The sequence below is a fragment of the Indicator indicator genome, chromosome 33, assembly GCF_027791375.1.
Source record: "Indicator indicator isolate 239-I01 chromosome 33, UM_Iind_1.1, whole genome shotgun sequence".
Lineage (NCBI taxonomy): Eukaryota > Metazoa > Chordata > Aves > Piciformes > Indicatoridae > Indicator > Indicator indicator.
Window position 1 is genome coordinate 5,747,025 of NC_072042.1, and position 62,003 is coordinate 5,809,027.

At 55.0% G+C, this 62,003-nt stretch overlaps 7 protein-coding genes across 11 annotated transcripts; 3 read left to right on the forward strand and 4 right to left on the reverse strand.

Annotated features, from left to right (window-relative positions):
• Positions 1-898: 898 nt before the first annotated feature.
• Positions 899-16,357, forward strand: ELOA (elongin A). The gene is made up of 11 exons (XM_054395261.1): positions 899-970; positions 9,357-9,413; positions 9,965-10,083; positions 10,943-12,140; positions 12,970-13,084; positions 13,430-13,585; positions 13,743-13,840; positions 14,309-14,489; positions 14,977-15,088; positions 15,381-15,532; positions 16,046-16,357. The coding sequence occupies exons 1-11, from the start codon at positions 899-901 to the stop codon at positions 16,105-16,107; spliced, it is 2,322 nt and encodes a 773-aa protein (XP_054251236.1). The 3' UTR covers positions 16,108-16,357.
• A 3,143-nt stretch (positions 16,358-19,500) lies between these two features.
• PITHD1 (PITH domain containing 1) lies at positions 19,501-22,015 on the forward strand. Its single transcript, XM_054395202.1, has 6 exons — positions 19,501-19,698; positions 19,933-19,976; positions 20,127-20,204; positions 21,000-21,104; positions 21,361-21,469; positions 21,696-22,015. The coding sequence occupies exons 1-6, from the start codon at positions 19,501-19,503 to the stop codon at positions 21,795-21,797; spliced, it is 636 nt and encodes a 211-aa protein (XP_054251177.1). The 3' UTR covers positions 21,798-22,015.
• A 2,901-nt stretch (positions 22,016-24,916) lies between these two features.
• Positions 24,917-29,792, forward strand: LYPLA2 (lysophospholipase 2). Of its 4 annotated transcripts, none has more exons than XM_054395359.1 (9): positions 24,917-25,012; positions 26,143-26,174; positions 26,806-26,871; positions 27,570-27,617; positions 27,816-27,886; positions 28,152-28,225; positions 28,389-28,490; positions 28,927-29,103; positions 29,742-29,792. In XM_054395359.1, the coding sequence occupies exons 1-9, from the start codon at positions 24,935-24,937 to the stop codon at positions 29,790-29,792; spliced, it is 699 nt and encodes a 232-aa protein (XP_054251334.1). In that variant the 5' UTR covers positions 24,917-24,934. The 4 variants fall into 4 exon arrangements, with proteins under 4 accessions (XP_054251334.1, XP_054251335.1, XP_054251337.1 ...); XM_054395360.1 differs by having other exon boundaries at positions 28,969-29,103; XM_054395362.1 differs by lacking the exon at positions 28,389-28,490.
• Positions 29,793-33,134: 3,342 nt separating this feature from the next.
• On the reverse strand, positions 33,135-35,849 carry GALE (UDP-galactose-4-epimerase). Its single transcript, XM_054395310.1, has 10 exons — positions 35,729-35,849; positions 35,534-35,649; positions 34,713-34,826; positions 34,302-34,478; positions 34,092-34,205; positions 33,945-34,011; positions 33,761-33,846; positions 33,544-33,621; positions 33,287-33,401; positions 33,135-33,190 (listed from the first exon to the last, which is right to left on the reverse strand). The coding sequence occupies exons 1-10, from the start codon at positions 35,847-35,849 to the stop codon at positions 33,135-33,137; spliced, it is 1,044 nt and encodes a 347-aa protein (XP_054251285.1).
• Positions 35,850-37,882: 2,033 nt separating this feature from the next.
• Positions 37,883-43,255, reverse strand: HMGCL (3-hydroxy-3-methylglutaryl-CoA lyase). 2 transcript variants are annotated; one of them, XM_054395301.1, is made up of 9 exons: positions 43,205-43,255; positions 42,768-42,854; positions 42,457-42,564; positions 41,462-41,557; positions 40,619-40,767; positions 40,185-40,248; positions 39,312-39,500; positions 39,069-39,194; positions 37,883-38,534 (listed from the first exon to the last, which is right to left on the reverse strand). In XM_054395301.1, the coding sequence occupies exons 1-9, from the start codon at positions 43,253-43,255 to the stop codon at positions 38,433-38,435; spliced, it is 972 nt and encodes a 323-aa protein (XP_054251276.1). In that variant the 3' UTR covers positions 37,883-38,432. The 2 variants fall into 2 exon arrangements, with proteins under 2 accessions (XP_054251276.1, XP_054251277.1); XM_054395302.1 differs by lacking the exon at positions 43,205-43,255 and adding an exon at positions 42,936-42,983.
• Positions 43,256-44,527: 1,272 nt separating this feature from the next.
• Positions 44,528-49,206, reverse strand: FUCA1 (alpha-L-fucosidase 1). Its single transcript, XM_054395241.1, has 8 exons — positions 48,863-49,206; positions 47,958-48,092; positions 47,603-47,740; positions 46,844-46,949; positions 46,224-46,424; positions 45,821-46,011; positions 45,456-45,555; positions 44,528-44,668 (listed from the first exon to the last, which is right to left on the reverse strand). The coding sequence occupies exons 1-8, from the start codon at positions 49,204-49,206 to the stop codon at positions 44,528-44,530; spliced, it is 1,356 nt and encodes a 451-aa protein (XP_054251216.1).
• A 2,222-nt stretch (positions 49,207-51,428) lies between these two features.
• CNR2 (cannabinoid receptor 2) lies at positions 51,429-52,463 on the reverse strand. The gene has a single exon (XM_054395243.1). The coding sequence runs from the start codon at positions 52,461-52,463 to the stop codon at positions 51,429-51,431; it is 1,035 nt and encodes a 344-aa protein (XP_054251218.1).
• Positions 52,464-62,003: the final 9,540 nt, after the last annotated feature.

Here is a 62,003-nt window from a genome sequence, read left to right on the forward strand (position 1 = left end):
GCTTAGTTCAAGGGGAATCTGTGAGCAGCACAGGGCTCTGCAGGTTGAGAGATAGAGACCCTCAGCTTTCCCCACATGACATTCTCCTCCCTCCTGTCCCAGTCAGCTGACACTTCTACATTTACAGCAGGCTTTTGGGGTGATGCAAGGACAGCGACTCTCAGCCAAGACCCAGAAGATATGTAAAGGGCTGGATTCAGGTAGCACTGCTCTGGCCAAGGGCATCATTGCAGCCAGCACCTGGAGAAGGCAGTAAACCCAGGCTGGGCAGGACTGCCTGGCCACTGCCAAGGGTGAGGCAAAAAGGAGGCAGCCAAAGGCCTGGCTTCACTCCAGAGGGATTCACTGAGACATTTGGGGATGAGCTGGAGGAACATCACCCGGCTGATGCCTTCCCTGCTTTCCTGAGTGAGCAGTGGGAATGGCAGCTCTGAGGAGCCCCTGGACTGGGCAGCTGCTGCTCTGCTCAGTTTGCCTTTAGCCATAAATTAAAGTAAAAAAAATACTTTCCACTCACTCCTAACAGCAGTGGTGGAGCCATTGGCTGTCAGAAGACAATGGGAATAGATATGGAGCGACATTTGTCTCAGGAAAGACTTCTGTCCACGGGGGGCCCGGAGGCGGCTCTTCTCCAGTGAGGGGCGGCAGTGGCCGTAGCACTCCCTTCGGCAGTGCCCTACCAGCACTCAAGATGGCTCTGTCAGCCTCCGCTGCCAGGCCCCAGGATGGCGGTCGCCGAACTCTGCCCTCAGCCATCGTAGTCGCCACCGGCAGGGGCAACAGCTGCGCGGCTTCCGCTTCCTGCCCGCAGCCAAGATGGCGGCGGCTGTGGGGAAAGGCTGTGTGGCCAGCGGGCGGTGAAGCTGTTTCCGCCGCCGCGGCCTCTCCAGCAGTAAAAATGGCGGAGTCGGTGCTGGAAGTTGTGGGCAAGCTGCAGTCGCGGCTGGCGGGCAGCTCGGAGCCCAAGAAGGTGATGGGGCCGGCGGCGCGGTCGGGGCTTCCCCTCCGCGGCAAGGGCTGTGCGGCAGGGCCGGGGGTCGGGAGGGCCCGGGCCATCTGGCGGGAGGCACGGGGAGCGGGGCCGCGCCGGGGCCTGTCCTTCGCCTGGCATCCCCCTACCGAAGTTTCTTGCCCCATCGGGACCGTGGTCCGTGGGGCAAGGCAGGCGGCCGGCAACGGCTCGGAGGACAGGCCCGGAGGGTTGTCCTCGGTGGAAGGCCCCCGTGCTGCTCCCAGCCGGGGCTGGGCTCGCAGGCCCCTGCTGCCCAGCGGGACATCCGCTGCGACGTGCCGGGGCCCTTGTGTGGGGTCCCGCCGTGGCACGTCGGTGGGATGCGGTTTGCCGGGCAAGCGGGCAACGGGAGAACTTGCCGGAAGAGTCTTGCTCTGGTGACGTGTTCATGGTGGAAGAGCCGCGGTGTCCGGCCTGAGATGACAGGGAGGCATAGCTCTGCTGTGGGACCGGCGGGGCCCAGGACCTTGGCAAGGCCCCCACGGTCGCTGGGGTGTAGGCCTGGGTTCGCCCTTAGGCCTTGGGGAAGCTGCTTGATGCCCCTCACCCGTCTCCACGAGGGAAGGTGTCCACTGCTGTGGAGGATGTCATACAGGATTGGCTTACAGAAAAAGGCCATAGTCAGATTAACTTACTGATGAGAGAGAAATAAGGCAAGGGTAACGCCAAGGACAGACTGTCCTTGAAAAGACAGAAGCTAAGAAGAATGGAGATAAACAGGATGTCGAAACGGAACAGGAAGTTAGCTTTTAGCCAGGAATGCAGAAGTATGCCAGGAATGCAGATAGTCAGTAACCAATAATGAGCTTTAAATTCTGCAATATGTATGAGCTAATTAACTATTGTATTTAACCTCAACACTAAGTGCCAATAAATGAGACTTGCTGATGAACCATCTGGTGTCCGCATCTCCCTTCTCCGACAAATGGTGACCCCGACGTCCGAATCCTCTGCGTCTCGCTAAAAGAAAACGGGGGAGGACGCGCCACGGTCGGTGAAGTAGGGTTGGGACCCGACGCAACCGGGCCGGTGCCAAACGAAGGAGGGAAGGCACCCTCAGGAGCTACAGCGGTGGTCCTGGGCCATACGTGCTGCCGGAGCCGGAGAGTTGCAACAGCGCTGACGACAAAAATGGACAGGCAAGCAGCATATGATTTATTTATGACCCACCTAGAAAGGAGGGGGGTGAAGGAGATAGATGTAAGAAAAGACCTCACGGGATTGTTAGCATGGGGTCATGCAAAAGGTTGTTTTGGAAATCCACATACAATTCATGAAATCACAGAATGGAGGAAGTTAGGAGATGAGTTATGGAGTGCGGTCCTGGAGGATGATAAGACGGCAAAAAAGTTAGGGAAAATCTGGAGAGTAGTGCATAATGAGTTGTTAAAACAAGAATCAGAGAGAAGGGCAGCTAAAGAGGCAGCAGAGGCGTATAAAAAGAATGCACAGTATGGATCAGAGGATGAGCCCCGTGCACCGAGTGTGACGCGGGTGGTAATACCCCTTGCTGGAGGTACGGGTGCCACAACCAGCTCTGCCGAGCCCACTGCACCTTCCTTAGAAGAGGTATCAGAATCTCCTGTATCTTCTGAACCCATTAGCGCTAACACAGCCCACAAGGCCACTGAGATTGGTGCTTCTCAACCACTGCAGGAGCCAGAACCTGTCCCTGGGGCACTTAGTGACCTGTGGGAGGAGATGGTAAAGCAGAGGCGGGAAGCATGGAATGCCTTGGCAAAGAATGGGTTGGAGAATGGAGATGAGGTGCAGGTGGAGGCGGCGAAAGAATGGGCATTTCCCGTATTTTATGACCAGCAAGTAGATCAGAATGGACAAGTACAGCAAGTGGGTACTTATACACCATTAGATTGGAAACTACTAGCACAGTTGAGACAGACAGTGAGTCAGTTCGGATTTAAGAGTGAACCTGTTAAGCAGATGTTAGATTATTTGTTTGATACACAGCTGCTTGTGCCTAATGATCTACGGAGTATAGCAAAATTAATGTTTACACAACATCAACAGCTGTTATTCAATGCTCATTGGCAGGCACGGGTGCAAGAATCTATAAGTGTGCAAAGGGGGCCGGGAGATCCGCTTCAGGGAATTACGCTGGATGAATTAATGGGAATAGGGCTTTATCGCAGGACAGAAGCTCAAATGATAATGGGTCCAGAGAAAGTAAGGGAAGCTATGCGACTAGTAAGGTTGGCTATGGATCAGGTGAAAGATAGTACGGGAGTACCTATGTACATGGGAATTAAACAAGGAAGGGATGAGTCATTTGGAAGCTTTATAGACAAAGCCGCTGCAGCAATAGAGAAAGCCGGAGTACCGGACTACATGAGGGGTGCTCTGCTAAAACAGTGCGCCTTACAGAACAGCAATGAGGTCACAAAAAGGGTATTAGCAACTTTAGGAGCGAATTGGTCTATAGAGGAGGCACTAGAGAGAATGGCATTGCAACCCTCGGGGCAACAGGCCTTTCTAGTCAATGCTATTAAAGAGTTAGGAGTAGGTTTGCAGAAACAGGCAGAATTGACACAAAATCAAGTACTTGCTGCTCTTGCGCCACTCCGAGCTTCTACGGTGGCTCCAGCAACCTCCACCGATCGACGTCAAGCTTTTTTGAAATGTTATCGTTGCGGAGGAGGAGGTCACATTAGGAGAGAATGTCAAGCAACAGGCGTCTGGTGTCAAAACTGTAGAAGCGATAGTCACAACTCCTCTGCATGCCGCCGCCGGTCGGGAAACGCCCAGCGCAGCGCGAAAGGCAGCCGCGCCCGGACACAAGTAGCTGCCGTAACATCAGTGCCACCTCCTGTCTTCAACCTGCAACAGCAGGGAGCTTGGGACTCGACCTGGCAGCAGCAGTAAGAGTCACATTGGCAACAACACGACCTACAAAAATTCCTACAGGACTTTATGGACCTATACAAATAAAGGGACAGTGCTATGGAGGGTTGTTGCTCGGCAGATCGTCCACCTCAATCATGGGACTTTTTGTGCTGCCTGGTGTGATTGACGCGGACTTTAAGGGAGAAATACAGATTATGGCACATACTCCTTTTCCACCTTTAACAATTGAAGCAGGACAACGGATTGCTCAGCTTATACCACTCCCACAGCTGAGCAGTGGTTTGCAGCCACTGCGAAATGACCCTCGGGGTGATCAGGGTTTTGGATCATCTGGTATCGCAATGCTCACAATGGACTTACATACCAGACCCACAAAGAAAATTAAGATTTCTTATGCGGGAAAAACAATTGAACTAAAGGGCTTGCTGGACACCGGAGCGGATGCCAGCATTGTGTCTCCAGACAAGTGGCCACAAGACTGGCCTATTAGAGCCACCACTGACACAGTGACGGGAGTGGGTGGACTTACTTTAGCACAAAAGACACCACCAGTGACAGTGGCAATCGATGGTCAACAGCTGGTTACTGTCTTGTCTGTAGTGACTTTGCCCCCTTCAGTTCAATGCCTGATAGGAAGAGATGTATTAGCACAACTTGGGGTGGTGTTATCAAATGAGCACCCTTTGGGGTAATCGCCATTGCTTGGACTTTCCCAATTCCACTTACATGGATCACTGATGTTCCTGTAATGGTTAAGCAATGGCCTTTAAAAAGGGAAAGTCTTCTTGCAGCCCATCAGCTAGTGGAAGAACAATTGCAACAAGGACATTTACAATTATCCACTAGTCCATGGAATACACCAATCTTTGTTATTAGGAAAAAATCAGGAAAATATCGTCTTCTACATGATCTTAGGGCTGTGAATGAGCAAATGGAAGCTATGGGAGCACTTCAACCTGGACTCCCTAATCCATCCATGTTACCACAAGATTGGCCACTTTTGATTATAGACCTAAAGGATTGTTTTTTCACTATTGCCTTGCACTCACAGGATACCAAGCGCTTTGCTTTTACACTGCCGGCCATTAATAGAGGAGAACCGGATAAGCGATTTGAATGGACAGTATTGCCACAAGGGATGCGTAATTCACCCACATTGTGTCAACTATATGTGGATGCAGCCCTTCAACCCTTACGGGTAAAGTGGCCTGAAACAATTATCTACCACTATATGGATGACATTTTATTTGCTCAAGCAGAACAGTTTACTGAACAACAGTTGCGGCAGATTCAATCCACCCTGGCACAGTCGTCTCTTGTGATTGCACAAGAGAAGATTCAGCGCTCGTCTCCATGGAAATATTTAGGTTGGTCCATTACTAATCAGAGTATACGCCCACAGAAACTGCAGCTGGCAACAAAACTTACCAATCTCAATGAAGCTCAGCGTTTTTTGGGGGACTTACAATGGTTGAAGCCTGTCATTGGAATTCCTAACTCATTGTTAGATCCCCTTCGGCCATTGCTTAAGGGAACTGATCCGACTACTCCCGTTACAATTACACCGGAACAGGAGGCTGTTTTACAAGACATTTTACGATGCGTGGATTCAGGATTTGTCTCCCGGCGGGACGTTGCCTCACCCATTGACCTTACGATTTGGTCCACGCCTGCACATCTTTTTGGGGCTCTCACTCAAATTGAAAAGAAAACGGGGGAGCTTAGGGTGCTGGAATGGTTATCACCGCCTTTGCAGGCTAGGAAGACAATCAGTACAAAAATTGAACAATTAGCTATGCTGATAAAAAAAGGGCGTGCCAGAGTAGTGGAAGTAGTAGGAATGGAGCCTATTACAATTTATTTACCAATATTAGCCGAAAATCTGGATTGGTTTTTGCTTAATTCTGAAGAATTGCAGATGGCGCTCCTGGGAGCAGGAGCACTCATTCGAACGGGCCCTTTAATGCCTCATCAACTACAATGGTTGAAAAATTGGGACTGGATTGCTAAACCCTTACGGTCTGAACAGCCATTGGCGGGGGGTGTTACAGTTTTTACAGATGCAGGAAAGAAATCCAGAAAAGCAGCAATTACCTGGAAGATAGGTAGCCACTGGAAACATCACATTTTGGAAGCCACTCCTGCTGATAGCTTACAAACAATGGTTAGCAGGATGATTGAGAAGACATGGCAAACTAACCTGTTGGCCCAAAAAGAAAACGGGGGAAGTGTGGAGGATGTCATACAGGATTGGCTTACAGAAAAAGGCCATAGTCAGATTAACTTACTGATGAGAGAGAAATAAGGCAAGGGTAACGCCAAGGACAGACTGTCCTTGAAAAGACAGAAGCTAAGAAGAATGGAGATAAACAGGATGTCGAAACGGAACAGGAAGTTAGCTTTTAGCCAGGAATGCAGAAGTATGCCAGGAATGCAGATAGTCAGTAACCAATAATGAGCTTTAAATTCTGCAATATGTATGAGCTAATTAACTATTGTATTTAACCTCAACACTAAGTGCCAATAAATGAGACTTGCTGATGAACCATCTGGTGTCCGCATCTCCCTTCTCCGACACACTGCCAAAATCTGCTGCCCGCAGCAGCTGTTGTAATGCGTGGGTGCTGCCCGGAGCTGTTTGGTGACATTCGGCTGTGTCTGTGGCTGACAGCAACTCTCCAGCTGGGCACCAGAGTTCAGAGCTGCAGTTTTCAGCTGAAGTTTGGAATTGGGGTTGAGCCCAGGTGTGGGCCCAGCATGTGCTGGTATCCTGTGCTCCAGGATGATACATTTAAAGTGGAAGCTTCTGTTATGGCTGTTTATGGGTGTTTGGTTGATGTTTCCCTCGTTTCAAGTGAAAGAAGCATGGGCACAGAAGTGCTCAACTGCTGATCCTTTCAGATGGAGCCCCATGCATACAGCTCCAGCCTAGCTGGAGGACATGTGATGCAAGGATTAGATTCCTTTTCACACCCTCTCAGCCAAGACCAGTGCAGGGTTTGACTGGTGGAGCCCCACATGGAACTGAGGAACTGCTGAGGAATCCATTCCAGGGCTTCTTGGGCTCCGTGGTGTTGACAGCACTCACAAGACTTCAGTATTTGCTCAGCACATTGTGCACAGAGAATTAGTGCCCCTGTTCCCTGAGCCTTGTGTCAGCTTTGGGGCAGTAACTGCTTGTCTGTGTTCCTTGGGCACTGGAAGTCCTGGGGCACTGGATGTCCTGGGGCACTATTTGCACAGCCTGGCTTGTTCTCTACTCACCTTGTGGCATTGTCATTTCCTTTTCTGTTGATCCTCTGCAGTTTTGCAAGGGGAGGGAGAAGTGGTTGGCATCCACAAGCTCTAACGAGCAGGATAGAGGCTTCAAACCTTTTCACTTCCCCAGCACAAAGCCCAGTGACCTCCACTCTTGTTATTGTTGATACATTTTCAACTGTATCCTTGGAACAGTTTCTACCCTTGAATTTAGGTGCAACAGTTTTGTCTTGACCGACTGTATCTGCTGAGCTCCTTCCTACAGCAGAAAACAGCCCTGTGGCTCTTCTGCAGTAACTGTTTCCACTACAGTTCTGGAACAGCTACAGCTTTACTCTGTCAGCAGGGCAAACCCAGGGCACCCCAGGGGGCTACCCACACTTTGCACCGGCCAAATGGGTCTTGAAATTCTCCAGAGGAGACTCAGATCTTGTTTCAGAAATGAGCTGCCAGGTATGAGTCTGCTTGGCTGATTTCAGCTGCAGGCAGTGGAGTGTGCTCCATCAGCTCCTCTCCATAGGAAACACAAATTGGCACAAGTTCTGGAGCTGTGCATCTCATGCATTTGGACCTGGACCTGTGGTCTGCAGAAGTTGCAAGCAAAGTGAGGTTTTGCTGTGCTGTATGAACACAACTCCTGAATGTATCCTTGCTTGGGCATTGCCAGGCTGTGTGGCACTGGGACAGCATCTGTGAGCAGTGTCACTAAGTTTTGAGTCTTAGATTACTTTGATCACAGCAAGGAAGTCCTAAATATAACGGAAATGGGGCAGTGCTATGCTCCTGCTTAAGCCTTATCTGTGTCTGGAGGAGGAGAATTTTCTCTCTGAAAGTCACAGCACTCTCCAAATAGGTTAAAAGATCTTGGAAGGGAACCTCTAAAACCTCTCTGATCCTTGCACGATGCGAGTGGGGATGATTGGAGTAGCTTAGGCCAGCTGTGCTAATTTGAGCATGAGCAGAGTGCTTTAAAGAGATCTTCTGGATCAGGGACAGCCCTTTGTATGGCATATAGCACAGCCCTGCTGACCCAAGCCTGGGCAGTATAGGAGCTATAATAAAGGGAACGCTGACAAGGCTGCTGCGTGGCTACAGCTGAGCTGTGGGAAATGATGTGAGGGGCAGCAGTGCTGTCAGTGCTGCAAGGCAGAAGTTGGTGGACATCTCAGTGAGGCTGAGGGAAGACCTCACTGCCCTCTACCACTACCTAAAAGGAGGTCGTGGTGAGGTGGGGGTTAGTCTCAAGCGATAGAATGAGAGAAAATGACCTCAAGTTGCACCTGAGGAGGTTCAGGTTGGATATGAGGAACAATTGCTTTGCTGCAAGAGTGGTCAGGCTGTCCAGGGAGGTGGTGGAATCTCCATCTTTGGAGGTGTTCAAAAAATGTGTAGATGTGGCACTTCAGGACATGGTTTAATGGTCATGAGTGGTATGAGGTCAGTGGTTGGACTGAATAACCTTGGAGATCTTTTCCAACCTAAATAGTTCTATGAGTCCATGATAAATGATGTCCCACATCATCTGGGTGGTCCCCTTCACCTGCAGCCTGTCCCTGGGATGCAGGTTGGAGAGGGCTCCTCTTCCTTCCCTGGCCCTTGGAGCAGCTGTGGTGTGTGTGGAGGAAAACATCTTTCACTGTATGGTGAAGGGAAGGGAGAAGAGTGGGGTGAGAGGCAGTGGCTGTGGATCAGTCACCTTCATAGAGCTGAGAGGAGAGGGACTGTCAGGAGCACTGAGAGAGTGGAAGGTCTGCAGAGGAGAGCTGGCTTCCCCCTGAGATCCTTAAGAGCATCTAGAAACCTTTCTTCCCTCAGTGTCTAGCTTGCAAAACTTCAGAAAGGACTCTTGAATGGTTTTTTTCCCCTCCTCACCAAGAGATGTGTTTCTCAGCACCACCTTCAAGAGTCCCAAGCTTCCAAGTCTGTTCTTCCTCTTGCTGTGCAGCAGAGCTGTGTGTGTCTGCTGCTGTGCTGTAAGCCAAACTTCAGAGTGAAAGAAGCATTAAAATTTGACTTTTCAGATTTCAGGTGGGCCCTTGGAAGCTGAGAGGGGACAATTTCCTTACAGTTGGCCCTGGTGTTCAGCTTCTTTGAGCAGACAGCAGCTGTCTGCCACTTGGATCTCTCCACCAAGCTCTCGTGGAGTGTGGAATCTTCTTCCTTTCTAACTACAGTGTGTGGTTCAGTGTGACAAGCCTGAACATTTTCTTTCTTGCTTCTGCAGCTGCTGAAGAGTCTGAAGAGGCTGGCAGAGCTGCCCATCACAGTTGACATCCTTGTGGTAAGAGCTGTGAAACCTCTCAGGCTTTCATCCTAGCTGTCAAGGCCCAGGGTAACTGTTTGCCTGCTTTCCCTGCAGCAGGCTGCTGTGTTGCTCTGGCCACCTCCTTCAGCTTAGTGTCACAGGCATGAATTGATTCCAGAGGTTCCAGGCATGGGGAGGGAGCTTGTCAAGCAAGTATGAAGCCATGGAGGACAGTTTGTCACCCTTTGTTCTTCCCAAGGTTTAGCACTTGACTGGGGTATCGAGGTGGAGCAGTTCCTAGTGATAACTGAATCTGCATGGAATTAGGAAGTGCTAATCCTTAAAATTATCAATGCCTTCCACCTTCAAACTTACCAACAGTCATGGTAATGGTTAATTAATACAACTAATTAAGTGTCTGAGGCAGCGTTCAGCCTTCTTTGATTTGGAGAACTGCAATATCTTTGCTTTTAGGTAGTGGAATCTTATTTCTCAAGAGGTAGCAGGTTGACCTTACTCCTTTTAGCAGAGGTGAGGCTGCTGACTGTTTTGCTGAGATGGATTCATGTCTTGGCTCTCTCCTGAAGGAAACAGGTGTTGGGAAGACTGTGAACAGCTTAAGGAAGCATGAGCTTGTAGGAGACTTTGCCAAGAACCTCGTAGCCAGGTGGAAGAAGCTGGTGCCGGTGTCCCAGGAGGCAGACAGGTGAGTGAGCCTGCTCAGTTATCCCCATGGCTGAGTTTTGCTCTGTTTTTTGCAGTAGAGATCATCAGCTTCTCTGATCAAAGAAACAAAAGTGAAGGCTCTGGAAAAACCTGTGTCACAGCTCTGCATGGGGCTTTGCCTTCTCATGGCCTAAGCCTCCTGCCTCTGCCAGCCACAGAGCGTTGGGGTGCTGAGGGCTGCAGTCTGGGGGAGAGCAGAGGCTGGTTCTCAAGAACTTGCAGCTTGATGAAGAGATTAAGAGGAGATGCCCCAAAAGTGCCCTTAGTGAAGTAAGAGATGCAATCTGCTTGCTTCCCATTTTAGGATGCTAAAGCAGAGGAAGTTCTAGGCCCAAGTGAAGGAGTGGCTTGCTTTGAAAGAAAGCTTTTGTGTGCAAAAATGCTACAGAAATGAAAAGCTGATGCTCACCACAAGTAGATTGTGGTCACAGCTGGGTGGAGCCTAGCAAAGATCAGATCATTTAGGTTGTTCATCAGCATTTCAATGGCTGTGATGTCCCTGCATGGTGAACTGGGGGACAGTGTTCCCATAGGTACCACACAGCCAGGAGCCTGTAGGCATGGAGATGTCTCTGTACACCTCTGTCTTAGCTTCCCAGTGAACTGTGACATTTCCAGTCCTAATGAACATCCTTCAGTCCTGCACTGGAAATGCAGTTTCTAAATCCCTGAAAATTGCTCTGCTTGGGAGAACTGATGGCAGTTTTGCACCAAACTACCGAAGACAACCTTAGTCTTCTGCAAGAGAAGTCCTCAGCCTCATAGCTCATGGAGAGTGACTCTCCTTGTTCATGCTGGGAAGTTTTAGTGTTATTTATTTTGGTTTCTTAACCTTTCAGGAATAACCTAGATTCTGAAGACCGGGACTACGAGAGGAGCAGCTCAAGCAAGAGACATCAGGAACCCTCCCTCAGAGAGGATGAGGAACCCGATGAGGAGTATTCAGAACCCTTCCAGCCATCTTGCAGCCAGTCATATAGCCCAGATCATAGGGAAAAGAAGTCCAAAAGGTATCCTAAGCCTGAGAGAGCCCATGAGACTTATGGCTACAGTAGCCACGAGGGGAAGGGTTGGGGCAGATCTTCCCCAGTGCTCTCTTCAGATCAGGAGTACTCGGACTATGGACAAGCTGCGTCACCTGAGCCAAGTGAGAGCCCTCAGGACATGTACACAGACCCTTATGCCTCTGAGGAGCAGGAAGAACCCACAGTGCTCCATCAGAAAGCCAGCAAAGGCCACAGCTTTCAGGAGAAGCTGGGGGGAGGCCGGGAGAGGAACCCTGGTGAGTTGTGTGAGAAAGGGAATGTGAATCGCAGCAAAGAGCACAAATCCCACAAGAAGCAGCGACTGGATGGCAGGGGGGAGGACAGGACCTCTGCCTTCAGCCCTGAAAGGTTGCACAAGGCCTCTTTTAAAGAACAGCTCCGAGAAGCCCCTGTGGCAGGGGGCAGCAAGGAGAAGCAGAGGGTGTCAGATGGCACAAAAAAGGAGAAGAACCGAGAAAGCAGCAGCTCCAAAAAGGAGAAGCTGCACTTGGAGGAGTCTTTGGAGAACCACGTTAAGAAACAAAAACATCGGGACTCTGAGAAGAGCAAATTGGAAAAGCCTAAGCTGGGCTTGGAAAGCTCAAACACAGAGAGGGAGAAAAGGAAAGCTGAGAGTGACTCATCAAATAGGATCAAAGAAAAGGGGAATTCTGGAAGCTTAAAATCTTCGGAGGGAAAGCGCAAAATCTCTGAGGTGGACAAAAAATCAGCTTTTGGCTCAAATTTGGGGGAGGGGGAAATGGAGGATGAATTTGAACAACCTACAATGTCCTTTGAGTCATACCTCAGCTATGACCAGCCCCAGAAAAAGAAAAAGAAAGTGGTCAAAGCCTCTGTGTCAGCTGGGGAGAAAGACAGAGGGCACAGCAAACAGAATGGATCCAAAGCCAGCAGCAACAGCTCCAGCTCGAGTCGGAAGAGTCCAAGCCACAAGCGAACAAGTGAGAAAAAGGCAGAGAAGAAACAGCCAGAGCCTCCTAAACCAAAGAGGGTAAGCTTTGGAAGGATCTGAAAGTAGACAGAGAAGGTGGAATCAGCTGCTCTTGGTCCTCTGTTGTCTGGGGCTGATTAGTTTTCCCTTTGGGAAGTGCTGTGCTTTTGGTGTCTCAGTCCTGGTTCCTGCTGGGAGATACCACCTGTGCCTAACACCCCACAGCCAGGGCTTTGTGCTGTGGGAGTGGAGCTCTGCTGGAAAAGGGGGTGAAGAGGGAGGGGGGGAAGGAAATGCAATAGGCAAAACACTGCTGAGGCACTGGAACAGGTTGCCCAGGGAGGCTGTGGATGCCTCCACTCTGGAGGTGTTCAAGGTCAGGTTAGAGGAGGCCTTGAGTAGGAGGTGTCCCTGGATGAACTTCAAGGTCCCTTCCAAGCCATTCTGTGAAAACCTGGTGCGTTAAAAATGGGGAGAGTAAAAGACAAAACTGCTTCAGCTAAAGACTGGAGTGAAAGTATACTGGACAGGAACCAGTCCACTTGCTAAAGGACACCTTTAGCTGTGAGTCAGCACACGACTGCAAGGAGTGCATCTCCACCTTCTTGCAAGCTTCCCTTGTCTCTCCTTTCAAGTCTTTTCTGCTTCTCTAAAAGTGACCTTTTTGAATCTCACTAGTACAGTATCACTAAATCTGTTGGGTCTCCAGAAATGGGGGAGAAATGGGAGAAGTGGTGTTAGAGTGCAGCTGATTCGGAAGGATCAGAAGAAGACAAACCACCTTTTGTCAAAGCCTGAAAACTGAGCAGTGCTCATTGCCATGTGAGTGCCAGGGTTTGCTATAGAAACAGACACTATTGTGGCTTACTTGCTTGTGCTCTCCTTCCAGATACTTCTAGATGTGGTACCAACGTTGCCAGACATCCCCCTGCCACCCATCCAGGCCAACTACCGCCCTCTCCCCTCAATCGAGTCCATTAGCTGCTCCCAGACGAAAAGGAAAGGTACAGTGGGCAGGAAAAGGGGTTTGAAATGGGCTGCAGCCACTGTTTGTGAGAGGGAGTGGATGCTGGCTGGGTTCAGGTCTTTGTCTTTGGGTCTGGTGTCCTGCCTCTGATGCCTGGAGCTTGGGTTTCAGCCAAAAGGTGGCTTTTATACCACATACTGTGGCAGAAATGAAGGAAGATCCTTTGCTGACCCTTCTTGAAGCTTGGGCTTTGGATTTGCCCTTCCTGAGCTAGGTTGCAGGTCTTTTAGAGAAGACTTGGCCCTTGTAGGTGACTATTGTGCCATTTATCAGGGTGGATTCTTCTCTGTTGCCCTCTTACCCCAAGTCCTTCTCTCGGCAGCGGTGTCCTCGCCGGTGGAGGAGAGCGAAGCAGGTTTCACAGGCCGCCGCCTCAACTCCAAGATGCAGGTGTACTCGGGCTCCAAAACTGCCTACCTCCCAAAGATGATGTCTCTGTACCAGCAGTGCATCAGAGTCCTCAGTAACAACATTGACTGTAAGTGCAGCTCCTTTCTCCTTCCCCTCACCTTGCACTGCAGTTTTGTCTACTGCATTTCAGGCTAGCGAGGTCTTTCCTTGGTGAAGGAGGAGCAGGGTGAACCCTCTGAGGGACGAGAAGGATAAATCCTCTGTGCATTTTGCCTCTCCTCCAGCAATCTATGAAGTGGGTGGTGTCCCTTTCTCTGTGCTGGAGCCAGTGTTGGAGAGGTGCACCCCAGAACAGCTGTACCGCATCGAGGAATGTAACCACGTGAGTGCCTTGGGCCTGGGGGAAGGGCTGGGGACCTGTGGAGGTGATGCTCTGTCCTTAGCTGCAGTAGCAGCAGAGTAGAGAGCAATGCTCTGTACAACAAGAGGTGGCTTCTGTGATCCTGTGGTGTTGGAGTTGATGATGTCCAGAGGTCCCTTCCAACCCCTACCATCCTGTGATTCTGCTAGCCCCGAGTGCCTGCATTTGCCAGCTGCCCATCTCTTCATAGAATCACAGGATGGTAGGGCTTGGTAGGGACCTCCAGAGCCTGGCCCCTTCCAGGAGGCTTTTGAAAGTCTCCAGAGCTGTGTTCCTGTGTAACCTGCTCTAGCAGGGAGGTTGATGATCTCCAGAGCTCCTTTTCCAACCCTCACCGTTCCCTGACTCTACGGCGCCAGCCGGTGCTGAGCGAGAGGGCAGCAAAAGGTGTGGGGAGGTGCTGCCAGCTTACAGATGGGTTTGCTTCAGGTGCTGATCGAGGACACAGATCAGCTGTGGCACAACCACTGTCTCCGGGACTTCAAGAACGAGAAGCCAGAGGAGTTCGAGTCCTGGCGGGAGATGTACCTGCGGCTGCACGACGCGCGGGAGCAGCGCCTGCTGATGCTGGCACGCAACATCGGCTCTGCCCACGCCAACAAACCCAAAGGTCTGCCTGAATTCTCTGCCCCAGCGCTCACACGAGGGGCAGGGCATGCTGCCCAGGGGCTGTCTCGCTGTCTTTTGGAGCAACTAATTGAGATCTAGTCTGGTTTAGAAGCTGCTTAGCTTCGGTTCTCTATGCGGTGGCGTTCGCTTGGCAGCGTCTTCAGTTCGTCTGTAGTGGTGGTGTTGATGCAGGCTGCACAGGGCAGGAAGATGATGCAGGGCTGTAGTGGCACCTCCTGGTCTAGAGTGGCTTCTCCATGCTGGAGTTGAAGAATATCAGGGTGGGGGAAGCATTTTGGTGAAGAGAATGGAAATGGCTGAGCTGATCAGTCTGATTTCTCACAGCCCAAGAGATTCAGCCTTTAGGGGTGAGGCTGTCACCTGAGCTTTGGGGTGGGTGGGCTGAGGAGAAGTGGTAAGACAAGGACTGGGGAACGTCCTTTCCAGGAAGCTGGATCTAAGCAGTGTTTCCTTCTGGCCTCCTACAGGTAGAGTGGCCAAAATGGCATTTGTGAACTCGGCAGCAAAGCCCCCTCGGGACGTACGGAGGAGACAAGAGAAGTTTGGAACTGGAGGACCTCTTCTGCCAGAGAAGACCAAGTGAGTGTTTCTCAGTAGCACATCCTGTTCAGGGTTTCCTTACCTGTGGGCTCCTGCCAGCTTGCCCCTGAAGCTCTGTGTCCTGGCAGGACAGGACACTGTCCAGCAGGTCCTTTTGCAGTGAAAGTTGTACCTGCAGTAGCCTCTTTCGTGCCAGGAAGTGTGGAGATCCTGGTCACTGATGGTTCCAAGTGGGATCAGCCATGCTGCTGTCAACAAATGTGGCTTGTGTCTGAAGAACTTCATCCAACCATGGTGACTCCTTCCCTGAAATCTGCCCCATCTCTTCCAGAATAAAACCAGTCCTCTACACATCTAACAAAAGCCACCCTCGTGTGAGTGAGGAGCAGTCCTATGATGGGCCCAGCACCAGCAGTGCCCATTCTGTCCCATCTTCAGGTAGCACCTTCTCCTCCTACGACCCCAGGAAACCACCAGTGAAGAGTAAGTACAAACTTCAGAGCTGCTCCTTCACAAATATACAAATGTGCTGCTTTTGCTGTAGGAGAAATCCAGGCTGAGCAGGAGGGTTGATGTTGGTGGCTTCTCTCCCTGAGGAGAGGATGATCCAAGTCTGTTCAAATCCTTGCACAAGAAAAGGTGTGGGGAAAACATCCATCTCCCCTGCCTGCTCGGTGCTGTCTGCATCAGCCTGTGCTCATGGAGTGCAGGAACCCTGCCTTTGCCCTCCTGCTGTGCCTGTCCAGTTGAAACTGCAGTGCAGCTGCCTTGGGAGGGAAGCTGGGAGAGTTTAAGCAGAGATCTGTGCTGTGGCAGAGCAGAAGGGGTGGGTTCTCCTCAGGCTGTGACCTGAAGATAGGAGAGGCCACAAAGTGCTGACTTTGCCTCTGCTTTGGCAGGGCTGCAGCTTTGAGCTGCTCTCTGCTCTCCTAGTCCCTGACTCCTGCTTTAAGGTGCTGGGGTTTCATTTGTGGCTTTCCTCTCTCTGTGTTGCAGAAATTGCACCCATGATGGCAAAGACTATCAAAGCTTTCAAGAACCGCTTCTCTCGGAGATAAGCTTGCAGTGCAGATCTGGGACTTTCCTGCTTGCAGAGGAGTGGCACTGAAAGGGAAGAAGGTACCCAAACAGCCCTTTCCTTTTTGAACTCTTTGGATGCTGCAGCTGCTGGGAGAAGCTTCGATCTGCACAAGATGACAGCACAGTATTTTATCTTTTTATTCTGGTCCCTTTCTCAGTGTCAAGGCCCCCCCTCCCCCAGCCTTCCCCTCTTTTACTCCAGCCCTTAGCATCCTGTTTCTGGCTTTGTCATCCATCTAAAGAAGGGTGCACAGCATCTCCCAACATGAGAAAATGTGAAGTCTTGGCACCTGCTGAGAGTAGAAGATCCAGAGACTATTTTACTATTTAACCTCTTATAAATTATGGAACGGTTTTAATTAATATTTTTGCCCTTCTCCCCCACTAGTTTTATTTATGTTGCTCCCAGGAATCTTTCCGCTTCCCAATCCAGTACAAGGGTCAGCTTCTCTGTGTCTCCAGCTGGCAGGAAATTCATCTGTCTGAGGATCCATTTGGTGGCATCTGAGCCTTTCTTTGTGATCTGGTACCTGCTGGGCCCAAAGTCCCACCTGGACTCTCTGGGCTAGGTAGGACTGGTGGTTCACCTGCTCCTTCATCCTTTGGCAAGTGCATTAAGTCCTGAGGCTTTGCTCTTGTGTCTGTTAATAAAATTTTAGCCCTCAGCCTTCTCTCTGCTGTTTAGTGTAGATCTTGCACAGAGGCTTTTTGTCATGCAGGGATGCCAAGAGCCATTGGGGACTTTTTTTTCTCTGCTGCTGTTGTCTTCTGCTGGCTACTGGGAAGAAAACTATGAAGGGTTTGGGGAAGAAATTTTACTGTGCACCAAGGTGGTTTTTAATTTTGGGGGTTTTCTGGAGCTAGGGGATTTTGTCTGCCTCTAGAATTGAAAACAGGTTTTTAAATCTCAATGAAGGCATCGATTTGCCTCTTTTAGTGGAAGGAATACTTCTATCATGTTTTCTGTGTGGAATTGGGAAGGATTCTTTTCCGGTTTAGAAGCTGGTACTTTAAATCCTCTCTCTTTCCTGTATGTTTTCCTCTGCTTTCTCTTTGGAAAAAGCAAGGATTTTAGTCTTTGTACCCAAAGCTACTCAATTGGGGTTGGAAGTGGATGAATTACAGATTGTGGTTTGTTTTTAATGCCTGCAGACATCATAGCAGGAGGCTAAAAAAGCTCATTTATATTTGGTGTCTGAGGAACTGGAGCACTAGAAGGAAAAGCTGTGATGTGACCCAGCAGCTCCAGGGGTTGGTGGAAGTGTGCAGACATGCTCTGGAGCACAGCTCCTCTGGGGAGGTGGTGAGCCAGGAGGTGTGATTGCAGGTGGACTTGCTTGGGACCACAGCAGGGAGCTGGACACGATGAGGCACTCTCTAGGGAGTGTGAAGCCTTATTGTGGTGAACATTTCTGCTTGTGGGTTACATCTGCCTGAAAAGCAAAGGTACCCAGAGATGGTGCAAGCTGAGGATGGAGCTGGTTAGACCCAGTTCCTGTGGGAAGGGAGCTGGCCTCTGACAGGGCTGAGAGGTCTGACTGAACCAGAAAGGGGAGAGGTTCTCCTGTTCCAAGCCATATTTGCTGCCCTAGGATTTTGCTGTGCTGGTAGTGGATGCTGTTGGTGGTAGTCCTTGAGAAGTTCTGCTGCTGGCTTTCTGTGGCTGCCAAACCCCAAACTGGTGGAGTTGTCTGTGTGCTGAGCAGGGAAAACCTTGCTGTGAAGAGTTCTCTCTGGAGGACTCTAAATAGTCTCTGTATGCTTCTTGTTTCTGTTAGTTTCTTTCTTTTTAGGCCCCCCCCCCTTTTTTTTTTTTTTTTTTTTTTGCTCCTTTGTTTCTTTCAGACTGCTCTGAACTCTTGTCTCTTTGTTTATTTGGTCTCTTCTTATTTTGAAGGTCTTGGAAAAATGTTCTCAGACTCTCATGTGCTGTAAGTTTGTTACAGTCCCAGATGCTTTAATGTTACCGTGCAGCATTTCAGTGTGTGTTGTGCTGTAAAATACTGGCTCCTTACTCTTGCATTTTTGCTGTATTTAATTTTGCTGTATTTTTAATTAGATAACAATATATTATCTTCTGCTGACCGTTGTGCTACCATTTATTTCTCCTCTGTACTTGGGGTAGGGACAGAGGGGAGGGAAGGAGGAGCCTAGCATTGTGTTCAGGTACCCAAAGGTGAGGCCCGAGAATAATCTTGGGCACTGCTGAACTGCCACTTCATTAATCCAACCATGACATACTGAGGTGTGGGTATTGCCCAAAGCACTGCTCTTATGGGGCCAGGTACCTTCCCTCTCAGAGCAGGCTCTTTGCTCTAGGCTTTGCCAGCTGTGTCTGTGTTTAATCTCTGTTAGATTGTAGGAGCAGGGGTGTACAAAGAGGATCAGATGGGACATTGTGGATTGACTTTGTGCTGTCCCACTGTACTGGGACCGATGCAAACTGCGCTCCCTCCTCTCCCCTTCCTTTGCTCAGACACTAAAGCTGGGCAGACTGAAGAGGTAGGCACCAGCCCTCAGATAGCAAAGCAGGAGGGTTGCTTCCACAAGGCACAAACTAAGCAAAGTCTAAAGTCAAAGTGCTGGCTCCACTCCCAGTCTCTCAGTGCCCAGGGGTTACACTGGTGCAATTTTTCTGTGCTACACTACACACGAAGGAACGGAGTGGAGCTGCCTCTTCCCCCTTTGCTGCCATGCTGGTGGTGGTGGAGTGAGGAGTGTGGGCAGGAGGGGGAACGACTTTGACTTGCATTTGTATTTTGGTCCCCGACTCTGTATATACAATTTTCTATGTTCCTTTTTTTGTGGTACCTAAGAGGAATATTTTAATTAGATAAGTTATATGAAAAGAGGAAAATCATGTCTCAATAAAATCCAAACACTGGACCCTGTCTGCTTGTGCTTTTCTGTCTCTGACCAATAAATACACTACTAGCAAAACTCGGTCTCTGCGACTCCTCAGAGGGCTACTGCTTAAGCACCCTAATGGCGGAGGTTGCTCCCGTTCCCCCTCCGGGCTGGAACAAGCCCCACCTCTAAGCCGCCGGAGCATTTCCTGGCGCTGCTGGTGCAGCCCGGCCGTCCCCGGGGATCTATCCGAGGTCGGATTGCGGCCGAGCCCACTCGCGGCATAAGGCGCTCGCCGCGGCCCCGTCCACCGGAGGGGAGAACACGTGCGGCGCTGAGCCCCGCCCGCTGGGGGGCGGGGAAACAGTACGGGGGCGGAGCGTAGGAGTGGTGGACGCGGTGGGCGGATGGGGGGCATATGGGCGGAGCGTAACCCCTATGTGGGCGGAGCGCAACCTATCTGTGGGCGGGGCGGCGGCAGCGCGCAGGCGTAGTAGGCGCGGTGGGCGGGGCGCAGTGTAACCATGGCGCACGGGCACGGCCACTGCAGCTGCTGCTGCGGGGAGGCGGCGGCGGGGTCCGGCGGGGACCAGGAGCGGGGGGCGGCTTGGGGTCTTTACCTGCGTATCGACCGACAGCGGCTGCAGTGTCTCAATGAGCGCCGCGAAGGTAGCGGTGCGCTCGTCTTCCGCGCTTGGGAGGAGCGCAAAGACCGCACCCAGGTGGGGCTGGGCTAGGCCGCATCGGACCAGGGCCTGCAGAGGCGCCGCTGCCCGGGAGAACCAAGGGAAGGGAGGAGGGAATACGGGAGGAAGCGAGAATTTGGGCCCTGCCGAGGTCACCGGTGCCGGAGCTGTCCCCCCACCTTCGGTGCCACAACTGCGTACCTGCGCGGCCGGGGCCGGCCCTGACCTGGCCCTCTCCCAGTCTCTCTCTCTCTTTCTCTCTCTCCTCAGTTCGTGGAAAGCGATGATGACGAGGAGCTGCTGTTTAACATCCCGTAAGTTCGTTCCCCGAGCCTCTTTGGCATAGTTTTGTCTTTGTGCAGAGCTTGTGCCTCATCTTTGTGCGTCTGGGAGTTGAGGCCCCTGTACCGGGGCGGATTTGGAGAGAACCGGCATGAAAATGCCACTTCGGTGTCTCTTGGCAGGTTCACCGGCAACGTGAAGTTAAAAGGAGTAATTGTGGTGGGAGAAGATGATGAGACGCACCCGGCAGAGATGAGGCTGTAAGTAAAATCAGCCCTGACTTTGGAGCCTAAATGGAGGGACTTGGATTCAGCAGAGCAGCGATTGTCACATTTTCAGGTGCCCCAGCACCCACTGGGGTGCACAGTGTGGGAGCAGAGGGAGCAGGCAGCATTGCTCTGCAGTAGTTTGGGTGTTCCAGGGTCCCTAAGAGGGAAGGAAACTGTGACTTGAATGAGGATGAGCATGGCTATGTGCTGCCCTTTCCAGGGGGATGTGGGGCGCTGCTTTTTCAGTGTTTGGTGGAGCCACTGGCTGTGTGCTGTAGGGAACTAACCTGCTTCTGGCTCAGCAGAAGGATCATGCTCAGTCAAGCCAGCGTTGTCCTCAGTGCTCCACAAATGTGGATGTGAAGCATCTCAGGAGCTTGCCTTGCCCATGGAAGCAGGAAGCACCTGGTCCTGTTACGGGGCTATGCTGATCTTTCATCCTCCAGAGCAAAAGAGTTGGTGCTGAACTGGGCAGGAGATGTAATTATCTGGTACCCAGATTTCTGCTGGCAGAGCTGGTTCCCTGCTTTGGTTTTCCAAGCCTGGATTTCTTCCTGTACCCAAGCATGATGAGATCTCTATCTCCCCAGCTTTGTTCCTCACTCTTCCTTGGTGTTTGGTATTCTGGAGCGTGAGGATGCTTTGTGGTCGTTGTTGGTATTGTCTCCTTCAGGAAGATAAAGCAAATCCAAGTCTCTTCTTGTGGGTAGTGCTGATGAATGGGTAGAAACCAATTAGCTGATCTGTATGTTAGTAACTTCCTGAATCTCCTCCCTCTCTTCCCAGGTTTAAGAACATTCCTCACATGTCCTTTGATGACACAGGCAGAGAGCCAGACCAGATGTTCAGCCTGAACCAAGATCCAGCGGGGGACCTGGAGTATCCCACCAAGTATGAAGTGGACTCAAGCACCTGGGGGGTATAGGGCTGCTCCTGCTGAGAGTGGGTGCTGTGCTCTGTCCAACCTGCTGATGTGATACCAAATTTGGAAAAGTGTTAGCACAGGACAGTTCCTTCCCTCATATCTCAAAACTGCCCAGAGCAGAATTTGCCTCTCTGGCTCCATCCTGCCCTTGTCATGGCTCCCCAGAGCCAGGGGTGTCAGCTTGTATACACAGCTCTGCTTTCAGGGTGTGTTTTCTTTCAGGATTGCTCGTTTCTCCAATGTTTACCACCTCTCCATCCACTTTTCAAAGAACTTTGGAGCAGAAACAACGAAGATTTTTTATATAGGCCTGAAAGGAGAGTGGACAGAGGTAGGTGAGAGCGGAGATGAGACCATGGCAGCAGTGTAAAAGGGCCTTCAAATGGTGGCTTAAGTTGGGCTTTAGCAGTGAGGAAGTGGGGGGAGTGTGTGGGGGAGGTTTCTGTAATTAAAAGTCTGTAAGATGGGTAACTTGCTCAGCTTTTGCCAGTCAGGTGTTTTAGGAGGGATCTGAATTCTGCTTTCGCCTGGACTAACTTCTTTAATCCTCAACTCAGGCTCACCGCCATGAAGTCACCATCTGCAATTATGAAGCATCAGCAAACCCAGCTGATCACAAGCTGGAACAGATCACCCCCCAGACTCACTTAATCTCCTAAGAGTGCTCTGGGGAGTCTCCTGAAGGCTGTGGTGTGAAGTGAATGGACACACTAGGCTGACTCAGACAGCAACGGCTTCCTCAAGCACTGGAGTGTTGAATCAGCTTGGACGTTGTGGTCTTTGCCTTGGGAAGCAGAGTGCCACCTGTGCCGTGCCTGTAGGAAGGTGGCCGCTGACGGCAGCGGCGTGTTGGGTCTCGCAGGAGGCAGCAGCTGCCGCTGTGAGGGCAGAGTCAGGCAGCAGGCGGTGCCCAGCTGCGGCCTGCTCTTGTTCCCTTCTCTGACTGCCAATAAAACAAACGCTGAGGTGCAGAGCTGCGGCTGTGGCCTGGTCACCCAGATCCCCGCTCCTGAATGCGGGGTCACGGCCCGTGTGTGATGGAGGAGGAGGCTGGGTGCGGCTGTGAGCGACCAGCCACTGCGGGAACGGCTCCGGGCCCAGGCTGGCGGCGGCCGTTCAGTGACGGGGAGGAGGGGAACGGGGCTGGGAGGCTGCAGTACCGGGAGGCTGCAGTACCGGGAGGCCACTGGGGCCGGCCGCGGCCTCTCTTCAGTAAACCCACGACAGCGCCGGTGCTGCCTGTTGGCGCCTTTGGCCTCTGCCGTTCTTCGGGGCCCGCCGTGAAGATGGCGGGGCCGGGCGCTGCGTCATTTCCGCCGCGCTGCCCCGGCCGCGACCCGGCGGGCGGAAGTTCCGGTGGGAGCGCGTCGGGAGCCGGGAGGAGAGCGCGCGCCGGGCCCGCGGGAGAGGTGCAGGGCCGGGGGGGGGCGGGGAGCGGGGGTTGGCGGACACACGCGCCACCGGCGCGGGGGGGCCGGAAGGGCAGGGCCGGCTGCCGCTGCTGCGGGCACGGAGGGGTGTGGGTGGAGGGAGGCTGGAGCGGGATGAGGGACCCCGTTCCCCTGGTGTGTAACGGGGGAAGCGGGACGGTGGATCACCGGCGGGCCGGGCGCGAGGAGGATCCGGCAGAGGGGCTGGAGATCCCGCACTCCATTCCTTCTTTCTTGTTGCGGTTCTGGCGTGGCGGGTCCCGGTCGGGCCCGGTGGCCCTGCGGCCTCGTGCTCGGGGCGGCGGCGAGAAGCACGCTGCCGGTAACGGGGCCGTTCCGCGCAGCGCGGAGCTGCTTTCCCGCCGCAAACCCGCATCCTCCCGCGCCCAGCGGTCTCTCAGGCTTCGGTAGGAACTCTCCACGCTTGCAGACTTTAGGAACCCCCACCCAAGAGCTCCCTTTCCACGGAAAACTGGCGGTCCCGGTCCCACCGGGGCAGGCGGGGAGTTTGTGGTACGGCCGAACCAGGGGGTTCGAACTGGCTGCCGCCTTCCCTCACCGCCCATCCCGGTCCCTCCTGTCCAGCCGCTTCCAGGCGGGATCTCTCCAGCCTCCTATGGCCGTTCCCTCCCTGCACCGGTTCTCGGTGCGGGCCTGCGGGAGCAGCAGGGGTTGGGGCTCGGTAGCAAACGGTGGTTAACGACTTGCTCCCCTCCTGACCCCCGGGGCCGGGGCTGTCCCCGCTGGCGGGCCAGGGGTCGGTGTGGCAGCTCTGAGGCTGCCACTGGAACAGCCCAAATCAGACCCGGAGGAACTGGGGTCAGGGTTTGGCCTGGGGCTGTTCTGACGCAGGCAGAGACCCCTCGGGGGAGGCTTTGTCCTTCCCGGGTTGTGTTTCGGCCTCGGCTCAAGCTGGGTTTGTGATGGCAGCCGTGGACCTTCCTGTAGGTACCCCAGGAATGGAGCAGCAGCATCCCAGAGAGATCCTGGGGGTCTCAGAGTGGGGATCCATGGGGGGTGTCCCAGGCAGCCATGACCCTGAACCCCCCCTTTTCCCTGAAACCTGTGTGAGCAAGGCAGAGCCATGTGCCTGCACTGCCTGGGGGGAGCAGGGTTTGGTGTCTCCATCTGTCGTGGAAGCTGCTGCTGTTTGTGGCTGCTCTCGCCAGGGCTTTTGGCAGGTGCTGCTTTTCCTGGCTGCCTGTTTTGACCCTGGAGCACCGGCAAGCACGTGGGCTGGGTGCCTGTGAGGTTGGCCACAGCTGAGGAGTTCGTTGTTGTTTTATTTGAGTCAGGGAAGCAGCTGACGAGCGGTTGGTGAAACGAGTTGGGCAGGTCTTGGGGCCAGGCTGGCAGAGGAGCTGGTGTTTTCTGGAGGGTAAGGTTGTCTGTCTTCTGGGGGTACCAGGAGTTCTGGGGGAGGGATTCGGGTGGTCCCATGCCATCCAAACCCCTCTGGGGTTGGTGTTTGTTGTGAGATGTGAAGGCTGGAGCAAACTGTGGGGACTGATGTTGTTCTTCAGAGGTGATGGCAGTGCTGGGGATGTGCTCTGGGCTGATGAGCCCTGGGTGGGACGCAGGGGTTTGGGGGCTGGCAGCTGAGTGATTTGTGCTGGGCTGGGGACAGAAGCCATTGGCTGTGGTGACTGAAGGTGGTGTCTGCTGCAGCCACCTGCGGGACCAGGGTCTGGAGGTGACATTCAGCCCTTCCTGCTGGCTGGTGGCTGGTGTGGTGGGCACAGCAGTGGTGGGCCTGGCTGGCTGAGCAGCCAGGAGGGACAGGGATGCCGTTGCTGGGGATAGGGGGGATGTGTGCAGGCTCTTGGGAGGCAGCGCAGGGCTGGGTCTCAGTCCAGCCCCTGGACGCTGTGGTTTGCCCCTGAAGAGCTCCATAAAAGAGGGCTGGGGCTTTACTGAGTGCTGTAAAGCTCCATGCTGCTGTGTGCTGCTGTTTCCTGCTTCCCCAGCACGGCAGATGTGGGTCAGGCTCCTCCTCAGCTCCGCTGGCAGCCGGGAAGGGATGTGGAGGCTGCGCCGTCGCCTGGCCACCCTCTGCCCACGGCACTGCAGCCCCAGAAATAACTTTGGCTTTGGAGGTGCAACAAACCCCAGCTAATTTTAACACTTCCAACACCCAGCACGCCTCTGGTGCTGCGATGGGAGGGAAATGTTTGCTGCTTCCTGGCTCTCAAAGCCAGGGACAGAGTGGGGCTGCCCCAAGAGCTCGATGTGCTCTTTCGTTTCCCCCCGCCAGGTTATCAGTCCCTCTGGAGCAAGCAGCTGCCAGAGGGGAAGAGGGGTTTGTTTTCCTGCCTTACCTTTGTCCCTCTGTCCTGCAGGTGCCAGTGTCTGAGTCCTCTCAGTGTATGTGTGGTAACAACATGTCTGTCCCCCTCCTCGCTGACGCAGTGACCGTCTCAGGGGCAGAGCGGGAGACTGCCGCGGTAAGGGCTGGACCTCTCCTGCCTCTCCTGCTGCTTCCCTTCTAGATGATCTTGCTCTGGAGTAAGGGAGCTGCCTTTGTGAGGGTCAGAGGGGCCATCAGCTGAGCTTGCAGAATCATAGAATTGTCAGGGTTGGAAGGGACCTCAAGGCTCATTCAGTTCCACTCTCCCCTGCCATGGGCAGGGACACCTCACACTACAGCAGGTTGCTCACAGCCACATCCAGCCTGGCTGCAAAAACCTCCAGGGATGAGGCTTCCACACCTCTCTGAGCAACCTGGGCCAGTGTCTCACCACCCTCATGGGGAGGAATTTCTTCCTAACATCCAATCTGAATCTCCCCATTTCTATATTTGCTCCATCCCCCCCAGTCCTATCACTCCCTGACACCCTAAATAGTCCCTCCCCAGCTTTCTTGTAGTCCCGTTCAGATACTGGAAAGCCACAAGAAGGTCACCTTGGAGCCTTCTCTTTTCCAGACTGAGCAACCCCAACTCTCTCAGTCTGTCTTCATAGGAGACCTTCAGCTGTACATCTTAGTGCATCAGAGTGGATGTAGGAGGAGTAAAATCTTGCTGGGGAGGTGTAGATGTCCCTCAGGCTGGGCTGTTTGTGCTCAGCATGGCAGCATGGGCACAGCCTCAGAGCCAGGCTGGACCTGCAGGAGAGCCACTGGGAATTGGGTCTCGTTTGGCCATTTAAGCTTTTAAAAGCAGATGCCTCAAAGAAAACCCTTTTGTCTTCCCCTGGGGCCCCTCAAGCTGCCTTGCCTCCCCTCCCCATTGCCCAGGGGCTGCTCAGACCTCAGCTGAAGGCCCTGTGGGGCTGGGGGTGTGAGTCCTTGGCAGGCTCAGCTGCGATGCCAGGCAGGATGATGCCAACCCACAGGCCCAGCCATGACAGCCACTCTGTGGTGTGGTGACAATGATGTGGCACTTCCACCCCAGCCCTCACGCTCGGAACTGCAGAGACCTCTCATTATCATCTGCTAATTCCTGCCTGGTTTGAGGCTCTCCGAGCTGGTGACTAAGTGGCCTTGTGCCGCGTCCCTGCCAGCCCAGCCCTGCCTCTCTCCCGGGCAGCCTCGGTCACAGCAGCTAATTCCTTTGTTTTTCTGCTTAATTTAACAGGTCATTTTTTTACATGGCCTTGGAGACACGGGGTGAGTATTCCCAGAGCAGGCTCTGGCTGGGATATGCTAAATGAAAAGCTGGGGCCTGGATGTTTGCTGTGAGCACCTGGGGGGAAAAAATCAGCTCCAGGATTTGCCTCGGGCTCTGAGCTGGGCTCAGCAGCCATGGCTGCAGCACCCTGGCAGGGAATTGCTGGCCAGCAGCTGCCTGCTCTGGAATATTTATGATGCCAGCAGTCTGGCAGCCCCCTGCCCCCTGCAGGTTTGATTTGCTGCTTCCTTCCAGGCGGGCGGAGAAGCACTGCAGCGGTGCCAGGCCCTGGCACTTGGGTTGTGTCTGGGCAAGAGCAACTCTCCCCACGTGCAAGGCCACGGTGTGAGGTGCAGCAGTGACAAAAGGCTTTTCCCTGGGAGGATTCTCCCTCCTCCCCTGCTGGCAGCAGCTCCAGCTGCAGGGCTTTGTGTGCTGCCTTCGCCCTGCCGCGGATCAGTGCCGGGGGATTCAGGCTGCCGGGGGATTCAGGCTGCTGGGATGGGCAGGGGGCCAGGAGCCTTGGGGAAAAGCTTCCCCTGTGGGGAGGGAATCCCTCCCCTTTGCCAGCATCCTCTGAAATGCTGAGGCAAGCCTTGAGCTCCCTGCTGTGCTCTGCTCTCTCTCCAGGCACAGCTGGGCTGATGCCCTCTCCTCCATCCGCCTGCCCTACGTGAAGTACATTTGCCCTCACGCGTAAGTGCTGCCCCTGCCTCGGGAAGGGGCCCTGGGGGGAGCCTGCCTGGGTTGTGATGCTGGTGCCTGCTGCTCAGACTGGCTGGGGAAGCAGAAAGTGGCTGTGCTATGACCTCTCCTGCTGTGGCTGGTTCGTGCAGGGCCCCAGCCCTGATATTTTCTGCCTGCAGGCAGAGTGGTTCCCCACAGAGCTGATCAGTGCCAGAGATACTGCTCTGAGTTTGCTTTCTTTCCCCTCCACCTGCCTGATGGCTGCTGTGAAAACCAAAAGCCTTGGAGCTCCTTCCCTGTCCCCCTGCTCAGGCAGGAGGGGGCAGGGAATGCTCCCTGCTGTGTCCCCAGTGTGGAGGGCAGCCCATGCAGGGGGGCACTCATCGGGCTGGGGGCAGCCTTGGCTTCCCAGTGTGATGTCTGAGGAGCAGAGTCAGCCTCCCTGTCAGCATCTCCTGGCTCAGCAGCAGCCAACAGCAGCTCCTCCCTAGGCAGGCTGCTTGGCAACACTCTGGAACTGCCAGCCCAGCTGGGACCTGCTTGGGGCTTACAGCTGATCCCTGGGGTCACCTTGCAGGCCCCCAGGTGGGGTTTGGTGGCACTGACCCTCTGGTGTCCTGTGGCTGCAGGCAGAAGGGAGGGTCACCCTGCTCCCCTCCCCTGGACCTGCCTCTGCTGCACTTGAACCCAAACTGTTCTCTCCACAGGCCCCGGATCCCAGTGACCCTCAACATGAAGATGGTTATGCCCTCCTGGTCAGTGCTTTGGGTGGCAGGGGTGCCTGGGACCCTTGTGGGGGTGTTTTTCGGGGAGTGAGAAGGGTGGGAGGGTTGAAGGGCCCAAATCCACCTCCCTGTAGGAGTCAGGGGAAGGGCAGAGCACACCCAGCTCCTGCCTCCCCACAACCCTGGGTGCTGGGAGAGGTTTGGGGCTGACTCTGCTGCTTCTCCCAGGTTTGACCTGATGGGGTTGACTCCAGATGCACCTGAGGATGAAGCTGGAATCAAGAAAGCTGCAGAAAACAGTAAGAGGCTTTGGGGAGGGGGAAATGCTGAGCTCCTGAGTGCCTCTCCCTCCCTGGGACAGGAGTGGGCATCTTCCTTTCACCTCTGCTTCCTCCCTGCTCTCCTGGTGATCTCAGCTCACCTTCTGCCAGAAGGTCTTTGGGACCTCTGGCACCTGCCTCTCCCTGCTGTGCTGAGTGTCCCTTGTGCACCCCTAGGCCTTGGGGGGTGCTGCTCTTGTGCCCCCATCACCTCTCACTGACTCATTTCTCCATCTTCTTCCAGTTAAAGCAATCATTGAGCACGAGATGAAGAATGGGATCCCACCCAACCGCATTATCCTGGGCGGCTTCTCACAGGTGAGCTGGGGGCTGAGGTGGAGCAGAGTGAGGCTTGGGTCCCCTCTTCCTCCCCTCAAAGGGAGCACCTGTGGCAGGGGGTGGGTGGGTGTTGGGTGAGCTGGGGCTGGTGGGTGCCCTGGGTCTGTGGATGGCACTGACAGAGCTTCCTCCTCTGCTGCAGGGCGGTGCCTTGTCGCTGTACACAGCTCTCACCTGCCAGCACCAGCTGGCTGGCATCGTGGCACTCAGCTGCTGGCTCCCTCTGCACAAGGCCTTCCCACAGGTACCTGGCACTGCCATCACCTCTCCTGCCAGAGGCAGGGAGGGTAGGGGTGGGTCATCCCTTCTGGAGTTCCCTGCAGCGAGCCCAGGGCTGCTGGACGCACAGGGTGCCAGTGGCAGGGGCTTGATGCTCTGGGGCTGGGGCCAGGTGAGGGCACAGCAGAGATCAGAGCTCTGCTGCTGATCCGAGGTGGGCATCTGCGAGCTGAGCTCCTCTCCAGGCTTCCTTGTGCCCTCTGGGCAGAAGCTTTGCCCAGCTAGCAGCCTGGAAGGGAAGCATTTGGTGGCAGGGCACAGCAGGTGCTGTGTGAGCAGCTCTCCCACAGCCCTCCCAAGGAGGGGAGCTGCCAGGTGACGTCTGTGGGGACCCAGCTGCCCCTTCCCTGCTAGGGCTCCCCTCTGCTGGGCACCTCTGAACGCAACCTCCCTGTCTGCAGGCAGCCAGTAATGGGGTGAACAAGGACATTGCCATCCTGCAGTGCCACGGGGAGATGGACCCCATGATCCCGGTGCGCTTCGGGGCCCTCACCGCCGAGAAGCTCAGATCTGTCGTCACCCCCAACAAGGTCCAGTTCAAAACCTACCCTGGTGTCATGCACAGTTCCTGCCCTCAGGTCAGTGCCTCTTGGGGGGGTCACAGAGTGGTGGAATTGTTTTGGTTGGAAAAGAATCTTGAGGTCATGGAGTCCAAGCCTTAGCCCAGCACTGCCAGGGCACTGCTAACCCATGGCCCTCAGCACCACATCTCCAGGGCTTTGAAACCTCTCCCAGGGATTAAGACTCCAGCGCTGCCCTGGGCAGCCTCGGCCAGACCTTGACAACCCTTCTGGGGAAGAAATTGTTCCTCATGTCCAACCTAGACCTCCTCTGGGGCAAGTTGAGGCCTTTTCCTCTTTTCTCCTTGGGAGAAAAGCCCAACCCCTACCCAGCTCCACCCTCCTTCCAAGGAGCTGTAGAGAGCAGTAAGGTCTCCCCTCGGCCTCCTCTTCTCCAGGCTGAACACCCCCAGTTCCCTCAGCTGCTCCTCCCCAGCTTTGTCGCCCCTCTCTGGACCTGCTCCAGCCCCTTAGTGCCATTCTGGATGGGGCTGCCAGGAGCTGGTTTCAGGCTGGATCAGACAGGACAGGGACACTGCTGGGTGCAGAGCACGCAGCCTGTGCCAGTCCCCAGGCTCCCTGGGGGGAGGCTGCTCGGCCCTCGTGCCCCACGCCCGGGACCAGGCCCTGCAGGAAGCTCTCTGTGCCCTCCCCAGGAGATGATGGCGGTGAAGGAGTTCATCGAGAAGCTGCTGCCCCGGATCTAAGTGGAGCCAGTCGAGACTGGTGCAGGGAAGGACGCCGAGGGGGCAGCTGCTGCCCTCGGCCTGTGACCTGCCCACTGCAAACGGAAGCCATGGCACTCCCTGTCCCCCTCCCCGACGCACCCCCTGCCCCTCCCGCACCACCGCCTCCTCCCCTGCTGCTCCACCAGCTGAGGTTGGAGCTGGCTGAGGCGAGTCTCGGGGTGGCCTTTTCCCTCCTCCTCCTGCTCCCAGCGGTGCCTGTGGAGGTCACCATCCCCCCTGCTCCTTGCCCAGGCAGCCTGGTGCCCGGCCCTGGCACGGGCGAGGTCCTGCTGCTGGGTTTGGGTTTTCTGTAACAGTGTTAGGGGTGGGGCCGTGGCCCTGTGGGGCCTGAGGAGTGGTGTGGGCACAGGGCAGGGGCACCCAGAGCAGCTCACACTCCTCCTCTGCCCTTGGCTTGGCCTCCAGCAGGCGACTCTCAGGTTTTCAGTCTGAGCTGAGGACCCTGGGACTCTCCTGGGAGTGCCTCCGAGCCTCTGCCCTGGGCTGGCACCGCCAAAGGTTGCTCTGTGCCGGGGCCGGTGGGAAGGCTCCGTGCAGCTCCTGCCCTCCTCCCGTGGGGCCTGGGCCCCTGCCCTGTCTCACACGCACACTCCCTGTGCCCCTGCAGCCTCAGCCCTCGGCTTGTGGCACCTCTGCCCTCCTGGAGATAATCTTCCTCCTCTTCTTGTTGCTTTTACAATCTCCTCCTCTGCCCATCGAGGGCTCCCAGAGGCCTCGCTCCCTCCCTTAGCTCAGCTCTGCTCCCTCAGAGCCCCAAAGCTCTGCTGCTGACAGCCCCTGGCTGAGCGGCCCTGCCATGGAGCCTGCTCCTTGACATCTCTCTTGCTGCTACTTCTCCTTCCTGTTGGACTGGGATTGGCTCAGGGAGGGAGAGGAGAGGTGAGGAGAAGCCCTCAGCCCGCAGGGCTGGCACCTGGCCCTGGCTGGCACAGCTGGAGGAGGCAGGTTTGCTCCCAGCCATCATCTCACCAGCATCGAACACCCAGATGCAGCTGTGCCCTGTCCCGGGGGCAGTGTGGGGCTCTCCCTGCTCCCCAGGGCCAGGGGCTCTGTTGACCTCTCCATGTACAATCACAGCTGTCCCTGGGCTCCTTCACGTGGCTTTATCCTCTCTCGTGGCCATGGCTGCCTGGGCTGTGGGGCTGGGCCTGTCCCCACCAGCAGAGCAGCTCCCTGGGCACAGGGCCTCGAATGTCTCCCCCGTAGGTGGGCTCCTGGCCACCCCCTCCCCTCCCCCTGGGCCAAGGGCAGTCGCTGTTGAGCAGCACTGCCCTTCTCACCTCTCCTCCCTGGGCTGAGCCCACAGCACTGCTGGGCCACTGCAGGCTGGAGCTGGCCACTTTGTCTTTTGAGAAACACACCACGACCCCCCCTGAGCCCAAGGGCTGTGACTCCCTCCTGCTGCTCTGGCTCTGCAGGAGGGGAGGCCATGCCCAGGCCCGTGCCCTGCTCTGCTCGGTGCCTCATGGCCAGCCCCGGGCTGTGGCTGGTCCCACAGGGCTGGGGGCAGCACTGGCACTTCCCTGAGGGCTGCTCTGGGTGCAGGTGGGGCTGGGGGGGGTCCAGCTGTGCCCTCCCTGCCTGGGATGCGTAAAGCAATAAGCTGCTCTCTCAGATCTGTCAGCCCCATCCTTGCTTGGGTTGGGGTTTGAGATTATGGCTTTTTTGTTTTCCCCTCCTCCTCCTGGAAGTCTTAAACCCAGCAAAGCTGCTGCTGGTGTTGGGGGGAGCCTTGCTCTCCCCCGGCTTGGGGTTCAGTCCTGCTGTTTCTTTTACCTTGTCTGTTTCATTGCCGCTGAGTCCTCAGCCTCCGGCGGGAGGGGAGGAGCCCAGAGGGGCTGACAGCTCCCTGCAGGATCCCTGAGGGCTAGCAGATGGACAGACTGACCTCTTTGACTGTGAACTGGAACCATGTGCAGAGCTGGGGGCCTGGGACTTGTGGCCATCCTTGGGCCACGTCACTTGGGGGGGGCCCTTTGCAGAGCATTCCTGCTCACTCCCCACCTGGGCAGCACAGGCCTGGCCAGGGCCATGCTGAGGACCCAGGAGGGAGAACAGCTTCTCTCCATTCCTCAACACAGCTTTTCTTTGGGTTGGTTTTGTTTTGTTATGTTTTTTCCTTTCCCTCTTTTGTCTTCCTTGTAAATGTTTGGGGTATTTTTTTTTTTTTCGTGTGTGTGTTCCACAGAGTCAGATACAAGGTTAAATAAATCATAAACCTCTCCCAGAGCTGCTCTTGGCATCGTTCATGGCTGGGCAGGGAGCTTTTGGGAGGGAGCAGGATCTGCAGGAGGCCCCCACCCCACTTCCAGGGCAGCAGCTGTGGCAGAACAGAGCTGCCAGTGAGAAAGTAAGAAAGTTTATTTAAAAACAAATCAAAAGCTCCATTCATAATTTAGTCTCATAAGTTATTAATCCAGCTGCCAGCAAAGCCAGGCTGCCTGCGTCAGCAGGGCACAGGGAAGCCACTGGAGCTGCCAGTAATGAATAGGAGCAGGAACTGCCAGCTGAGCAGAGCCTGCTCCTGGGGAGCCTTTGGCAACGTGAGCAGGGAAGCCACAGGCACCAGCCCCATCTGAGGGCAGCAGAGGGGTTGTGTGCCCAGGGCTGGCTCCAGAGGCTCAGCAGGAGCAGGGGGCAGATGAGACTTGGTCCCCAAAACCATGCTGGGGAGGGGAGGGGGGAAAGATGAGGGGAAGCCTGTGGTAGCCACCAGAGCCTTCACCCTGGGAAGCTGAGCTGGGGAAATGGCCATGCTGGGCTTGGGATGTGACTGGTCCCTGTGGGAGGGAGGGTCAGGGGGTTCCTGGGGCCTGAGGCCATGAGGTAGGTGCTCAGCAGCCCTCTCTGTGCCCAGGGCAGGGGGCACTGGGTGCCCCAGCCTCCATCCTGGGTGTGCTCCATGGGCTGGGCAGGTTGGGGGCCGGGTGCAGTTTCCTCTGCAGTTTGGGATCAACAGGACTCACATCTGGATGTTGCCACTGCCCAGGAGCAGCTCCAGTAGTGGCCCCAGGGCCCTGCCAAGCACCTTTCCCTGCTGTGCATTCTCATGAGAGGGTTTCACCCCTGGGTGCCACAGCTGGGCCCGGGCTCTGCTCTTCCTTCTGTTTCTGCTCTGTGAAATGTAAAGGGTCTGGGGGGGATGAGGAGTGGAGAGGCTGGGGCTGCTTCTGCCTTTCTGCCTCATGCAGGGGGCAGGAACTGCACCCAGGCTGATCACAGCCTCCCTGGGGCCATGAGGGCAGGCAGAGCTGGCCTGGAGCAGCCCCCAGGTAGCCAGGCAAGCCCCCAGGCCCTGGCTCAGTTCTTGCTGAAGCCAGTAGGATTCTGCAGCTGCCACCGCCACAGGTCCTCGCCTGCAACAGGAAGAGAGTGGCAGTGAGGGGTGGGACAGCAGAGAGAGGGGCAGGTGGTGGCACACAGCATGCCAGGGAAGGGGCTGATGCTCTTACACATCTTGTCCAGGCCACAGGCAGCTTTCCAGCCCAGCTCACGCTCGGCCAGCGCGGGGTCAGCGTAGCAGGAGGCCACATCCCCCTCCCGCCGGCCCACCACCTTGTACTTGATCTGCAGGGAAAGCAGCACCCTGGGGCTGGGGGCTCCTGGGGCTCAGCAGAGGGGACTCAGGAGCTGAAGGGATGGTGCCAGTGACAGCTCAGCATGGCCAGAGGGGGCTGGTGGAAGCAGCTGGCTGCAGGTCAGACCTTACCTCCCTTCCTGAGGCTTTCTCCATGGCCTGGACCATCTGCAGGACAGAGTAGCCAGTGCCTGTGCCCAGGTTGTAGATCTGGGAGGAGAATAAGAGATGGGGGTCAGTTTCTTTTGCAAGGGGAAGAGGCCCAGGCCCCACATTAGCTCCCCTGGGGCTGAAAGAGTCTGGTCCTGGCCCACTGCCCCAGCAGGGCTGACCACAGCCCCCTTGGTACCTTGCAGCCACAGTTCTCCTTCAGCTTCCTGAGCGCAGCGATGTGGCCCTTGGCCAAATCCACCACGTGGATGTAATCCCTGACACCTGTGGGGACACAGAGGGTGAGGGCAAATCCTTCTCCTGCCAGGGGTGCAGCAGTGCTGGGGAGCTGTGCCAGCTGCCCCAGGAGCCATCATCCATACCTGTTCCATCCTCTGTCTTGTAGTCGTTGCCGAACACGCTCAGGAACTGCCGGCGCCCCACGGCCACCTGCACAGGGGGACAAGGCACAGGAGTCCCTCAGCCTCTGCCCCACGTGGGGGTCCTCAGAGGCTGCAGCTGGGCTTTACCTGTGCCACGTAGGGCATGAGGTTGTTTGGGATTCCCTGAGGATCCTCTCCGATCATGCCTGACTCGTGGGCACCGATGGGGTTGAAATAGCGCAGGAGGACAGCGTTCCAGTCCTGGGGAGACAAAGGTGGCTGCCTGCTGCTGCCTGCCCACCCCAGGGGGGAAAGACCTCAGCTGCCAGCCCTGCAGGGCTTGGGGCAGCTCCTCACCCTCTCTGCTTTGCAGAGATCTCGAATCATCTCCTCAATGAAGTACTTGGATTTGCCGTAGGGGTTGGTGCAGCCTCCCACGGGGTGGTTCTCATCCAGGGGCAGGTACTTGGGGTCTCCATAGACGGTGGCAGAGCTGCTGAAGACAATGTTCCTCACGCTGTGGGCTTTCATGGTCTGGAGAGCAGGCACAAGATGCCACTGAGCCAGCGAGCTCCAGGCCCTACCCTCCAGCTCAGCTGCACAGCTCAGCCCTCTGCAGGTGGCAGCTCCCACCATGGAGCCACCCTCACACCCCTGGGCACAGGCAGCCCCCACAGGGCCCAGGCTACCAGCCAGCACAGCCACCCCAGAGCAGGGTCACCCCCAGTGCCCCCAGGCACCACAGGCTGCCCTCCTGCTTCCACTCACCTCCAGCAGCCGGATGGTGCCTGTGAGGTTCACCCTGTAGTACTCCAGGGGCTTCTGCACAGACTCCCCCACAGCCTTCAGCCCTGCAAAGTGCATCACGGCTGAGAAGCTGTGCTGCAGGGTCAGAAAGGGCCTGGTGTTAGTGCCACAGCAAAAGCAGGTGGAACCTCTGGGTAGAAGCCAGTTACAAGCCTCCTCAGAAGCAGAAACCAGTTAGAAGCCTCCCCAGGAGATGCCTTCAGGCAGCTCATGTGGTCTCCATGGTGCAGAGCAACATTTGCTGGTCCCAGAAGTTGACAGAATCACAGAATGTTAGGGGCTGGAAGGGACCTTGAGAGATCATCCAAGCCCAACCCCCCTGCCAGAGCAGGAGCACCTAGAGAACCTGGAACTCATCCAGGTGGGTCTTGAATATCTCCAGAGAGGGAGACTCCACAACCCCCCTGGGCAGCCTGTTCCAGCATTCTGTCACCCTCACAGGGAAATAATTCTTCCTCCTGTTTCCAGGAAACTTCCTGTGCCTCAACTTCCACTCATTACCCCTTGTGCTGTCATTGGGCATCACCCAGCAGAGCCTGGCTCCAGCCTCATGGCACTCACCCTTTAAACATGAACGAGGTCACCCTTAGTCTCCTCTTGCGGAAGCTGAAGAGCCCTCAGCTCCCTCAGTCTCTCCTTGTGAGGAAGATGTTCCACTCCTCAGCACTGTCTGCCTCACTCAGCTCCTACCCAGGCCACACCTCCCTGCAGGCTCCCATCCCCAGCACAACCCCTTGGGAGCTCCTAAGGCCACCCTGGGGCACTTCAGCTCTTGCTCTCACCTTGCTGAAGAGCTCCTGCAGTGCTGCCTCATCAGTGATATCCAGCTCCTGGAAGAGGATTGGCTGCTGCACGATCTGCTGCACTCGCCGCAGGCTCTCGGGGAGCTCATCTGCCCCTGGGGAGGTGGAACAGGGTGAGGAAGAGCTGCAGCTCCTGGCACATCCCTTGCATGGAGGGATGAAGGCTCTCCATACCTCGGATGGCATTGTGGAAGTTGTCTATGACCACAGGGACGTAGCCAGCCTGCAGCAGCTCCAGCACACAGTGGCTGCCGATGTAGCCAGCACCGCCGGTCACCAGGATCTTCTCTGCCATGGCTCCCTGGGGGAGGAAAGGCCCTTCAGTGCCAAGAGTTGTGTGAGGTGCTCTGGGGTGGGCAGAGCAGGCAGGGGAGGGAAGGGGCAGGCAGGACATGGACACTGTCACGTCAGCACTGCCTCTGGGTACACCCTGTGCTTGGCTGGGCCAGGACGACATCCAGAGAGGGATGGGCTGGGCAGGTTGTAGCACTCCCTGCAAACGTGGCTCACACCTCCTGGATAGGGAGAGATTATCTGACACTTTTCACACACAGGAGAAAAAAAAAAAACCTTGGGCTTCCTGTTAAATCCAGCCAAGGTCCTGCTGTCACCCACACTCTACAGTGCTAACCCCTCTGGCTAAATCACCACAAAGCACAAGGGCAGGGGCACCTCATGGTATTCATTTGGGAGGTCTCCACAGAGGCAGCAGCTCTGCTGTTTCCCACCCATTCCCTGTTTTTGTTCCAGCTCCAAAATCACCTCTCTACAACAGTCCCAGCTCCCTCCAGGCTCCCTTCCCCTGCTCAGCAGTGTCCCTGTTTCTCTCCTGCTTTTCAGGAAGGAAGGAGACTTCACTTTATTACCAAACCATGTGGAGGCAGCACAGGGAAAATTTCCATCCTGGGTGACTTAGTCACTCTCAGAACTGTATCTCAAGCTAAAACCAAATTGAAACTCCTGAATTACTGTGTCCTGTGTCTGCTGCCAGCCTCAGGGCTGCTCTGGCAGCCAGGGAAGGCAGCTGCAGGAAAGGTCGGGGCCTGAGCTGGGCAGGTGGGGTCTGGAAAACCAAACTAATGCTGCTTATTGCCAGGCAGGTGAGGCGGGAAGAAGACAGGGATCTGTGGGGCTGGGTGTGGACGTGGCACAGCCGCGGGACAGGGCTACCTGCGAGGCTGCCGTTACCCGCAGGCCAGGGGCCACCCGCGGGTCTGGGCTCGGGGCCGGGACCTACCTGGGAAGCCGGGACAAGGGCTGCCTATCCTGAAAGGCTGTGCATTGCCTTGGGAGCTGCTTGGCTCACCTGAGGGACCTGGGTCGGGAGATCCCTGTGGGGCTGGGGGCTCCCGAGGGGCCGAGACTGAAGTTCCTTATAGGACTAGAAGAGCTCCCAAGGGGCTAAATGCACCTAAGGGCCGAGCGTTACCTCAGGGGCCAGATTTACTCCATGCCCCGGGGGGTACCCGAGGGGCGAGGCCGTGGGAGCTCCCCGCTAAAGGCCAGCACAACGGTACGTCCCCCCGCTCGCCCTTCGCCCGCGCTGCTCTCCGCGGTCGCTCACCTGCCGCGATCGCTCACCTGCCGCCTCCGCGCTCGCTCTGCCTCGTCCCGCGCCGGGTGCGGCCCCTTTAAGGCGCGGCCGCGGTGCCACGCGCGCCACTCTCCCATGGAAACGCCTCACCAGCTACAGGGCGGCCGCAGGGACAAAAAAGCCTCGGAGCGCATGTGCGGACTGCGCGAACCATGCCCCGACCCGAGCTGCGGCCTTAGGACGACAGCTATTGGCCATCAGGGGAGAAGGCGGAGAGTGGGGGGCCGTGAGCAGCGGGAGCTGTGGCTCCCCCTGGCGGCGAGAGGAGAACACTGAGCCAAGGGCTTAACCCCGGCCACTAATTAACCGATTCCGCCTTATTTCAGTGTCCCGCTTCGATTGTCTTAAGTTATTCAAGTGACACGCGGAGGGTCGGTCCCGTGTGCGGCACCCTGGGACAGGCAGAGAAAGAAGCAGCACAGAGCTATAAAGCCACTCACCCTGGAGAAGGACAGGGGCACTGTGCTTGCTTCTGGTCTCCCAGATAAACTGTTCAATAAATTATCTTAAGCTTGGGAGGAGACTGCCTTAGGATCTGGCCCCTCTGTGTATGGAACAAGCATGGTCCATGCTGTTTGCTCTCCAGAAATGGGCCACAGCCCATGAGGAGGCAGTAATCCCACACAGTGCTGGTGGAAGAGGCACTTGGAACCAAACTGGCAGCAAATGCTCTTTCACTGGTTCAGTTAAAGCAAACTTCCAAGAGTTTAGAATATTAAATAAGGTGTTTATTATTCTTAGTAGGCAGCAGTATCTTACAACAGATACAATCAGTTATTAGAAACCCTAAATGCTAAGACAGAAGGTCCAAAGCTGTTCCTTGACACTTGAATTAGGACAGGGAACCTTTTGATTTCAGTCTTAACATTTGCAGTGGAAAGAGAGAATGGAAGAAGGGTCAAACCTGACCTGGAGAAGTGCTCTGATTGGAAAAAAAAGTCCCCACACTGTGCTTTATCCTTTCCTGGCAACACAATCTTGAGGCAGAAGTTATACCAGAAGCTGTTCTGAACTGGTGCTGCAGACCACAGCTCTCTGAGAAGACAAACCTGGCCCCTACTTCTCCCTCTGCCCATCTGTGTCCTCCTTTCTCTAAGGCAAATGGTTGAAGGCGTCAAGATTTCACGTAGTTGTCTTGAGGTTCGTTTAATTTCTGGTGGATTATGCATTTCTTCCCAAGTGCTGAGCCTGGGAGGAGCACTGAAGGCAACAGAGCAGAGAGGAAACCCAGCCAAGGCCTGATCCCTGCTTTCTTCTTGATCCAAGGAGAAACTCAGTTCCACATCACAGTCTGCAGCATGCCTGGGACACTTTGGAATTGGTTCTTCTGTTGAGAGCATTGCAAATAAATGTGCCTGTGTCCATCAGCTTCTGCAGATCCACACCCTTCAAGGAGAAAAAAAAAAAGACAGGATGTGCCTTGGTACTGCTTCTGCCACCTAAAGCTGCCCAGTAACAACTGGCATAGAGTCACAGAATGGTTTGGGTTGGAAGGGACCTCTAGAGGTCATCTTGTCCAGCCCCCCTGCAGTGAGCAGGGACATGCTCAACCAGATCAGGTGGCTGAGAGCCCATCAAGCCTGACCTTGAATGTCCCCAGGGATGGGGTCTCCACCAGCTCCCTGGGCAATCTGTTGCAGTGCCTCACCACCCTCACAGGAAAGAACTTACTGCACAGGGAAGGAATCACTGGGAAAGACTAGCAGGGGGTGAGGGAGCCTGAAGGGTGCATTAAGGAGGCCCTGAGTGCTCCGAGAATGAGAGTCAAAGCAGAGAGCCTGAAGAAGGGAGTGGAGGAAAAGCTCCCATGGCTGGGGTGGCAAGACAAGGCCCCCAGCCAGAGCCAGAGGGCTCCTCCAGCTGTCCCCACTGCAGCCTGAGCAGAGGCAGTGTGCAGGAGGCTGAGGTGCTGGTGCTCACCGTCTGGATGCCCAGGCCATGCAGCATGTACACCAAGTCCTCTGTAGCAACATTTCCTGAAGCTCCCTGGGCATAGGGGCAGCCTCCAAGGCCGGCGACAGAAGCATCAACCACGCTGACACCCATCTGCAAACACAACCACCATCAGGAACCCCCTCCTGGGGGACAAACCGGTCCTGCTCCTCACATCTACACACACAAAACCCTCCAGGAGAGACTCTGCACTGCCAAGGAAGACCTTACCTGAAGTGCCACCAAGATGTTGGCAAGAGCTTGCCCGTAGGTGTCGTGGCAGTGAACAGCAAGAGCCCCGACTGGCACCTCCTTCAGGACTGCTGTCAGCATCTCCTTCATGCTCCCCGGGGTGCCAATGCCAATGGTGTCACCCAGGGAGATCTCATAGCACCCCATGGAGTACATCTTCTTTGAGACCTGCCCAAAAGCCAGGATGCTGAGTGAGAAGGCAGCTTTGGCATTCCCTTCCCCGGAGCATTTGGCAGGCTGCACAGAGGGATCAGAGCATGGAGCACAATCCCTGGAGCACAACAGCCAGCAGACTCAAACCTCCAGGTCCCCACAGCTCCCTGAGTTCCTCTGCCTATTTCAACCAGACCCAGCCTTCCCTACCCAGGCTGGCAGGGAGCTGTGCCCTTCCCCAGCCTTCCCTCTCTCTGCTGGCAGGGAGCTGTGCCCTTCCCCAGCCTTCCCTCAGTCTTTGCTTAAATGGTTTGACACATCACAGAATCATTTAGGCTGGAGAAGACCTTCAAGATCATCAAGTCCAACCACTAAACCAAGGCTAGCAAGGTCACCACTAAACCATGGCCCTCAGCACCACATCTCCATGGCCTTTAAAGCCCTCCAGGGATGAGGATTCCACCATGGCCCTGGGCAGCCTGCTCCAGGCCTTGACAACCCTTTTGGGCAAGAAATTCTGCCTCATGTCCAACCTAAACCTCCCCTGGTGCAACTTGAGGCCATTTCCCCTCATTCTGTCCCTTGCTACTTGGGAGAAGAGACCAAGATCCACCTCCCTACACATCCTCCAGCCCCCAGTGCCCAGCTCACAAGGCAAAAAGCTCTCAGAGGTTCTGCTTCTGTTTATGATGACCTCACCTCTGCAACTTTAGCTGGAGAAATCTTCCCTTCATAGGGACACCCAAGGACACAGGAAACATACCTATGGTTGAAAAAAAAAAAAAAAAAACCAACAGACTTTTAGCTACAGGACTGGAGCAGGTCTCTGCTGGTCAAAGTGGTCAGGACTTGTGCTGCATCCTGCATGCTCTCTACAATGGAAGAATAAACTTCCTGTTCTAAAAAATCAGTTCAGGCTCTGCACCAAAGCAGCTCCTGAAACTGTGTCAGTGTGGTGATGCTTCCAAACCAGCAGCTCACATCTGCTAGGAGCCATCCAGGCAGAGAGATCCCTCCCCAGAAAAAGGTGAAGTTGAGTGCAGCATGAGCTGGACTCCAAAGAGATCAACTCAAGCAGCCACATCTCTGCCCACAGCCTGCTCAGTGCCCCTCTCCCAGCAGGAGCTGCTTACCCCCTGACAGGGATGCTGGCTGCTCTGGCTGCTGTCATCACTTCATCAAACCTCTCCAAGCTCTCCTCAATGGAACAGTTGATGTTCTTCTTAGTGAAGAGCTCAGATGCTGCTCCAAAGATGGACACTTCTTGGGCCCCTGCTGCCACCTGCCAACAGAAAGCACAGACTGAAGTGAGCTGATTCCTGCTGCAAGGTCCCTGGCAAGCACCACCACCACATCTTCTGCAAGGACAATGACAAACACAACCATCAGGTCTTCTCATTACACATGAGATTTTATCCCCAATTCTCCCCCAAATATCCAAATTCTGTCTTCTGTGCAGTCTATAGCAAAAAAAAAGAAGCAGCCCCATGACAACAGAGCTAAATTTGTCTGCAGTAGGAATGGGAAATTAAAGGCAGCAGTGAAAGCTGCATCTGCTGGGTGCACTCAGAAGTGCAGGATGAAGAATCTCCTTCTCTGGAGACTTTCCAGCCCCATCTGGATGCATTCCTGTGTGACCTGTGCTGGATTCTGTGGTCCTGCTCTGGCAGGTCCCTTCCAACCCCTAACATCCTATGATCCTATGAAGAGGTAAGACTGAACTCACCACTGCCAATCAAAACAGATCATCTTTTTTAATTGACTGTTAATAACCTATCAAGGGATTTCCTGCTACAAACAAGAGGTTCTTATTTCCCCAGCAAAATGATCCCTCATAAAGGCACTACAAGGTAAGTCTGCTGCCTGCTAGAACTGAAAGGCATCTCCCACCCCTCAACCACAGCTGGAAATGTTCCTTCCCAGCCAGGCCCTGCTCAGGAGGTGCTGGGCACACCCAAGGTGCTGCCAGCTCTTACCGCTGCCTGGAATCCCTTCAGGTTGGGGGTCAGCACAGGGTAGCTGACTCCTGGCAGCTTAGTGATTCCTTGCATGACTTCTGTGTGGTCAGCCATCTGCAAAGCACACAGGGAAAGCCTTCTAAGGGTGACAACATCCACTTCTGCCAAGTAGAAGATCACTTTGAGCATCTCTTTTTATAACAGGAAGAGAAATATTTAGAAAGGAGACGTGAGGCCCTCGCTAGAAGAAGGACATTGAGGTGCTGGAGTGGGTCCAGAGGACAACAAAGTTGGTGAAGGGTCTGGGGAACAGGGCTGGGAGGAACAGCTGAAGGAAGTGGGGGTGTTGAGTCTGGAGAAGAGGAGGCTGAGGGGAGACCTCATTGCTCTCTACACAGGAGGCTGGAGGGAGGTGGCGTTGGTCTCTTCTCCCCAGTGTCAGGTGACAGAATGAGAGGAAATGGCCTCAGGTTGCACGAGGGGAGGTTCAGGTTGGATATAGGAAAAACTTTTCCCTGCAAGAGTGGCCAGGGATTGGCACAGGCTGCCCAGGGAGGTGGTGGAGTCTCCATCCCTGGAGATGTTCAAAAAATATAGAATCACAGAACAGCTTGAGCTGGAAAGGACCTTGAAGATCATCTAGTTCCAAGCCCTCTGCCATGGGCATGGTTTCATGGCCATGGTGGTGTTGGGTCGATAGTTGGACTCCATGACCTCAGAGGTCTTTCCCAGTACTACGGTTCTAAAGAGCAAACAGCACTGCACCCTGGGAGGGTCACAGTTCAGTCACACAGCCAAGTTGTTCGTTTTCCACCTGGACTTTCACTCTTCTGCAGGGTCCAAAGGGAATGTCTGGAATATTCCAAGCTCTTTTATTTGTCTTTGCTGTTTCTTGCCTAGTCACAAGCCACAGTAACAAGGATTTCAGAGCCAACAGAATCTTTTCATTGGATTACCATCTACTATTAGGCATCTTTATCACATACAATCACAAATCCTGTTTGAATACTGACCTGAGGAACCCACTTAGGGGAAACAAAGCTGGTGGCCTCTATAACCTGAAGCCCTGTGTCTGACAGCATATTGATTAAATTGATTTTCACTGGCGTTGGCACAACGTTCTGAGAAGAAAAGAGGAAAAACGACCTTCAATTATTATTCCCACGATCGTTTTACCCCACTAGTGCAAACCCCCTCACCCTTCAGTGCAAGAAGTGGCATTTCAATAAAAAACCCTCTCAACGGTGCACAACGACGCCTGCCGGCTGTTCGGTTCGCGAACTCCCCGGTGAGGTTCTGAGGGGGTCCCCAGCCCCGTCCGTACCTTCTCATTCTGGAGCCCATCGCGCGGTCCGACCTCCACCACCTTCACCCTCTTCGGGAAGGCTCCGCCGGCCGCCGCGGAGCTGACCTGGGGAAGGAAGGAAGAGAGGGACAGCGTCAGCCATGTCCCGAGCCCGCCGGCCCCGCCGCCAGCCCGGGCCCCGCTCACCGGCCGCAGCGCCACAGCCCAGCGCGGGAGCAGCCTCCACGCCGCCATCTCCGCTCGCCGGCTCCGCAGGCTGTCACGTGACTGCGCCACACCCACCTCCTCCCACGTGACCCCGCGATCACATGACCGCCGCGCTCCCGGCCACGTGGAGCCAGGACCCCGCTCGCTACTGGAGCGCTGCGGCTGCTTCGTCCCCTCCGGTCGCGAAAGGCTCTCGCTGGCCGGCCCCGGGTGGGAACCCCCCCGGGTGGGAGAGTCCCGGCCCGTACCTGTCCCCGCGGGCTGTCCCACGCCAGCGAGCAGGTGTCGTACTGTGGCATCTTTGCCTCCGGCTGCGGCACTGCGGGGCGGCCGAGGAGCCGGGTACTTATACGACGGCTTCTCGGCTGGCTCCTGTCGCTAAATAAACATGGACTGTTTGTTTTGGATGGGATCCTCCTCGCACCAGAGGTTAGCGGCGTGAGGGGGCTGGAAGGGAAGGAGGCCATGGCTTTGCTGACCTGTTTTTTTTTTTTTTCCCTGTCTGCGTTCACAGCAAGCGTCAGCGGCAGGGCCGGAGTGATGCTCCCGTCAGGGCACCGGTCCCGGCAGCCGGTGCCAGTTCTCTGAACAGCTCTGATTTCTCTGTGCAAGTCATTATTTGCCGGTTGAGTAACAGCTCTCTGACACCAGCTCCACATGTGTTCCAGCTCTGGTCTCAGCCTGCCCCTAAACTCCCAAATGCTCTGGCAGCTTTTGCTTGCACCATTCCATACAGCAACAAAATGGAGCTGAACACAACAGTGTGGGGACTTCACAGCAACCCTGCTGCAGAAACACCTCCTGCTGTGAGGAGTTCATCACTGGAGCATGTCTTGTTCAACACAGGAAATCTTACTGCACCCAAACACAAGTCAGAGGTTTGTCTCACAATGACAGCTCCTTTCTTACATTCACAGAATCACAGAATTGTTTTGGCTGGGAAACAAGAACATCAACTCCAACCATCAATCCAACACCACCATGGCCATTAAACCACATCCTGACATGCCATGGCCATAGGTTTCTTGAACACCTCCAGGTGTGGGGACTCCACCACCTCCCTGGGCAGCCTGTTCCAATCCCTGACCACTCTTGCAGCAAAGAATTCTTTCCTTACCTCCAACCTAACCTCCCCTGGCACAACTTCAGACCATTTCCTCTCATCCTATCACTTGATACTAGAAAGAAGAGACCAACTCCTCAAGCCTGTAGTGCTGCATGGAGGTTGCTGTGACCCAAGAGCAGGACCCAGCACTTGGCTCTCATTCACGTAAGAGCAAACCCAATTCTGCTCAGAGCTGTCTCCATCACAACAGAAATGACTTTGCTGATGGATTTCCATTAAATTATGATTTTCTATCACCACTTTCATAGAATCACAGAATGTTTTGGCTTGGAAGGGACCTTTTCAGGCCATCCAGTCCAATTCCCCTTTTGTTCACAGGCAAAACAGATTGTAAGAGAGACTCTCTTAAGAGAAAGACACTTTATTGAATAAGAAATAAAGACTCCTCTTGGAGCTGGTTCAGGAGGAGGACAGGGGGGAGGTTGCTGCTTTCATCCTGCAGCTGTCACTTCACACCTTCAAGCTTAACAGTCCAGCCAGACTGAGGAGGTAGAGGAGATGGCAGCATGTAGGGCAAAGTTATGAGCAGCCCTTCACCTGAGGACTTCTGCCACTTCAGAGTCCTTGCAAATCCCAACATTGTCACCTGCAGAGGAGGGGAACACTCAGTGGCAGCCCACGCAGGTACCTCCCCTGGGAACACCCCCAGCACACCCAACCCACGCATGCAAGCTCTGCAGGGCAGCTCCCACACGTCACAGCAGCCCTGCACACTCCCACCCATCACTGCCAGTTCACAGGAGACAACACACAGGGTATTTGGGGGGCAAACATTTTCCTGTTGCTGGTTATTTGGTTTGGATTTTCCCCCCCAGAAGGCTTCAGCTCTGTTTATCCAGAGCAAAGGGCACCCCAGCATTTGCGTCACCTACAATTACATTTACACTTAGCAGGTCACTGCACCTGACTGAATCAGAGCTGAAACACCCTTCTGTGTCTGAGGTTTGTCATTTGCTTCACTTCCCTGTATCAATAAGATCCAGAGAAGCATCTCTGCCTGTCCTGTGGCAGGCTGTGAGCCTGTCCTGGCAGGCCCTACATAATGCTCTGCGTTAACAGTGAGCTGTAGCCTGGAAAATGATCTGCAAGGGTCTGGATGGAAGCCAGAGCACCCCAGGACATGAAGTACAGGATGACAATTTCCACACTCTCCCCAGTTTCCCAGTGAAGTCAGGTTGGACCTTCCCAGCCCACACGTGCCCAAGATGATAGAATCACAGAGTGTCAGAGGTTGGAAGGGACCTATGGAGATCATCCAGTCCAGCCCCCCCTGCCGCCAGAGCAGGATTACCCAGGGCAGGTCACACAGGAACACATCCAGGTGGGTTCTGAAAGCCTCCAGAGGGTTTTTTTTTTATTATCAAGTTCCTTACTTGTGTGGCTTGGGATGGAACAGGTGAGGACAGCTCCAGAATGTTGTCCTGAGGCCAGATCAGAAAGATGGCATAGACAACTGGTCCCTTAGAAGTGTACCTAAGAGAGAAGGAGCCCAGCAAGGTAAAAAGCCCCACAGGAATGACAAGCAGGCATGAGCTTGACCTTTCCAGAGCAGCTTGCCTGCTGTCACCACACTGGGGTCTCCTACTTTCCTCAGTCCAAAACCTATCCCTTTGGGCCCACCATTAACCACTCATCTTGTCCAAGCCCCCTGCAGGGACACCTCCAAGTAGATCAGAGAGAAAGGAGAAAGCAACGTCAGCTCTGGAAGTCAGAAGGTACTGAGCAAGGCAATCCTTACCAGACCATGTGTGTTCCATTCTCCATCTGCACTCTCCATGGCTTTGATTCGTAAATTGCCTCCCCATTAGTGTCCAGCCACCTCCCAAGGGCCAGAAGTCTTTCTTGGAAGATGGGAACAATCACCCCTTCTTTTGTAGGTCCCACATTGAGCAGGTAGTTGCCTCCAAAACTCACAGTCTGCACCAGCTCCTGCAACAGATAAAACCGAGGTCACAAACTGCATTATCGTCACTTCTGACAACAAAGGAGCCTGAGGAGGGCTTGGTCCTCACCAGCTGCTTCTTTAACTCCAGCCTGCTTGTGTGACACACTTGACAACTCTCTTCTGCAAGGAGGATAAAGGAAACCTCTAGATCCCAGTAACTCCCTCCCAGCTGCCATCTGCCTTTCAGATCTCTTACCTCAATGACAGTTGCCACATCCATTAACTCAGTGATGTTCATGCTGCTTCGATAGCCCCAGGAGAGCTTGTCAATGGAGGAGCACATCTCCCACTTGTGAGCTGGCAGGGTCCCTGGCTTGTATTTGTCAGCACAGTTGTAGTAGCCTCCATGGTGGCAAGAGCAGTTACTGCCCCAGCGATCATTGACCACAACAGTGTCCTGCAAGAAGCAGCTCAGCTCAGCAGGGAGAAGGCTTTGTCTTGGACTTGCCAGATTCTATTCATCCCTCCTAAGTTAGCAAAGGCACCTAAAATCCCCTGGGTGATCAATGGAAAGAGAGAGAGAGGATCCTCCAGAGAAGGCTGAACTCCTCTGTGAGAGAAGCTCTCTCAACTGCCTCAGGTAGAAGTGGAGGCAATGAGGCTCCTGGCCCCTGAACCTCCCACGTGTGCTGTTAAGGACAGGAGAGCCTTCCCACAGCAGCTCAGAGCAGGCCTCTTGGGTTTTTGTGAAAGCATAAAGCACACCTGGCAGCTGTCAAACAGGTTTCTGGTTTGATCACAGTCATTATCTCCCTGCTGCAGACCTTCCACCCCCATGAAATCACAGTGGCCATGAGGGAGAGCTGCAAGAGATACCTTGACAGGACTCTCGTTGTAAAGCCAGGCAAGGAAAGAGGTAGAATTCCAGTACGAGTCCGGAGCTTCCCAGTCTCCATCTGACCAAATCAGGTCTGGTTTATATCTAACAGAGAGATGAATGTTATTTCAAAGTGGCTTTCTTTCCTCCCACCACAAAGCAAGCAGTGTGTTTCTTGTGTCTGGGCTCTAGCTTCACTTCCTTTTCCTACTGCCTGACATCACCAGGAGGTTTATGCCACTGCTTTCTGCTCTGGGACAAAGCTTTAAGTGAGGTTCTTGCAGCAGCAGCAGTGCTGTCTGGGTCACAGCTCAAGAGAGGATCAAACTCTTCAGAAAAAAAAAAAATAAACCCAAACAAAGCAGAAGCTTGGATCTCAAAGGCAATCAGGAGGCACAATCCTGACCTGGGACAACAGTCATTTGGAGCAGCCTGTTTTCAAGCCTCATGTTTTTGTCAAGAAGAGGAAGCAAGTCACAGTGAAATCATTCTTTTAGCTCTACTAAACTCTAAGCAGCTTGCTCCACTTTCAAACCCACCCTGCACAAAGGCAGTATTAAAGGGAACTGCTTCTGATGACAAATTACAGATTAAACTGTCCAGAGGGCAAATGAGAAGCCCTTTTCTAATCACCACTTAGCATTAACATGGCAATAATTGACATCTGTCACCTCTCTGCCCTGCATCCACTTTGAGTCTTTCTCTACAGCCCTGAACCCAGGAAATGCTTTTGATTCCTAACTGGCTGCAGCTCTTACTTTAAGACAAGGTCATAAAGTTCTGGCATGGTCTTCTTGAAAACAAAGTCCTGGGTCTTGAAGCCACTTTCTTTGTCAGCTAGATAGAGGGGATGAAACCACTCCAACAGTGAGTGATAGAGTCCATAGTGTATATTGCTGAAGGACAGAAAACACAGAGGAACAAGTTATGCTGGCAGCAGGGATGAAGAACAGGTGGCAGATTAGATCACTGCCATTATTATCTCACAGATTTCATCACTTTGCAAACGTTCATTTATTTTTTTCATATCAAACTGCTTTCCACTGTCAAGAGCAGCCAGGAGAATTCAATGCACAGGGATGAGAGGAACAGCAGAGTCTGGCAGTGCCATACCTCTCCCTGAGGGCTTGTCCCAGCTCTCCCACAAGATCTCGGTGAGGTCCTGTATCCAGAGAATTCCAGTTCCAGGAGACAGGTGACCCCCAGTTGGTGAAGCCTTCATGATGCTTTGTGGTCAGTACCACGTACCTGAGGGGAAAAGAAGTGCTTGGTCAGGATGATAAAGGAACTACCTGAGATATTGTCCAGCCTCACTGGCAAACCCAGCCACAGAGCAACAGAGTGAGTGACTATGCTGTGAGGAGCCCTCTTTCATTACCCTTTAAATTTAGAAGTGACCACAAGAATAACAGAGGTTTGTAATGGATTTTAATGCTGGAAAAGAAGGAACACTTGAGACTTAGCAAGATTCTTCTCCTCAGCACCCTGGGCACGACCCCACAGGGATCTCCAGCACTGCTCAGGGACCCCTGATCCCTCAGGAATACCCAGACTTGGCTCTTCCCTTCCCTGAGGGACCCCTCGTCCTCTTGGGGACCCCAGGAAGAGGTCCCCGTGGTCTCTGGGTCTCTCCATCCCCTCGGGGACCCCCATTCATGGCTCTCCTCATGGATCCATGGGAATGGCTCTCTCATACCTTCAGTGACCCTCAGACACAGCTCCCCTGGCTCCTCAGTGACAGGGGACCTCCATCTCCTCACAGATCCCCACAAACGGCTCCACCATGCCCTCAGGCACCCCTGGCGTGGCACCCACCCCCTCAGAAACACTCAAATCTCTCATGGATCCCTGGCATGGCACTTACCCCCTCAGGGACCTCTGGCATGGCACTCACCCCCTCAGGGACACTCCACTGTCTCAAGGACCCCTGGCATGGCACTCATCCCCTCAGGGACCCCCATCCCCACCACCCAACCCCGCAGGTCCTCCAACCACCCCGGCCAGCATCCGCGGCTGACCTGGCACCAGCCCGCTGGAAGAGCTCAGCCCACTGGCGGGGCTGGAAGTCGTGGGCGGTGAAGTGTGGCGCGAAGTCGGCGTAGCCGGTGCCGGGCGGGTACCGGCGCCGCACGAAGCGCTCGTAGTCGGCGCGGTGCTCGCCTCGCCAGTGCCACCAGAACCACTCGGAGCCCCAGGCCGGCACGGAGAACACTCCCCAGTGCACAAACACCCCCACCTTGGCCTGGTCGAACCAGGCCGGCAGCGGCCTCGCGTCCAGGCTGGCCCAGTCCGGCCGGTAGCGCGGAACGGCCAGGACCGGCCCCAGGGCCGCCGCCAGCCACAGCAGCGCCCCGGCCGCCATGCTGCCGCCTGACGTCACCGCGCCGCCGCCATGGCTGCCGCGGGTTCGAGGCTGGGGTCTGCGGGTTCGAGGCTGGGCACCGCGGGTTCGAGGCTGCGGGCCGCCAGCAATGGCGCTGGCGGCGCCTTCATGTCCCCTCCACACACCCCCAGCATCCCAGCATGGAGGGAAGGGACCCCTGGACATCCTCCAGTCCAACCCCCCCCTGCTAAAGCAGGGCACCCACAGCAACTTGCAGTGTCCAAGTGGGTTTGGAATCTCTGCAGAGAAGGAGGCTCCACAGCCTCTCCGGGCAGCAAGCTCCAGGCCTCCAGCACCCTCACACCAAAGAGGTTCAAGTGAAACCTCCTGGGCTCCAGTTTGTGCCCATTGCCCCTTGTTCTGCAACTGGGTGCCAAAGACAAGAGCCTGTCCCCAGCCTCTTGCCCCTCAGATCCCCCCTGGGGCTGCTCTTCTCCAGGCTCCACACCCCCAGGGCTCTCAGCCTCTGCTCCTCACAGAGCCGCTCCAGGTCCCTCAGCATCTTTGTGTCTGCTGCTGGACTCTCTCCAGTAGTTTTCTGTCCCTCTTGGCCTGGACACAACACTGCAGACATGGCCTCACCGGGGCAGAGGGGCAGGAGAACCTCACTGGACCTGCTGGCCACACTTCTCTGAATGCACCCCAGGAGACCACTGGCCCTGGGGGCACATTGCTGGCTTCTGGGGAACTTGTCCCCCACCACTCCCAGCTCCTTCTCACCTGGGAGTACTGGTGCTGGGAGTTATTCTTCCCCAGCTGCAGGACCCTACACTTGCCTTTGTGGAACTTCATCAGGTTCCTTCCTCCAGTCCCTCCCTCCCAGCCCAGTCCTGCTGCACTGTAGCCACTTGTGTGCCTCCTCCTGCAGTCTGAGCTTCTGTGTCCATCCCATGAGGGGCCAGCAGAGAGCCCATGGGGTTGGCCCCATGGCTGCTCAGGCTCCATGAGACCCTTCTCCTGCTGACAGCTGGAGCAGACACAGGGCTTGACTCCAAACCCAGCATGTGAGTGACAGGGGCAGCCTCTGGGGGAACAGGGCAAGGTCCAAAGGCCTTGTGGCCATGCCCTGGGCAGCCCAGCCAGGCTCATCCCTATCAATCAGAGGTGTTTTGGGAATCAGCAGGAGTCCTGCTGCTCTGCAGGGCACTGGTGAAGGGCTCTGCCCCACTTTGCTCTCCTTGTGCAGCTAAATGTGCTGCTTTTGTGGGCTTGGCAACAACAGAAATAAGTCTATGGAGTTCCTCATGTTCAGAGTTTCTGCCCCAGCTTGGGCTTAAACTAGTCATCTGATGGAGTCTCTGCTCCCTAGGTTAATGAAAGAAAAGGCTGAAAATGGCTTTAATGCTTGATCATTGGATGTCCACCATACTCCTGTGTGGCACAGGTTAGCTTTCCTTGGGTTGGCTGAAGGGAACTTGCTGGTTGTAGGGTTTGGTCTGCCTTAAAATCCTCAACCATGGCAGAGTCCATAAGGCACAGTGAGAGCATCTCAGTCTTCCACAAAGAAGGAGACACTAAAATCAACATGGTCCTAAATGCTGTGAGATGTGATTAGCCAGAGCTGTCTGCAAGTGAGTCCAGGGAAACCAGCTCCAGGGGCTGCAGCAAGGGGCAGGGTTCCTCCTGCTGCTGCTGGTGCTGCTCCTGTGTGATGCAGTGAGGCAGGAGCTCATCACTCTTGGTGATGTCTGAGGAAAGGGCCTCAACTTGCACCAGGGGAGGTTTAGGTTGGATATCAGCAGAAACTTCTTCACTGAGAGGGTTCTCACTGGCCCAGGCTGCCCAGGGAGGTGGTTGGATCCCCATCCTTGGAGGTGTTTCAGAGAGGCAGAGACGTGGTGCTGAGGGCCATGGCTTAGCACCAGGCTTGGCAGAGTTAGAGAATGGTTGGACTGGGTGATCTCAGAGGTGCTTTCCCAGCACAATGACTCTGTACAATACCAGAAGCTGCTGTCCTGAGGTGTGATCCACTGCCTCATGGCAGGCTCACTGACGTGGAACCAGCATCACTGCAGCTTGTGGATCAGCTGCTGCTGTGCATTTTATGTTCCAGCATCTAAGAATAACATCAGTGGGAGCTGGCTGCATGACAGGCACCTGATCCCTCATCTCCTAGGACCTCCACAAGAAGAGAAAAGAAAAGAAAAAGTGCTCCAGACTGTTTCTGCCAGTCCTAGGGTGGACTTCCCATGGCTGCCTCCCTACTCGCAGATGGTCTCTATCATGGAGGACTTGTGGCTGCTCTCTGCTTCTGGCCTTTCCTCAGGGGCCTTCAGCTGCCTCCTGAAGTGAGAGAAGACCATCCTCAGGGAGGCAGACAGCTCCTTGCTCCTCAGGGCATAAATGATGGGGTTCACCATGGAATTGAGCAGGCAGAGGGTGCTGCAGAAGGCAAACACCTTGCGCAGGCGGTTGCTCAGCCTGCAGAAGATGCTGTAGGTCATGAGGGCGAGGACTGGAGACCAGCACAGCACAAGGACTGCCAGCACCATGGCAAGGGTCTTGGCCAGCATGACATCCATCCTCATCCGGCTGTCCTGCTTCCCCCCCTGCCCTTGGTGCTTGCCCATGTAGGCCACGTGCCGGCGAGCCCTCCACAGCAGGTGTGAGTAGGCAGCGATGATGCAGCCCAGCAGCAGCAGGGTGAGGCTGAGCCAGCTGGACAGGTAGCTGCCATCCACAAAGGGGAAGAGCTGGGAGCAGGTGGAATTGAGGGTGCAGCAGTTCCAGCCCAGGAGGGGCAGGGAAGCAATGGTGGCACAGGTGAGCCAGAGCACCCCCAGGGCTATCCCTGCCCTCCTCCTGGTCATGAGGAGTTTGTATTCCGAGGGTCTGCTGATGGAGAGGTAACGGTCCAGGGCTGTCAGCAGCAGGCTGCTCAAGGAGGCAGAGAAGGATGTGGTCACCCCTGCCAGCTGCAGCAGGAACATTTCTTTGGAGAAATCAGTTTCCTTGAAGACATGGAAGCTAACAAAGCTGCAGACAAAGATGATGCTGGCCAGGATGTCAGCCAAGGCCAGGCTGCTGATGAAGAGGTAGGAAGGCTTTCTCCTGGTGCCAGGGGAGGAGAAGATCAAGTAGAGCACCAAAATGTTCTCCAAAACGCACAGGATCCCAAAGAGGCCACACAGGGTGGCAATGCTGATCTTCTGTGCCTGTGTGCTGAGCACCATGAAGCACTCCATGGAGTTCACACTGCATTTGGAGCTGTTCTCATGTAGGTCACAGACATCCATTGGAGTGGAGCTGGGAGCTTGCTGAGAGCCTCTCTGCTTCCTTCTGCACTTCTTCAGGTGCTCTGAAAAGGATCAAGGTGAAAAGTGCCTATAGGAGCAGAGAGAGAGCAATAAATTCATAGAATCCTAGAATGGCTCAGGCTGTGAGGGACCTCAGAGCTCCTCTGCTCCAACCTCCCCACCATGCCCAGGGACACCTCTCAGCTACACTCAGCTGCTCAAGGCCTCATCCAGCCTGGCCCTGAACACCCCCAGGCAGGAGGCATCCACAGCCTCCCTGGGCAGCCTGTTCTAGAATCCAACCACTCTCATACTGGGACAAATCTTTCCTCCAAAGGAAGGCACACAGAAGGAAAACAGCCCAGGGGAACACAGTCAGGTCCACAGCCCAAATGCTGGAGCCAGCTTGTACCCATTCCCAGCAGGGATCCAGGCTTTGCTCCCCTGGTGATGTGGCTGAGACCCATCTGTCACAGCCCATGGGTGCCATAGCTGTACCCCACCCTTAGCTGGCACCACATCCATCTCTTGGGCTGTTCCCTCACCACAAGAGGGAAGCAGCAACGCTGAGAATTGGACAGATCCTGGGCCAGCTCTTACCAATCCTTCAGGATTCACAGCTCAGGCCAGCAAGGATGGAAGGGGCAGGGACAGGCTCTGGAGAACAGCTTGTCCAAGGCAAAGCTGCTCCAGGAGAGGGCTGGGATGGAGAAGGATCTCCCAGGGTGTTGGTGCAGCTCATCTGGGAACACAAAGTGCACTTTGCAGCATCTCCTCTTCAGCAGAGCTGTGTGAACAGATGAAAAGCCCAGCCTGGGCTTCTGTTGAAGCTTGCCCATTGCAGCTTTCTAAAGCTCAGCCTCATTAAAGTTGTGATTCTCCCTCCCTGTGTCCTGAGTCAGCCTGTCTTATGGTCAGACTGAGCAGAAGTTCTTGTTTCACATCAATATTAGAGGTCAGGCTGGACATGAAAATGGAGACATGCAGGAATCAGACCACCTGAACCCCAGGGCCCCCTGTCCATGCCCAGGGTCAGGCTAATTTTGTCAATATTGTTGACTTCAGCTGTGATCTGATGGAGAGGAAGCCCTGGGCAGGTACTGAGCCACTCTGTGGCAGCAGAGTCATGTTTTAATCCCCCCTTCTGCAGCCTGGGGCATTTGAATCCCTTCTTCTCCATGACACTGCTGAGCTCTGTCCTTCAGATGTTGTTTTTCTCCAGTCCTTGCTCTTGGTTTTGCTCTTGCTTTAAACCCAATGCCCTGGCACTGAGGGCTCAGCTGCCTGCTGATGCCTCATGGAACAGGGGGAATAAAAATCATGTTGGACCAGGGAGCAAGTGAGGAGGCAGGTGGCAGGGAGCTGCCTCATTATCAGGGAGATCCATCCATGGTCAGGTCGTGCTGCCCTGCTGCAAAAGGGACCAGAGGGCTACAAGGATGATGGAGGGAACAGAACAGCTCTGGCAGGAGGAAAGGCTGAGCCCTGGGGCTGGAGGAGAGCAGCCTGAGAGGGGATCTGGTCAGTGCTTACAAACAGCTGAAGGGTGGCTGCCAAGAAGGCTCTTCAGGGGTGCCCAGGGACAGGACAAGAGGCAGGGGGCACAAACTAGAACCCAGGAGGTTCCATCTGAACAGGAGGAGAAACTTTGGTGTGAGGGTGCTGGAGGCCTGGAGCAGGCTGCCCAGAGAGGTTGTGGAGTCTCCTGCTCTGGAGACTTCCCAAACCCTCCTGGCTGTGTTCCTGTGGGAGCTGCTCTGGGTGACTGCTCTGGCAGGGGGGGTTGGACTGGATGATCTCCAGAGGTCCCTTCCAACACTGTGATTCCACAGGGCTGGATCCCCCTTCCTGGAAACATCCACCTGAGTGAGTATCCAGAATCCCACCTGCAGGCAATGGGACCAGAGTTGAGTTCCTGCTGCTGGAGGAAGGCTCTGAGCTGACCTCTTTCCCTTGCCCCCAGAACAAACCAAGCAGGCTCAGGGTCACTCCCTGTGCTGCTGTCAAAGAGGAAATGTCCAACACGTGGGAGCCACAGCAGTCAGGAGATGTGACAGCTACAGCCACCTGGGGAGGGAAGTGAGTGCCAGGAGGGGTAGGGACCAACCATCTGTGGGTTCTCTGGCTGCTGTCTGAAATTCAGCAATGGCAACATCTGCCTTGAGAGGTGGCAACAGCCAGCAGTCACCCCCAGGCTGGAAGCCTCTGTCCATAGGATCTGAGCAGTGTCCTGGATCTCATGTCCATCCTTCCCCACTGATCTCCTGGGCCCCTGTGATCTGCCTGAGCTGCAAAACAGCCCTGGGCACCTCGAGGTGCTGCTCAGGAGGTGGTGGAGAAGAGCCCAAGCCCCACAGTTTGCTCTGCCTGCCTGCCAGGGCTCAGACATCAGCAGCTGCAGGGTGTTCAGGGCATGTTCCACTTCACCCTGCTGTGCATTTCTGGGCATCCAGTCTGCAGGAGGGCTGGACTTTGAGCTGCAGTGTGGCTCAGTGTTGCAGCAAAGGCCTCTGCTCTTACATCAGGCTCTGGCATGGGGTAATCACACAGGGCAGGGGATGTTGCACTCCCACCTCAGCACTTCTGCTTCCTGCAGCTCTTCACAGGAAGAGCCCAAGGGCAGCAGCTGTTGCCAAACATGACAGCACCTCTGCCCCCAGAGAGAGATGGATTCAGTGGGCAGCTGGACTTTGACACAGCTCAGGGCCCACCAGGGCAGCAGCTGCCTCTTTGAGCCTCCAAAACTCCTCAGCCAGAACTCCAGCATCCAACCCAAGACATCTCCATGAAGCAGAGTCCAGCATTGCCCTGACCTCTGTTAACTGCAGCCAGCATTCCCACCTTAAACTCTCAGTACCTACAGTTGTGCAATGTCCAAGGAACATCCTTAGGATCTTGGAAACTCTGCTGAACACCAGGCAGGAGGCTGAGGTCAAGCAAAATGCTGCTCTAAGTTGCTTAGGGAGGCAGTTTGGTTATCATGGCAAAATAACTCCTGCACTGAGTGTCCTGGGACAGCTCTCTCCACTAAGCTGACATCATCCAGATAAGCCCTGAGGTTTAAAACACTCTGCTGGGCTTGTAGCTGTCAGCCAGCCAGCCCAGACCTCCTCTGCCCACATATGTTGTGTCTCAGGCTGAATTAGAAGGACAAATTGCTTTGCAGTTTTGACTGACCCCCCCCCTAGATCCCCCTTCCAACTCCCCTGTCTGTGAGGGAAAGCAGAGAGGGCTTTGCTCCAGCACCAGCTCCCCTCTGCAGAGGTTCTGGAACGTGCTGACAGGAGCAGTGCCAAGAGTCCCTCTCCTTGCACCTCATCCTTGTGTCTTTGGTTTGGTTTGGTTTGGTTTTTCAGACCATAAGGCTGCTCTTGCCTGCCCAGGGGACATTCTCCTCTTGTCAGATGGGCTCCTGGCTTGGACCATTTGTTCACACCCACTGCCTCCTGCATGCTGCAGCTCCTGGGAAACAAGCCAGCCCTTACCTAGATCCCTGTGGCATCCTCCACAGGGCCAATCCCTCTTCAGGGGTGGAAACCCTCTTTTGAGGTGCAGCAGCTCCACGCCCCTGGGGACTACAGCCCCAACCACAGCCATGCATGCCCACCACAACCAGCCCAAGAAGCCCAGAGAGGCTTTGTGTGCTGGGCTGAAGTTTCAGCCTCTTCCCCCCACCTTTGGTACACCTTGGACTGCATTTCATCCTGAACAACTCCTGTGGGGATCCTCCTGTGGCAGCCTCCCCAGGCTGCCTGCCTGGTGGGCTCAAGGCTAGGCTGTGTTTCACTGTGAGCAAAAGGATCCCTAGCTGCAGCACCTCCCCAGGGGGTAGCAAACACAAACCTCTCACTCACCTCTCACTGGTGCTGTGGGCTGGGGGTGTTTGGGAACTTCTCAGCCCTCGGCTCTCAGGGGGACTTTGTGCAGCTGTGGGTGGTGCCTGCTTCCCCTTCTCCTGCCACAGCACTTCTGGTTTCTTCTGGGTGTCTCACACCATGCTGGGTTTGCTCCCCCAGGCTGGAAAGCCAGCAGTGCAAATCCTTCCCTTGGTTTCTTGCTCCCTTTCACATTCCTTCAGTGAACGTGTGTCAGGTTTTCTGTCCTCCCCACTTCCCCTCTGGGTTTTCTGTTCTTCTTCTGGTTGGCAGTGTCACTTCTCACAATCATCCCAACCATCTGACTTGCTGAAATCATTTGCTCAGTCCCTCTGATGCCTCCAGGTGCCTGCAGCAGTGAGGCAAGGGACACCCAGGGGCTTTTCCCCACTGCTCTGGGGAAGTGGAAGAGGAGGGGAAGGAAAAGAGCCACAGAAGAATCTGGGTACACCTTGCTGTGTGCAGGTCTGAGGGCAAGCACAGACATCTGCCATCTGTGCCCTTGCCTGGCACCACTCACAGCAAAAACCTCACTGCCTGTGTCCTCCAAAGTGGGCAAAGCACTCTGTACACAAACCTGCCCTGCTGAGGCCAGGAGAACAAAGGGATTTGCTCCTTGCAAGTGGAAGGGAAAGGAAGTGGCTTAAGATCTGAAGCTACAGAGCCATGCCCCTGTGGTTGGGATAAAGCCAGGGCTGCAGAGGCTGAGGTCTCTGCTCTGCCCTCCTCACTTCTCCTCACAGCCAAGCACTTCTGCCCTCAGCTGGGCAGCAGCTGCCTGTAGCTGGTTAGCTGAGGCTGTGCTGCTGGGCAGCAGGGATGTCTGCCAGGTGACACCAGAGCACTGAGGAGAGCATCTCCTGCTACCCCAGGCTCCATGTGGTTGGATAAAGGCCACCCAGCTGAGCTGGGGAGCACACACCAGGCTGGCTGCAGGGGACAGGCTCAGAGTGCACCTTGTGGAAGTCTCACTGACACCCTACAGAGCAGCTGCAGCCCCCTGCCACAGCCCCAGCAGCCTGTCCCTTCCCAGATGATGGAGCTGAAGCTGTCCCTGCTCCCTGCAAGGGGCTTGAACTAGGTGACCTTGAAAGGTCCCTTCCAACCCAATGCATTTGATGATTCTCTAAGTGGGAACTCAACCTTCCCTCCTGCCTGGGTTGCAGCTGTCCCCACTGGGCGGATTCGCGAGGGGTTTGGGCAGCAGCTGCTGCTCCTGCTCTCCAAATCTCGGCCTGGTTGTCACCGTCCGTGGCTCAGGAGCTGCTGGCGCTCAGCCTTCAGCGGTGCTCGGTCGCCCTCTCCAGGGAGACCTGCGGCACTCGCAGGGCATCGCCCGGGGGACGAGGCAGGAGCGGGCAGCCAGTGGGGGGAGAAGGAGGTGCCCCTGCTCTCCGGGGTGCTCGGGCACGGCCGGGACCTGTCTGACCTTCTCCACGCTGCTGGGGGCTGGCCGGTGTTGGAAACCACCATAAAGATGGAAGGCATCCAGTGCTGTATCAGCAGAGGGCAAGGAGGGAGGTTATCAGCTCTGTCCCAAAATGGAACAGCTTCCAGTCTGGTTCCCAGTATCTGACAACTTCTCCTCGGCAAGAACAAACACGAGATTGCCAACCCCCTCCCCGCCCCCAACTAACAAACAGAAAAACCCCAAATCCCCTTGAGAGGTAATTGACAGCAGTGCTGAGCCAGGAAAGCAGAAGCAGCACTCAGCCCCAAACCATTCCCTGCCCTGCCACAGCTCCACATGCAGCAGGGTCCTGTAAAACAAATCCAGGTTTCCTCTGTCTACAAAGAGCTGCTCTGGCAACCAGGGGTGGTGTAAGAAAGAAGTAGGATTGCAGCACAGCTACAAGCTTGACCTTTGGTCCCTGGACTCTCTTTTATAGCAAAAAATTGCCCTGCCAGAGTGAAAGAAAAGCATTCAAGGCTGACTTCTGCAATCTAAGAGCTTTTTGTTCCACTCTAGCTTCATTTTTCTTTTTCTTTTCCCCCTTGGCATCAGCTGCAGCTGACCCAGCTGTGAGCAGCCCTGCTCTGGGAAACCCTCCACATGCAGGGCCAGCAGCTGGCATCAGCACTCAGCTTTACATCCCCACAAAGGTCACATTCTGCTGCTGGCTTTTGGCCTGCCAGTGCTGAGCAGGCAGCTCAGAACTGCTGGGAACTAGAGGAGCATCACCACTGACAGCCTGGTGGACATCAAATGACCTCTCTCAGCTGGGAGGAGTTGCTTGAATTTGAGCCACCTGATTTTTTAGGGTATTTAAGCCAGAAGCACAGTCAGAGCTCTTCTCTAGATGGTGGTGCAGGGTTTTGCTGAGCCCCTGGGGACAGTCCTGGCAGCAGCTCACACTCTTTGTCCTTGCTGTCTGTAGCTGCACCAGATCCCCCCAAGGGAATGAGGCTGAGCAGAACTGGCAGGAGGGGGAGGTGACCTTGGCAGTGCTGCACTCCCTGCAGGGCTCACACAGGTACTGGCTGTGGCTGCAGAGGTGGTTGGCTGGGGGTACCCCAACCTGCTGGGCTGGGGCTGTGCCTGGGGGAGCTGCTCTGGTCCTGCAGACTGCTGGAGGGGAGGCTTCAAGAAGAGCTGTGCAGGCAAGAGGGGAAAGGGCTGGTGAGCCTGGTCCTCCTCCTCAGGAGCAGTGTCTCTGGCTCCAGAGCAGTAGGGAACAGCCCGTGGGGCTGCTGTTCGGCTGTAGCTCATGTGCTGGGACACTTAGGCACCAGCAGCTGCAGAAAGTGTGGCCCTGCCCCCTGGGAGGGCAGTGACTTGCTTTGGGATTTCTGGGGCTGAGCTTGCAATGGGAGCAGCCCAGAGATGGCTGAGAGGAGAGGCTCCTGTCGACAGGGTGTGAAGGAGGGAGCCAGAGTGACTTTTATACTGCACTTGTGGGGGGAATGCTCAGGGGAAAAACAAAACAAACCAAAACAGAGGTCACCTGAACAAAGCAGAGCTTGTGCCCTCCCTTTGCCCTCTGTGCCTGTGCCCTGGGTGGGGAGCCCTGCTGGAGAGCCACCTCTGCTGGCTCCTGTGCAGTGAAGTGGGTAGAGGGTGGAAAGGTTTTTTCCCTGCTGACAGGATAGGAGCCAGGTGTGTTGATTTAACTGGGCTGAAGGTTCCTGCTGGCTCTGATGACTCAGTGCTGGTGCAGACTTGAACAGGGAGCTGTTGAGACAGAAAACCTGCAGGGTGTGACTCAGGAGTCATGCCTGGATGTGTTTACAAAGTTCAGACATCAGCTGCAAGGAAGCTGCTTCAGCACAAATCCTTTCACCTCCCCCCCGGGGCAGAAAGCTGAGGGCTGGGCTGGGCTCTGCAGGGAGCTGTGTGTGTCCCTGGGGTTTCTGCTCTTGGGGCTGAGGTGGTTGTGATTCTGTTGTGTATACACAGATGTGAGAGCTGCAGCCATGCACAGCAGATGCTCTCAGGCACTCCTGAGTCTGTAACTGGTTTCAGCAATGCAGAGGAGGAAATTCTTGTTGTGGAGATCATGCAACTCAGGGGCTGGTGGACCCCAGGCTGACTTCCTATCTACAACTCATACCTTTAGGTATCCTGCCTCTGCTTTATTTAACAACAAACTTCTAGGGAGCTTTAAGCACTCAAATGCAGTTTCATTGCAATGCTTTGGTGCCTCTCATGCACCTCCTCTCTATTTACTCTGGAGGGACTCAACCACCTGGTTCCTGTAAACCACTGCTGTGATCCTGAGCTGCATTTTATCGGGGAACAGAGGCCTCTGCCAAACAGATAAAGGGTATTTGAAATGTTCCTATGTGCTCAGTATTTTCATGAGGATTTTTAAGAGAATATAAAGTCACTTCCCTGGCCTTGAACACCCCCAGGCAGGAGGCATCCACAGCCTCCTTGGACAGCCTGTTCCAGACTCTCACCACCCTCCTACTGCAGAACTTCTTCCTCAGCTCCAGCCTAACCCTGCTCTGCCTCAGCTTCAAACCTTTTCCACTTGTCCTGTCTCAGACACCCTCATGAAAAGTCCCTCTGCAGCCTTCCTGTAGGATCCCTTCAGGTACTAGCAGGCAGCTCTAAGGTCCTCCCAGAGTCTTCTCCAGGCTGCACACCCTCAGCTCCCTCAGCCTCTGCTCACAGCAGAGCTGCTCCAGCCCTTGGCTCATCTTTGTGGCCTCCTCTGGACTCCCTCCAGCTGCTCTGTGTCTTCCTCCTGCTGGGGACCCCAGAACTGGAGGCAGGATTGGAGGTGAGGTCTGAGCAGAGCAGAGCCAAGGGGCAGAATCCCCTCTCTTGCCCTGCTTGGCCACACTCTGGCTGCAGCCCAGCACACAGCTGCCTGCTGGGCTGCATGAGGGCGCTGCTGGGGAGAGTTCCTCAGCAACCAACACCCCCCCTCAAGGCTCTTTCTTCAGAGCTGCTCTCAACCCACTCTGTACCCAGCCTGGATCTGTGCCTGGGGTTGGCCTGACCGATTGTTACCCTGGTTAATGTTTGGCTCAGGTGGAAAACCTCTACCTAGTTTCAGGTGTGTCACAGGACTCTTAGTAACCCCAAGGTGTTTACTCTCACAGCTCTAAAGGCTGTGTAGCACTGGAAGTTCATCACCTGTGCAATAAAATTGGGGCGGTGGCTCACAACTGACTGAACAAATGATTCATCTCTGCTGTCTGCTTCCTGCAGCACCCATCAGGGGGTAGCTCCCCTGGAGTGCTCTGGCATGAGAATGTGCATGGTTAGATCCAGCAGGATGGCAGCTGGAAGCAGTGCAGCTTGGGGCTAATGAAGCTCTGGGGACTCTCTCTTTGCTGTGCAAATTGGTGGTGGTTGCAGTGCCAGCACAGATGGAGCTGCCTCCCTGGGCTGCTTTGAGAGGGAAGGGAGATGGCTGAGGGGGGGGGAAAAGCAACTGGGGAATGCCTGGAGCTGTTGGCACCGAAAGTATGATGGAAGGCTGAGAGGAGGATCTGGGTAGTGCAGACCCTACCAAAGCTCCTGGGAACATGAGGGAACTGGTGGCTCTTGCAGTCAGCCCTGAATTACCTGCAGGAAGCAGAATAATCCAGACTGAGGTGGAGAGGAGCAGGTAGCAGAGCTGTGGTGCAGCTGAGGTGACTGAGCCTGTGTGGCCTCGTGGCAGTGCCCAGCAAAGGCAGGTTGGGAGGTGCTGCCCTGCTCCAGCAGCACGTTTGAGGGCACTGCCTCTTGGAGCTTGTCTTGAGCAGATGGAGGACTGCATGGCACAAATGGGTGGGCACAAACTGCTCCTGCAGGCAGCTCACAGCTCTCTGCAGCCCAGAAAGTCTGCCCATGAGTAACTGAGGTGAATACAGTGCCACAGGCTTTGGAGCAAGAACTCTTGGGCTGAGGCCACTGGAGGGGAAAAATAAGAGAGGATTTCAAGACCATTACTTGAGGGAGTGAAATGGCTTCTCTTGAGAGGATGTCAGCTCTTGGTGACAAGGTTCAGTCCTGCACCCTCTGCTGTGTCTCCAGGACATGCAGCCAAGGACATGGCAGGCACCTGAGTGCTTCTGTAGGTGCTGGGGTTACCAGAGCTCTGGGAACATCTCCTCAGGTCCCACTGCAGAAGAAACCTGCCCAAGGTGTCAGCAGCTGAAATTTGAAGCTTGAGCACCTTTCTCTTTGTTTGCAAGTTGGGAATGGTGGTGGTTTGGATGTTCTAGG

Excerpts from the sequence above, each read along its gene's own strand:
- LYPLA2 (XM_054395359.1), top strand. The coding sequence starts at position 24,935 with ATGTGTGGTAACAACATGTCTGTCCCCCTCCTCGCTGACGCAGTGACC. Across the intron at positions 25,013-26,142 it reads CAGAGCGGGAGACTGCCGCG|GTCATTTTTTTACATGGCCT; the intron begins GTAAGGGCTGGA and ends TTAATTTAACAG. Across the intron at positions 29,104-29,741 it reads TGCACAGTTCCTGCCCTCAG|GAGATGATGGCGGTGAAGGA; the intron begins GTCAGTGCCTCT and ends TGCCCTCCCCAG.
- GALE (XM_054395310.1), bottom strand. The coding sequence starts at position 35,849 with ATGGCAGAGAAGATCCTGGTGACCGGCGGTGCTGGCTACATCGGCAGC. Across the intron at positions 34,479-34,712 it reads GCACCATCCGGCTGCTGGAG|ACCATGAAAGCCCACAGCGT; the intron begins GTGAGTGGAAGC and ends CCTGCTCTCCAG. Across the intron at positions 33,847-33,944 it reads CAAGACAGAGGATGGAACAG|GTGTCAGGGATTACATCCAC; the intron begins GTATGGATGATG and ends GTGTCCCCACAG.
- ELOA (XM_054395261.1), top strand. The coding sequence starts at position 899 with ATGGCGGAGTCGGTGCTGGAAGTTGTGGGCAAGCTGCAGTCGCGGCTG. Across the intron at positions 971-9,356 it reads GCAGCTCGGAGCCCAAGAAG|CTGCTGAAGAGTCTGAAGAG; the intron begins GTGATGGGGCCG and ends TTGCTTCTGCAG. Across the intron at positions 13,085-13,429 it reads CTCCCAGACGAAAAGGAAAG|CGGTGTCCTCGCCGGTGGAG; the intron begins GTACAGTGGGCA and ends TTCTCTCGGCAG.
- PITHD1 (XM_054395202.1), top strand. The coding sequence starts at position 19,501 with ATGGCGCACGGGCACGGCCACTGCAGCTGCTGCTGCGGGGAGGCGGCG. Across the intron at positions 19,977-20,126 it reads GAGCTGCTGTTTAACATCCC|GTTCACCGGCAACGTGAAGT; the intron begins GTAAGTTCGTTC and ends GTCTCTTGGCAG. Across the intron at positions 21,470-21,695 it reads TGAAAGGAGAGTGGACAGAG|GCTCACCGCCATGAAGTCAC; the intron begins GTAGGTGAGAGC and ends TCCTCAACTCAG.
- CNR2 (XM_054395243.1), bottom strand. The coding sequence starts at position 52,463 with ATGGATGTCTGTGACCTACATGAGAACAGCTCCAAATGCAGTGTGAAC.
- HMGCL (XM_054395301.1), bottom strand. The coding sequence starts at position 43,255 with ATGCCACAGTACGACACCTGCTCGCTGGCGTGGGACAGCCCGCGGGGA. Across the intron at positions 42,565-42,767 it reads ATGGGCTCCAGAATGAGAAG|AACGTTGTGCCAACGCCAGT; the intron begins GTACGGACGGGG and ends TTTTCTTCTCAG. Across the intron at positions 39,501-40,184 it reads CTCCAGCTAAAGTTGCAGAG|GTCTCAAAGAAGATGTACTC; the intron begins GTGAGGTCATCA and ends GCTTTTGGGCAG.
- FUCA1 (XM_054395241.1), bottom strand. The coding sequence starts at position 49,206 with ATGGCGGCCGGGGCGCTGCTGTGGCTGGCGGCGGCCCTGGGGCCGGTC. Across the intron at positions 46,950-47,602 it reads CTTTATGACCTTGTCTTAAA|ATATAAACCAGACCTGATTT; the intron begins GTAAGAGCTGCA and ends TCTCTCTGTTAG. Across the intron at positions 44,669-45,455 it reads TTCCATCCCAAGCCACACAA|GTGACAATGTTGGGATTTGC; the intron begins GTAAGGAACTTG and ends CCTCCTCTGCAG.